The sequence below is a fragment of the Anopheles bellator genome, chromosome 1 (assembly GCF_943735745.2).
Source record: "Anopheles bellator chromosome 1, idAnoBellAS_SP24_06.2, whole genome shotgun sequence".
Lineage (NCBI taxonomy): Eukaryota > Metazoa > Arthropoda > Insecta > Diptera > Culicidae > Anopheles > Anopheles bellator.
Window position 1 is genome coordinate 1,572,517 of NC_071285.1, and position 63,487 is coordinate 1,636,003.

General features: G+C 50.9%; 7 protein-coding genes across 8 annotated transcripts; 4 read left to right on the forward strand and 3 right to left on the reverse strand.

Moving 5' to 3' along the window:
• The first annotated feature begins 11,182 nt into the window (after nt 1-11,182).
• Nucleotides 11,183-19,091, forward strand: LOC131205628 (gelsolin). Its single transcript, XM_058197812.1, has 7 exons — nt 11,183-11,300; nt 11,652-11,890; nt 16,415-16,901; nt 16,966-17,180; nt 17,240-18,322; nt 18,398-18,634; nt 18,944-19,091. Exons 2-7 carry the CDS (start codon nt 11,660-11,662, stop codon nt 18,995-18,997), a joined length of 2,307 nt encoding a protein of 768 aa, XP_058053795.1. The 5' UTR covers nt 11,183-11,300; nt 11,652-11,659; the 3' UTR covers nt 18,998-19,091.
• A 129-nt stretch (nt 19,092-19,220) lies between these two features.
• On the reverse strand, nt 19,221-20,028 carry LOC131211923 (uncharacterized). The gene is made up of 2 exons (XM_058205612.1): nt 19,805-20,028; nt 19,221-19,745 (listed from the first exon to the last, which is right to left on the reverse strand). The coding sequence occupies exons 1-2, from the start codon at nt 20,007-20,009 to the stop codon at nt 19,342-19,344; spliced, it is 609 nt and encodes a 202-aa protein (XP_058061595.1). The 5' UTR covers nt 20,010-20,028; the 3' UTR covers nt 19,221-19,341.
• A 1,489-nt stretch (nt 20,029-21,517) lies between these two features.
• LOC131215050 (uncharacterized) lies at nt 21,518-22,378 on the forward strand. The gene is made up of 3 exons (XM_058209430.1): nt 21,518-21,590; nt 21,655-21,864; nt 21,957-22,378. Exons 1-3 carry the CDS (start codon nt 21,518-21,520, stop codon nt 22,376-22,378), a joined length of 705 nt encoding a protein of 234 aa, XP_058065413.1.
• Nucleotides 22,379-23,246: 868 nt separating this feature from the next.
• LOC131206475 (glutactin-like) lies at nt 23,247-25,189 on the forward strand. Its single transcript, XM_058199037.1, has 4 exons — nt 23,247-24,155; nt 24,219-24,590; nt 24,650-24,980; nt 25,053-25,189. Exons 1-4 carry the CDS (start codon nt 23,247-23,249, stop codon nt 25,187-25,189), a joined length of 1,749 nt encoding a protein of 582 aa, XP_058055020.1.
• A 507-nt stretch (nt 25,190-25,696) lies between these two features.
• Nucleotides 25,697-27,180, reverse strand: LOC131216448 (protein FAM8A1). The gene is made up of 3 exons (XM_058210942.1): nt 26,717-27,180; nt 26,511-26,652; nt 25,697-26,444 (listed from the first exon to the last, which is right to left on the reverse strand). Exons 1-3 carry the CDS (start codon nt 27,117-27,119, stop codon nt 25,979-25,981), a joined length of 1,011 nt encoding a protein of 336 aa, XP_058066925.1. The 5' UTR covers nt 27,120-27,180; the 3' UTR covers nt 25,697-25,978.
• A 343-nt stretch (nt 27,181-27,523) lies between these two features.
• On the forward strand, nt 27,524-43,287 carry LOC131206140 (ras-related protein Rab6). Of its 2 annotated transcripts, none has more exons than XM_058198566.1 (6): nt 27,524-28,387; nt 29,887-29,945; nt 37,795-37,954; nt 39,037-39,242; nt 39,313-39,379; nt 40,926-43,287. In XM_058198566.1, exons 1-6 carry the CDS (start codon nt 28,318-28,320, stop codon nt 40,994-40,996), a joined length of 633 nt encoding a protein of 210 aa, XP_058054549.1. In that variant the 5' UTR covers nt 27,524-28,317; the 3' UTR covers nt 40,997-43,287. The 2 variants fall into 2 exon arrangements, with proteins under 2 accessions (XP_058054549.1, XP_058054550.1); XM_058198567.1 differs by lacking the exon at nt 40,926-43,287 and adding an exon at nt 39,638-40,761.
• Nucleotides 43,288-43,516: 229 nt separating this feature from the next.
• Nucleotides 43,517-44,424, reverse strand: LOC131216703 (checkpoint protein HUS1). Its single transcript, XM_058211259.1, has one exon. The coding sequence runs from the start codon at nt 44,390-44,392 to the stop codon at nt 43,529-43,531; it is 864 nt and encodes a 287-aa protein (XP_058067242.1). The 5' UTR covers nt 44,393-44,424; the 3' UTR covers nt 43,517-43,528.
• Between the last annotated feature and the right edge of the window lie 19,063 nt (nt 44,425-63,487).

Here is a 63,487-nt window from a genome sequence, read left to right on the forward strand (position 1 = left end):
GAAAAACTGCCAATCTTCCCAAGTAGTGGCCCGCTTCACGGAGCGGCGCCAGGGCTCTCTCTCAGTTCCTAAAATTGCAGGTTTATCTAGTTGTCGGCGAAGCGAAAATAGGGAGCACTCCAGCCACTCCAGGACACGCGGGCCACCTCTCCAGACAGCGCTTGATTAAACCACTCCAGCTCACACGATGATGGTGTTCTCGATTCCAAGTGCCCGGGGCGCATTTGAAGTCCCCCGCGCAGGTCGGTGCACCGATGCCACAGGCTAACAACGCTTCATTTAACAAAAGACCCGCGGAGACTTGATGCCCGCACGTGATTGGAGTACTGACAGCGACAGCGACCGTTTGTCGACTTTAAAATCAGACGCCACGTCTAAGGGCCCCGGCTGATTGGACAACACACTAAACGATTGCCGTTTTGACACACCGCGTCGGGACCGTGGCGCCGACAACTAGCGGAAGTTCTTAAAATCCTCCTGAACCCTGCGCGAAATGTGGAAAATTTAATTTATGTTTATTTGCTCACGAAACGCGGCCCCGGACCCTTCCAACTCCGGGACAGACAACGGGCGTCGTCATCGCCCCTTGCGATAATGCAATTAGCTGCCATTTTTCGCCTGATGCGGTGCAATTTACTCTTTGAAGGGTCCGTGGCAGCGCACGCGATGCCCGTTAGACCACCTCAACAACCGGAAGTGTCCAAAAATCAACACCCCGCTACGTCACGTGGTGAAGGGTGACCCTCTCCGGGAGATGTGTTTCGGGTTTTATTTCCGCCGGCTTGACTCCAAGTGTTTCGCGAAGTTGCCAATCGATTGACGTGTTACGATCTTACGAGGAAGTAGCCAAATTTACGACGAGTCCCAAAGTCCGGAAGCGACTGGAAACAAAGGTACAATAAAAAAGTTGGAAAAACTCAAGAAAAATCGCCACCAGGAACCGGGAAAGCTTCGCAGTAAAGGTGTTCGGGTGTTGCCCGCCTGTGGAAGGGAAAATTGGCAGTTCATGATAAATTGCTTTCAAGGGTTTCTGTTTTGTTCGCCCGTCGCCCGGCACTCGGGCTGTCACCCCGGGAGGGGACCCCCCGAAGGACACCCGCCATCGACGGGGAATAAATATGGTTGACACTTGGCCACAGTTTTCCCAGATCCCAAACAACATCCCTTCACTTCCCCACCTGCGGGACCGCGGGCCGGGCGACGTCTGCGGCCAAGTGCCATAAATTATGAAGTTCGTTAGGCGGCTCCTGCCAACATGCGACCGGACGGACCCGTCGCCGGTGATGATTATTTCGGGTGAAATTTATGATTGCGATTCCATTGTGCCGTGAGGCGGATTCGGTGCTGAACGTTGTGTCCGTGTCCGTGTTTTATGTGCGATTGTTAAAGATCGTCCTGAGGTCCTCAAAAGGAGGAATCTCAAGACGGCGATTTATCTGTACCATTTTGACGGGCCCTTGAGGCTGCGAATTTCAATGTTTAATCTTTCGGAATTATTCACCAATCACCGGGCATCGGGCAGCTGGAAAATTTAATGGGAAAATCAGCCTTCGCCTTCGAGTGGAAACCAATTTGGGACAGCAAAATGCCCTAACGATTCCACAGTACCAATACGGCAACGACCGAGGATTAGGATCGGATCATTCCGTTCTGCAGCTTTAAGTGTCCCGCACGCAACGTAAGGAGGTCCGGTTCGGGAAGAGGCTGCGAAACAAATCCGGTCCGCAATGTGCACAATAAACCCATGGCCGGTTAAACCCATTCAATGCCCTCCTTACGACCGGGCGCCCGGGGATTGTTGCATCGTTTTGTAGGGACGATCCGGACGCAGTAAGACCGGTGCACTACAAAAAGTAACATGCACACCAGAGACGGACCACACGGCGATCCGGCAGAGGTTCGCTTCTTCCTTGCGATAAGCCCAGCGGACCAACAAAAGACCAACACTAAATCTTTATCGTATGGACCCACACAGACACACACAATGCGCTATTGTTCGAGGATTTTTCGAGAGCATGGCCACGTTCTAGGACCTCCGGTAGAAGCATGGCATGCCGGAGTCCGTTGGGAATTCGGATCTACTACGTGGTTTCATAGCCTAAGGATTTTGGCGCCTGAACGTCGATTATCGGTACAGTAACTTGATAAGACTTTCTTAACTAGAACTGAAATCTTGGAAACAGAAACATGTTCACCAATTCTCAATCTTTGTAGCACGTCCCCGATGGTGCCAGCAGTGGAAACCAAAATTGGCTCCAAAATCCCGGGCCGGCCGGATCGATCAGCTCCATTGGACAGGGCAGTTATTTTGGGATGCCAATTATGAGCAGAACGTCGTCGTCGAATCCTGTACGCTGCCCAATAAAATGGACAAGAGACCGAACAAGGCACGGTTCAGTTCTGCCATCTCATTGTCTGCACACACACGCGAAGATGGATGTTCAGATGTCTTGTCCGAAGGTTGGAAAACATCCTTCACACGAAGGCGGCCCCCGACAGCCCCCGGGAAGGTCAACTCAATAGAGATTTTCGAAGAATGGTAGAATTAATCATTCGCCCAAAAAGCGGAAGAGGGAAAGCCGAAGAAGAAACCCGCCCCATTTTTCAACCCACGGACACGGCGAGAGAGCTTGTTGCTCTTTAAGAACAGGACCTAGATGCCGTGTGTATACTCCCGGGGACCGTTTCTTACACCCATAATCTAGGTCATCGTTCGTCGATCGTCTCTCGACGTCGTCCGCACGGTAGAACCAAAAACTAGCACCATCATCATCATCATCATCGTGGTCGTCATCAGCCCCGGCGCGCAAGGATCTTACCTTATATCCAGAGCTCCTTTTTTCTCTGGCCGTGTGCACCGTGCGGTCCGTAAACCACAAAACGGCTGGGCGAACCTTGAAAAGGATCTTGAATTGCCGACGACCCCAAAAAAAGGAGGACCGACCGTGAAGCAAATCTCTTCAGAAGGAACTTTTCGTCACAAGGCGCGCGCACACCGGGCCCGCGCTCCCAGAATTTCGTTCGTCATCGTCGTTCCGTGGCCGCCACATAACAATACCTTCTGCCAGCCGGCCAGCCACCGCATCGGCAAGGATACTCCGGGGACCCGGCCCGGAGCCCGGCTGCTATTTTGCCGAAGTGTTGAATAGAACTCAATAATACGCTCCGCCACCGTGCACCACCACGTACGGCGGCGGTGCCTGCGCCGGTACGGACCCGGGCGGACATAAGGACACGTTTTGGGTCGGGATACACGAATGTGATTTCGGGGCTTTTTATACGAATTTTATTCCACGATTCCACGGGAGTTGCGCAACGATTCGGAATGCAGGGAAAATAAATCTTTCACCTCCGAATCCAGGGAAACTCGTGACCGTTTTGCACCGTCATCGTACGAGCCGTCGCCGAAGGAGTCGGCCGCGCGCCCCGGGATCGGAGCTTTCCCTTACGATTATCATGAATAATTTCAAGTGGCCGTGCCTCGGGGTTTGTGTGTTGATTTTGTTCGCCGGATTAGCAGTGATTGGATTCAATTTTCTGCTCCAGCGACCAGCTGTCATCAGCCTCGGTAGAGAGAGAGAGAGAGAACGGTGAACCCATACCCAGGGGCCAAATCAAGGTCTGGGCCTTGCCTCGGAGGGCAACCCTTTGCTGGAATGGGTTTTTCGGGCCATGGCTGCATGCGTTCGACTGGGGCAATCTGTTGCAACAAAACCCAAACAGTGATCGTCCCGAAACAATCGGTTCCCGGCGACGTGCCGTGCAAACGGATTAAGTGGCCCTTTCATGCTCCGATCGAACCTCCTCGTTGGTGAAAGCAAATTGTAATTTTCTGCCCAATAAAGTGGGGCAATGGGTCCACTTTCAACGACGAAAGGCATGGCGATGTTGCTAAACGTGTTTTGTTAACTGCGTTCAACTCAAGTAGAGGTCCAAAAGTCTCAGGGGCACAACATTATCAGGAAAGCAAGCAAAACGTCCTTATCCAATGGAAGCATTCTTACGGGAAATTTAGCATCCTTGTTCACCCGAAGCCATGCTCATTTTTTCCGCCAAAGGCCACAGATATTCGCGGCGGCAGAGCCGCCCAGCAATTCCCAGAATAACACCATTCCGTATTTTCGATTTATTTAATAATTTTCCACCGTTACGCTTAGCGTTCTCGTTCAGTCGCCATCTTCTCACCATCTTCTCCTTTCTCATTTTTTCAGGGTCCTTTTTTTCGGAAATATGAATCGTTTGTTTCAGGACCCCGGCTCACCGGGCGCACACCGGGTTTGGATTAGACGGGAGTGCCGAAAGAGAGTGGCCGGAAATCTAAATCTAAATGAAGAAAGCGCATTAGAATGGGCACAGGAGGGCAACGAGGGGTCCCTGTAAGGGGCGGTAAGGACGAATAAAGAAAAGGCGCACACACCGTTCATTCCCACACCTTCGACGGTCGGTCGCCGGCAAAGTAGCTCAAGCGTACCCAACCGAGTCCTCCGGAGTCCTTTCCACGGGGACTGTTTTGCCATTCCGTTCGCCGGCGCAGCTCTCGTTGCTTCAACACTCTCGAGGACCCTCGCGCGGACGGCAAGCAAGCAAATCTATTGCTTTCAGCGGCGTGCGAACGATTTATGTGCTCACTCAGTGCGCGCCCCATAAATATAGCCATTATTTACGACTGGTACGATTGTGCCGACGATCATAATTATCGTAATTGTCCGGGCCGCCCTCCGGATTGATGAAGTTTCCATGCTGGAAACGGAAGCCGGCAGGCAAACAACGTGATCTTCGTCCGTCCGTCCATCGTGTATTAATTTCCACGCAACGAACCACGTTGGGCATAAAGATAAAATGTATTCTCTTCTGGAGGACATCGGTGGACTGGATGGCCTTTCGCACCAACTTTCAATACTAACCAGCGTGACCCGCGCAAGACACCGTCCGGTTGAGTAATTAATGAATCATCGACTTAAAGTTTCACCTATTTGGTCGATCCTCCCCAAAGAGGCCGGCGAGCCGACAGATTGGCGGATAAGATTCGGAGGGCCCGCAATTGGGTCTGGAAAGTTTTTTCTTCACCCCCGAGAGAGCACAGGATAATGGAGGAAGAAAAAAGGCCCGCTACTCGGCCCGCCGGCGGCACTACTCCTGGGAGAGCGGAACTGGCCAAAATTGATGAACTTTAATTACTGCGCTTCGATCGGCGGGCAGGGGCAGGATGATTCGGGAACGGGAAACGGCTACGAACCCCTCCCGGTTCCGAGGCGGAAGTCGGAGGGCAAACTCAGAATCGAAATGGAATCCGTATGTTCCCGGACCAAAAGCAGGACGAGAACTTTTGTCTGCGCTCCGTGTGGTCATCAGCCAGATTAGAAGTTGCACAATGCCCGGCCACCTGGGACCGGTTCCGGCTGACCGTTCCGGGCAACAAGGCGTTGCCGAGCCCGATGGAAATCACTCTCAAGTCCCTCGTGGCGGATTAATGATGCATATTTCGTGTTTCCGGCGAAGGAAGCCGCAGCCCCGAAAGCAATGTGCCATCGTTCGAATCCTAGTGCCACAAAATCAAAGCCGCGTCTTAGCAGTTCGCAACGGCCCGCCTCATTGGAGTTAATTGTCTTTAATGGGCCAACCATATCGTGGGCCGAGCGCTTCGAACCCAAGGATCCTGAGAAAGGCTCGTAGGCCCAGGGAGTCCGGGTCAGGTCCGTGGTGGGAAAAAAAACAAAGGGAAAAATGGAAAGTGGACGAAGAAAAACCGGGAAACATTACATCGTTTCAAACAGGTGTTCCGACGGCCCCCGACAAGGGCCCAAGATCCCTGTGTCTTGTTGATCCTTTCCGTTGTTGCTCAAGGTCCGGGGAATTTGGTGCCCATTGAAAAAGTAATTAATTTTTACTGATCCTTTCCCTGGGATCCCCGGTACCTGCGCCCGCGCCATCACGCCAGGAAGCCGAGAATTGGGACAACACCAGCAAAAGGAACTGGGAAAACATAACCGGGTGGTGTGTGCAACACCTTACTGGACTGGACGGTCCGGACCACAGTTTTTGGCCGAACAACTTTTCCCGGACCGAGTGGTGCCTTTTCTGCCAAAAAAGGGCCAAAAACTTATCCTCTGTTTGCTCCTAATCCTTGCTGGCGATATACGGCGCTGGCCAGGATCCGAGCGTCCAGCGTTGGCCGGAGGGATGTAATGAAGATACGTTTGCCGCTCAGCAGGATAACATCTGACTTATCGCACCTCGCCCCGGGCCGTGGACGGGGGTTTCAGGTAACCCGGGGCCGGGACCGGGTTCGGCGATTGGAATCGATTTCTAGGTCCAGCTTCCTGGCGTGTGACATTGGCGGACCAGGATTCGGCACCAGCTAGGACCGTGGTGGTGGTGACCAGCAAAAAGGTTCACAGCTTTTCCGAGAAGTGTCAAAGTGGACCGTTGCAATTGGAGCCGAGAGAGAAAGAGCCCATCCCGTACGCCAGCCGCGCCGAGGATGATCGTCCAAACGAGATAAAGATATTTAAACAAATTGCTTGTGTAGTAATTTCTACTTCTGCTGCGCTGCTCTTCTGGCCGGCCCACCGGGGGTCACCGGGTACTCGGAACCGAAGGATATTTGGTAGCAAATTAGATTAGGCAAGCGACGAAAGTGAAACAACACCTTGGCACACGGAGCCCTGTAGCCGAGTGTCTTGCCGAGCCCGGTGCTGAGCCATGTGTTAATTGGCAGTACAATTGATGGAGGAATAAAAGCGTTGCCTCTTTAATTGGGAACCATTTGCGACGTGTGACAACTGGTAATAGTTTAATAGCTACGTTGTCGCCGCTCATGACAATGAGTTCCATTAGGTGTTGGGAAAGTGTACTGCAGTCTGGGGACCTATTCACTACTAATCGGACCGGACAGGGCACTGGGCAGGACTTTAGTGACAGTTCCGTGAGATCGATTTCGATTTCGATTTCTAGTTCCCAGAGAGGTGGAAGACAAATATCAGAACGGCAACTAGGCAACTCTGTTGACGGCACCGCGTGGGACTTCCGTAGCCTGAGGCGCATTCTGAAAATATTATATCCTTGCCAATATAGGCCAGTGCCCAGGTGTAAACAAAGTGTCTATCACCGAGCCCGGAACAGCCGGCCACCAGCCAACTGTCGCCACCGGCACCACCTTTGATCCTATAAATTTAATATCACCTTCACGGTGCTCCGGAACAGTAAAAGCTCCGGCCGAGGACGATGCTTCACACTTCGCCGTACGTTGTTTGCTATCGATTACGCCGTCGATATCACAGCTCCAAGGTCCGGGGACACCGCACGGGCTTCGAAAGCTCCTCCAGCTATAGCCACACGAAGCCCTGGGCCCACGGAATTTCAGATCTTCCGGTTCGGGGTGTACCGTAGCCTGTGCAGTCATAAACACGCGTGTGACGCCTTTCGCTTCGTAATTCATTGAAAATTTATTCCGACCATAAATCGAATTTATTTATTTCCATGTATATTGATTTACCGTTCCGGTGGATTCGCGCTCCGTTCGGATCGAAATGGCGCGCGCGCGCGCGCGCCCGTTCTTCAAAGGACTCCGCCGGAGTTAGAGGATTGGTCCCGAAATTGAAACAGGCCGCGCCATCAAACGGCCGGCGCCGTGACGTAAAACCAAATACAGTCTCCGAACCGCAGAATGAGAAAGGAAAAAAAGAACCCGCGAGCGAGGCCCACCAAGGCATGTCCTTGAGCTTTTATCGGCGAGCCACCAAGCTTTTTGAAGAATTGCCGCAAACAGATCAAATCGGTGAAGATACACACGGCACACGGCAGTGAGCCTCCGGGTGGACTCCGGAATCAAAGTAAAAGCCTCCCCACGATGGGCCCGTGGTTAATGGAAAACAGGACCACGGCAAAGGACACCGGAAATCACGTCCACCGTTCGCTCGGTCGTGTAGCGCCCGCTCGGGATCGGAGGTGGGCACGGAACCGAAAAAATCAGTCAATAAAAGTCCCGCAAATCTCAATATCAATGTCGCGCATCTGTCTTTCGGGGAGCGGCCGTTCCCTGGGCCCATTCCGTTCCCCACTGCTGCCAGTGCCGTGCGGTCCCCGAGCGTATTGACTCTCGGTATTTGTACAACGCCCACCACAGAGAGTCGTTGCGCCGTTCTGGCGGGGGGCCGAATGGATGAAGTGAAGGCCGGATCCTTTTCCAGGGGGCCTACGGCCCTACGGTGCCACGGTTCCGAGTGGGGCGAATTTCAATTTCAAGGCGTGACGCACAGACCCAGGCAGTGGGAATAAATTCCACAACGCGTCCCACCGTCGAGAACGCGAAAGCATTGGCCGCGGAGCCATCAGATAGCGTGTGAAAATTAAGGGACTTTCACTTCCCCGTTTTTTTGGTGAGGTTAGAGTTCGCGGCGCTGACTCTGGCGTCTTTTTCCGCCTTTAAAGCGCAAGTGGAGCCCTTCTTTTAGGCGCACCCAGAACTTGCGCGAGAGAACCAGCACGAGCGAGCGAGCGAGAGAGAGAAAGGAAGCGACACAGAACGAGAGAGAGAGAGAGAGAGCGAGAGAAGGACCCGTCTGACTACTAACACCATCGGACACACCCCGGAAAAGCCCGGCGGAGCCACTTGCCCCACACGGGAGCCGAGCCGAGAGGGTAACTGGCACCGGCGGAAAAAAAGGATCCACACCCCGCGCAGGGCGGCCCCACATAATGTTGCGATATAAATAATTCATGACCCCCGGTGGCACCGGCAGACACCGGGGGGACACCGCGCGGCCCCCCGCGGAAAGGAAAGTGGATGGTATTTAAAGAATGTAATAAATACAAACCTCTTTCAGCCTGCGTTTCTGCCGGCCAATGGACGGACTCACGGGACTCTCTAAAGTGGCTTCGTCGTCTTGGGGAGGAAGGGGCGCCGTTCCGTCCGCCTGTCCTTTGTTGGTTTATGTTTATTTTTTATCTCCTTTTGATCGCTCTACTACCGCCGCCGCCGCCGCCGCTGAGTAGTCCACTTTTTCCGGTGCTCCTGGACTCGTGCTGCTGGACCCCCGGATCGTCCTCATCAGCATACCTCCTCCTACGGTCCGCGGCACACTCTCTCTCTCTCTCTCACCAAATACTGGGTGAAGAATTCAGATTTACGCACTACTTCAATTATAGGCACCACCAACGAGGACCTTCTACTACGCAGGGCACAGGGCAGTGGCTATAGGGTTCAATTGTCTGCCCCTCTGCGATAGAGTTCGATTTGCGCACGGGTCCTTGCCCTCCGACTGCCCACGGGGTTTGATTTTCAACGGAACCGAGTTCGGGTCTTCCAGGAGCTTCCAGTCCTGGGGTTGATGGCGGCCACATTCACCGCGGCACTAGAGAATCATTTAATCACACTTCTTTCACGAAACACGGTTCAAACACATTTGGCACTGGTTCACGGTCGTCCAGGGGTGTACGTGCGGCCCCTACCAAATGCGGCCCACACCCTCTCCCGTGTAAGTCACGGCGCGTGGCACACGTAGTCGACGCACTGTGCGAAGGGACACCCTACTCTGGCAGCCGGGTTCGGTGACAAAACGCACAAACCGATCCAATGTTACGAAACATCCAGCTCCGACTAATCTTCTCTCTCTCGGAGCGTCGGCCTGCCGCCTAGCATCGCGCCCAGCTTCGCCCTTTTGCGCCGCACACCAACACACCAACAGCCGGACGGACGGACGGACGGGCAGCAGCAGCCAGGACACGATCTTCGTGGCTTCCTTGTCCTGCTTCCTGCTGCCACCACTACTAGCACCCTGCTATGGTAACGGCCACCACCACCACCAACAACGGCACAACGTGGCACCCTCGGAACCGTGCAGTAACACGGCGTAGGCCCCGGGACGAACCCGAGCCCCGAGCAGTGTCCTGGGCACGAAGGAACACGATCCCTCTCTCTCTCTCTCGCTCTCTTTTCGGAGGACCTTTCGCTTCGGTGGCTCTCTTCCGCTGGCCGTTCACGTGTTCCAAGGATACGTTCTGCCGTTCGCTCTCCGAATGTTACTTCCTAGTGGCGCAAATAAGGATTGAGGAGTCCTTTCCAAATACAACCATTCTATTTTTGGTCTTTCAAACGAGTCCCTTTCGTATTGGAGCACAAATCTCTCTCACTGTTCTGTTCCCATCCAGCGAACCAACCAAGCTGGTGGTTCGGGTCTTGGCTAAGTTCGCCCCGAAAGAGTTGGGCGAAAAATCCTGACCGGTTCACTCTCCCCCCTAAGGACATTCGAATGAACCCCTCCCACCAGAGAACGCGGGCGAAGAGAATCGTCCTCCCGCACACGGCGCGCGTGTCGGAGGGTTTCGTTAAGTTTTTCCCCGTTTTCCGACCGCGAATGGTGAGAAAATTCACCCAACCGAATAGCTGAAATACCAATTACCTTGGACCGAAAAAGTAGTGGGGATGTTCTCGCCGACAGTGGGGATGAAATATTTCACGGCCCGAGGTGAACCCGACAGGACTTCGTCGCACTGGAGGATACCGGTCGGCAGCTCCGATGGCAACAGTTTCTTAGAACAATTATTACAAAACTAACAACAGCTCAGTGTAGTCGAGGTCCAATGAGACCAAAACAACAACAGTAGGATTGACGCCTTAATGGGAAATCCCAGCGCATCGGTACCGATAAGTAATCGCTGCTATTTCACGGGGTGCCACTTCGTCTACTTGGGCTATCAGTGATGCCCTCAAGCGAACTACTCGGCAGCTCCTTTGAATCGGTTTTCTGGAACTTCGCCTGAGGTGAATGCTTCTCTGGGTCTATTAAACGGACAGACGTACGTCGGAATTACCCTACTAATTCGACAAACAGTCAACAATCTTAGAACAACACGTCTGTCCGGAGGACCGGTATCTTTGTGTAGGAAACAATTCACTCGCTCAACAACGTGACTCACTGTTTCCTAGGAGGAAAAGAATAAATAAACAATCTGCTAAACGATCATACTCCGATCACGTAAATGCTCTAAAAGCGCGAATTGTTGCTTCCACAACAATCGTCGATCGTCGAGTGTATTTCTCACGCGCACATCTGAGCCGCAGTAAATGTGAGCGTGTGGACCTCCTGTGGCCGCCGGCTTTAAGATCGCGACCGATCGCGTCATGATCGTCACTAATGTTCCAACTGCCCATCGCTACTACTCCGTGTGGTTAGTTGTGTTGGTTATGGCCAGCGGTCGCAGAGCGAGTTCAAGATGCTAACCAATATAAGCGACTGGCCAACGGTCCGAGGGCACAGAACGTTCGCGGAGTTCCTGCCGAACGCAGCACTTTCTTGAAGGTAGGTTCCCGACAAGCAATTTTTTTTTTTGCAGCAAAGTGATTGGAAAGACGTAGCCCAGATCTGTGCGAAAAGTGACGCGATGGCGTGGGGAAATGGAACGAAAGTGTTAGGTGCGAATGCGTACGGCACGGAACCTTGGGCGTATCAGCGCGATCGTTTAGCACTTAGAGCACCCAATCAACGGTGAAGGCTACCGGGGTCATCGGCAATGTAAAACATCTCGTACGAGGGCGCAGATAAGCGTATTTACGTCGAAAGCACCATTCCGTTGAGAGAATCCAGCAGGAAGGGCACTTGCTCCTGGACTAGAGTTTGTGAACCAAAACCATATATTGTTTCCTTTCTCAGCTCACAAAATGGCCGGCTCGATCGTGCGTTCCTTCCTGTTGGTGGCCCTGTGTGCCCTGGTCTACGGTGCCACGGTGCCAAGTGGACCGGCCGGTAAGAAGCTGAGCATCCCCGCGTTCAATAACGCCGGCAAGACGGTGGGTGTTGAAGTGTGGCGTGTGGAAAACTTTCAACCCGTCGCCGTGCCGAAGGGCGAACATGGAAAGTTCTACAACGGCGATTCGTACATCGTGCTGAACGTAAGTTACGGAGCGGTCGATCTGAGAGGTCTGAAGACTAAAGTATTTCATTCCCACGACAGACGAAAGAGGATAAAAAGAAGGTCAAGTCCTACGACATCCACTTCTGGCTTGGCTCCAAGACCACGCAGGACGAGGCAGGCTCGGCGGCGATCCTGTCCGTGCAGCTCGACGATCAGCTGAACGGAGTCCCAGTGCAACACCGTGAGGTGGAGAGCTCCGAGTCGGATCTGTTCCTGAGCTACTTCAAGGGAACGGTCAAGTACCTGGAAGGTGGCGTCGCCAGTGGCTTCAAGCACGTCACCACCAACGACCCCGGCGCGAAGCGACTCTTCCACATCAAGGGCTCGAAAAACATTCGTGCCCGTCAGGTCGAGCTGGCCGTTTCGGCGATGAACAAGGGCGATTGCTTCGTGCTGGATGCCGGCCGTGACATCTACGTGTACGTCGGGCCGAATGCGGGTCGCGTCGAGAAGCTGAAGGCCATCAGCTTCGCGAACGATCTGCGCGATCAGGACCATGCCGGGCGGGCGAAGGTTCAGATTGTGGACGAGTTTTCGACGCTCACCGATCAGGAGCAGTTCTTTACGGTGCTTGGATCCGGATCGCCATCGCTCGTGCCGGACGCGGAAACGGCCCCGGCTGACGCGGCGTTCGAGAAAACGGATGCCGCTCGGGTGCAGCTGTATCGCGTGACGGACTCCAAAGGAAAGCTGGCGGTCGAGCCGATCAACGAGAAGCCGTTGAAGCAGGAATCACTGAAACCGGAAGACTCGTACATCCTGGATACCGGCAGCGGACTGTACGTGTGGATCGGCAAGGGTTCGACGCAGCAAGAGAAAACACAAGCGTTCGTCAAGGCGCAGGAGTTTATTGGCTCCAAGAAGTACCCGGCGTGGACGGCGGTCGAGAGGATCGTACAGAACGCGGAAACGGCACCGTTTAAGCACTACTTCCAGACCTGGCGCAACGCCGGATCGTCCCAGTCCCGCTTGGTGTAGGCCGGTTCGGTACAGAACATCAGTTTATTGAAGAACATAATAAACATCCGTAGAAACGGTTAGAGAAGTAACGCAAAGTATACCTTTTAGAAAGCTGAACTGTATTGAGAAAGGACATTCGGAGTCACGTTTGTCCATCAACTCACTCGGTCGTTATGATGTTTTAATTGGACTCTCGCGAAGGTCACCGTAATAGGTGCGAGGCGTCGTAACGCGCCAAAGAAACTGTCCGCTGCCGGCAGGGAAATTATTTTAATTCCCCTCATACATCATCCCTGCCTTGAGGGCATCGATTGAACGAGAGACCGCTTAATTGGTTCGACTATCATTCCATTAACTCACCGTACTTTGACTGCTGAATGTCATCATTTAATTACACCGCCATACAAACTAGGCGCCCGGTTATTAGAAGAATGATCTCATTCTGCGAAAGTCAACCTCAGGGACCAGAAACTCATAGATAGCTCCCCGAAAGATCAACAAACCGACGGGGAAACTGCTGGCGGAACCACCATGAAAATCGTTAGATAAAGTTCCAGTTTCACCATCCACCGGGTTTGGTATGGGCATCAAAACTCGGGCTTCGCTTCACCTATTTTAAGCCCTTCTAGGGTGATCTATCAAATGTTTGGATTTAAAACTAGTGATTACTTGAACATTGTAAAAACCTTGATATTTACGAAATGGGACGGGGAGAATTGGGAAATATTGAAAACTTATTAAGTGATGAGTCTTCAGCTCAAACTGTACGAAATTTGAAAAGTTTATTTGTTTGGAGAAAAGGAGGGAATGAGTTTGAAGGAACTAAGCCTAAATGAACTCATGTCCACCTCGGTTAACACTAGAACCCTATACCACCGTTTTCAATAGAGTGAGGGTATGCCATATATGATATACTCTTTTATTCGTTTATTAATAACAAACGGCTTAGTATTTTTGAAAGCTTGATTTTTTATTTGAAAGGTGCATTCAAGACATTTTTTATGAAAAACAATGTTGAATGTTGACCACGACTGCCTTAAAGGTCGATTACTAACATTAGATCGACCTAATTTTGAGTACATTTTCGATTGTCTCTGGCCCTATCTCGGCAATAGCAATTCGAATTTGGGACTAGAGGCGGTCAATAGAATGAGATTTTCAAATATCGCACCGCTTAAGTTGAAGACCTACCACTTTGGAAATAAGTTTTTCATATTCATAGTTAAATAATTCATAGTTAAAAGTGCAAGCATCGAAAAATATTAACCCGGTTGTTTCTTATAACCAAATGAAAAAGCGTATCGTATATGGCTCACCCCTGCACCAGTATAAATGACCGGTGTGGTATATCTAGTGTTAATAAGCATTATTACACAATTAATTTAATTTAAACTATGATGCATGGGCAAGTTCCTAAAATGTCCATTTCGACGCTTTGAATTACCAATCGGCTGGATGTGCCAACCGTTCGTCCATCACTGTTAAACACGCGAACCCGCTCACGGCGCTGACGCATCTTCGTGCTCTGCGGCTCTCTCGGTCGGCTCCGTTCCGACGGCCAACGGGCGCGCGAAGGTAGGGATCCAGCGCCCGGCTGTGCTCACGTGCCAGCCATCGGCCACCACCACCGCCGCCAGTCCCTCACAAGTACAAGTTCAAGCTCAGACGCGATGCTATCCGCGTTTAACGGGTTAGCGCCGCGAAGCGGGAGGGTTGAGGCAGCGAACCGATATCAACACACCGACAGACACCAACGACGCGCTACAAATGCCGGTTCCGACCGAGCGGAATGGTACAGTTCCGCTTTAGTGGTCGCGTGCTGCGGATGCTTGACTTTGCTCCTGAAGTGCCTAGTGTTTTGAGGGGGGGTCCATTACGAGATCGATACAGTGTTTGTGGTTAGTGTTTGCTGTTGCCTTCAACACACCGTTCGAGTGATCCCCAGATCCGGCCCGAGCTGAAATACGATCACCACCCGCAACATGCATCCCGCCTTCGACGATGCCGGTACCAAAAAAGGGCTCGAAGTGTGGAGAATCGAGGTGAATAGAAGGTTCTACATCGCAACAAAAAAAACTGTTACACCCAAAAACAGGTTCTCAATCGGTGTCCGTATCGGATATTCCAAAGAACCCTTTTTTCGCGACATCGTGCGAATTTTAGGCGCAGCATTTCGCGTCTCAGCGCATAGTGCGTGACCGTGACCGTGGGCCGATGGTTTCGGTTCCACGTTGGCAGTTCACCATTTCCGGCTGGTTTCGTTTGTGGTTTGGGGACTCGAAAAAAATCGATTTCTGCTCGTCTCTGCTGTCACGCTTCGTCACGGAGCCAACCCGGACATCTGGGAGGCAGACGACATAACCAGCGGCGCCATCGACGCGGTCCCCAGAGGACTGTGTGTTGCCACACACCAGTGGGTAATCGGCACTATCTAATCCCCATCGCAAGCTGCTAACCGGGCTGACTCACAATGACATGGAAATGGTACAATGTTATCACACGTTGTTGGTCAGACCGATAATTATTCTAGTTGTCCGCCAGAAAACGGTTACGGCAAACCATTAGAACCTGGTCTGCAACGCTCAGCTTCCGATCGATTCGGCTTGGTTGTTATAAAAATAGAATCCTTTGGAGGCATTCGTCCATTGCCGCCGCATAAGACAGATGTGCGGGTGAATTGGGGGAGTGTTGTTAATGTTTATGGTGCGCACATTAGTCACGCCCTAGAATATAAATCAAACGGTTGTCAGCTTGCGACCATATGATCTGGTCCGGGAAAGTGTAGAACCTCATTTCACGAGGTAAAACCATGACACATATTTTTCGGGACGCAACGTTCCGATGCGCGCATATTACTTCGAGTATAAGGTTCTTCGACGGTTTACGTGTCATCCCCGAAGCCCCCTCCCGGCCAGATAAGATAAGATCATATCGAACACGAATAGTACGTTATCTTGCCGTGGCTGAAAGGTACACACTGTTTTTTTTCGCAGCGAATTTCCTGCGTAACCTACGTGCGATCAATTTAAACCATTCCCTCGAGCTAATGTAAACGCAGACGGAGCGGGCCGGTCTGGGTCTGTGCCGGTTTATTGCTGGCCGTTAATGCGCTAAACATTCCGTCCGGAATTAAAGTCCACCGAATGTTGGGGCAACGGATTCTGTTCAACGGTTCCACATGGTAGACCCCAGCTCGCCTCAAGGTTGTGAAGGCCAAACTAACGCCTCTCGCAGGCAGCGAAGCACAACCGCTTGAGTCATGGGAAATCCGATGTCCACAACCGGCGCATGATTGTTTTACGCCACGGCAGAGCGAGAACTAAGACGGTGGAATGTCCAGATTTAAATTTTTCCAACTGACACAAACCATGTGATTCATTCGCTTCGTTTCGCTCGCCAGAACTTCGAACCTGTTCCGGTGCCGGTGAAGGAATACGGGAAGTTCTACACCGGCGACTCCTACATCGTGCTGAACGTAAGTTAGACGAGTTCCCACCCCAGTGTGCCACTGTCATTCCCACCTCCCCGTTCCTTCCGGCAGACTAAAGAATCCAAAAGCGGAATACTTTCGTGGGACGTACACTTCTGGCTGGGGCTCGAAACGTCGCAAGACGAGGCCGGTTCCGCAGCGATACTGACCGTGCAGCTGGATGATCGCCACAACGGTGCCCCGGTTCAGCACCGCGAGGTCCAGGACCACGAGGGATCGCTGTTCCTCAGCTACTTCCCGGGGGGCGTCCGGTACGCTGCCGGCGGTGTCAAGAGTGGCTTCAACGAGGTCGAAACGAATGCGGCCGGCGAGAAGCGCATGTTCCAGGTGAAGGGTGCCAAAAATGTCCGTGTCCGCCAGGTGCCCCTGACGATCGGTTCGATGAACCGGGGCGACTGTTTCATCCTGGATGCTGGCTACGATATCTACGTGTACGTCGGGGCGTCGGCCAAGCGGGTCGAGAAGATTAAGGCGATCAGCGCGGCGAATCAAATTCGCGATCAGGATCATGCGGGTCGGGCCAAGCTGCACATTCTCGGTATGTTTCTGGGCCACCGTGTGCCGGGTGAGTTCAATGCTGTTTAATGTTTCGAATTTTGCAGATGAATTTGCGAGCTCTTCGGAGCAGCAGGAGTTCTTCGACGTGCTGGGTGAAGGGTCCCCCGATGAGGTGGCCGAAGAAAGTGAGTCCGATGAGGCGTACGAGAAGACAGACACTGGGGCCATCACACTTTACCACGTGTCCGACGCCAGTGGAGCGCTGGAAATCAACGCCATCGGAGAGCGGCCCCTGAAGCAGTCCATGTTGGATTCAAATGTAAGGTGTTCCGGAGGCAAACCGGCGTCGTTCATCAACCGTTCGTTTTAATCCAGCAGGACTGCTACATTCTGGATTCTGGGGCCGGCAGTATTTACGTGTGGATCGGTAAGGGAGCCACCGGTCAGGAGCGCTCGCAGGCGATGGTCAAGGCACAGGAGTTTATCACCGTCAAGGGTTACCCGGTCCATACCGCGGTGCACCGGGTGGTGGAGAACGGGGAAACGACCGACTTCAAGCAGTTCTTCTCGAGCTGGCGCGATCAAGGTGTCACGTACAGCTACCTCATTCAGACGGCCCTCGGCGACGGGGACGAATCGGACGCTGATGCCGAGTTTGATGCGGAGATCTTGCATACGCTCAAGAAGAACGGTGGCCGGGCGCTAGGATTCATGCCGGACAACGGTCAGGGTGACGTGGAGATCTGGCGCGTCGAGGGTTATGAGCTGGCCGCGGTCGATCCGTCGGCGTACGGAATGTTCTTCGCCGGTGACTCGTATCTCGTGCGCTACGAGTACAGCGAGAAGAGCGGTGGCCGTGGCTACATCGTGTACTACTGGCAGGGCAAAACATCGTCGACGAGTGAGAAGGGTGCGTCGGCCATGCACGCCGTGCGGCTCGATGATGAGGTCAACGGCAAGGCTATCCTCGTGCGGGCCTCGCAAGGTAACGAACCGCGACACTTTATGAAGCTGTTCAAGGGCAAGATGGTAACCTTCCTCGGGGACTACGATAAGCAGGAGCGCGGTTCCGACACGAGACTGTTCCGTGTGCGGGGAACCTGTGCCGATGATGTGCGGGCCGAGGAGCTACTTCCGAGCGCTTCCTCGCTCGCATCGGACGATGTGTTCATCGTGGTAACGCCGGCCACCACGTACCTTTGGCACGGCGTTGGAGCATCGGATTTGGAGAAGGAAATGGCATCGGCCGTTGCGGGTTCTATTGCCCCCGGTACGGAAGTCGCTATCACGGACGAAGGCTCCGAAACGGGCGAATTCTGGGAGGCACTGGGCGGAGAAGCGGACTACGATCGTGAGCTCGATCCGCCGGGAGCACCGTTCCTGTCGGCGAGACTGTTCCACTGCCGCATCCTGTACAACAAGAAACTGCGCGTCGAAGAGGTCCCGCACTTCGAGCAGGAGGTCTGACTAGGGGACAACGGCTGACAAGTTGAACTGGGATGTCTAACCGCTCGATATTTCGCCTTCTTTCAACAGGATCTGAACGTGGATGATGTGATGGTGCTGGACGGTGGTGATGAAATCTACTGCTGGGTCGGCAACGGCGCAACGGAGGAAGAGCGCACCAAATCGACCGACATGGCCCGCCAGTACATCCGTACGGATCCTTCCGACCGTTCGGAGGAGACGGTCCCGATCGTCACCCTCAAGCAGGGCGCCGAGCCAAGAAGCTTCAAGCGACTGTTCCCCAGCTGGGACGATGGCTTCTGGGAGGTTAGTCACTAGTGCTCCGGCGTGCATGGAAGGATTCTCTTGAGCGCGAACCCGACACACTAACACTACACAGAGCCAGAGCCGCAGTCCTACTTCTACCCTGTAACACGCTTCTACCCCGGGCAACCCGTACTTTAACCCGACGATTTCGAAACGCATCTACTAGAACAATCTGTCCTGAATCTGTCTCGAAACTCTAGCTTTTCTCAGCTTCTGCACACCACACCATGTAGTATTCGGAGTGTGCAACCTACCCTCCAAAATGGCCAACCGATAGTAAGCATTTCTCCTTTTATTTCTCTCTTGCAGTCACAATTGTCATACGAAGCGTTCAGACAGCAAATGTTGGAAGCAAACCAATAGGCTGCACGAAACGCATCAATCACCACGCATTCATCACACCCCTTTGAAGACGATCCTCTCGTACGATCGCATATATTTTCTTTTATTCCTACAAGCGCACAAGCAAACGAAATAAAAATGTTTACTGAATGTTGCTCCTTCCGTGTCGAGTCCACGTTAAGTTGATGACTACCGACGTTGAAGTAATACCGTCGAAATTAAAACTACGATCGAGGTTCCGCGGGAATTGGCGATGCTGCGCTCCTTTATTGATATGTTTATATGTGCGTAACATTTGGTTTGGGTTTCGGGTATGCTTCGCGGTTGCCGGCTTCTAGGCGCACCGGCGATCGGCGATCGCGGATCTATTCCGCTTCGTGGACGTCGTTGTGAAACGCGTCGACCGTTTCATCGTTCGTGAGCTTTTCGCGCAACTCGACGCACTTTTCCGACCCATCGCGGAGCTCCTCCGGGCAGGTCAGGGCAAACTGGCGCCACAGACAAAACACAAACTCGAAACCCTCCGGATTGCACTTGGCCTCGTCGCTGGGCTGGAAATCGGCGTGAGCTACGTCGACCGTATCGAAACACTGTTTGACGAACCCGTCCAGCAGCGGCACCTTCCACTCGATCGAGCTCATGTGCTCCCGCACCGCCTCGGCCAGATCGGTGTGTACCAGCGCCCCGTTTTCGTCGGCAATGCCCTCCTTCTTCGCGATGCACTCGGTGATGCAGTTTAGATTTTCACGGCTCTTGACGACCTCCTCGTCTGAAATAGCACTCCGGTTAGCTCCGTGGACCGGGCACAGTAACCAAGATTCTACTCACGGGGCACTCCGTCCAGGCCTAAATCCTTCATGCATTCATCGCGGATCTCCTCGAACTTGGCGTGGACTTCGGACGTGTCGAACCCATCGTTGCAACAGCGCATGGAAGCTCCACGACGCAGACGAGCACCGATCGCGGCACGATCGAATCGGGCACTGACGGCTGCTACCACCATTAAGGTGACCAAAATCAGAACTTTTCCCATCCTGAACACGATGCACCACCTTTCGGACCGATTTGTGACCAATCCCGACTCCGGCCGATGCATTTATAGTTCCCCCGCGAGGGAGCTTGTAATTGTCAACCGAGAAGCTCATCATCAGTGATCGCACCGATTGTGACTTAATTGTCAACTCAAGCGGACGAGTAATTGGTTGCAGGAACCGGCCATCGGCTCGGGTTTTCTCACGGTGGCTGTGATCATCTTGAGTGTGCTATCTTCCAACAACCGGAACCGGGCGCGTCGGTTGACTTCCGACACAATCAGTCTGGGCTCCGGTCCGGGTGGTTCACGGGGTGACACTTCTCCATCCCTCCGTGGCCCCACTCCGTCCCCACGTGCGGTATTCACGATGGTGAATCACGTTGACATAATCTGTTAGTAGCTTGCAAATAAACCGTTGTTTCGGGCAAACGTGAAGATGGTGGTGTTGTCGGAGACATCGGCAGATTCGTAGAAAGCAAATAAGCTACTTTGGGCACATTTGGGCATCGTGTAACAAACATCAATACGTAGAGCAAGGGTTCGGCTAATTTGCGGCTTTTGAGGATCGTTGACCTGAGGCGTAAGAAGCAAAGCAATGCATAAGGGGCGCTGCAGACACAAATCATGTCTAAACCAGACAAACTGGATGGGCCAGTTTCGCAGGCGAGGTAAATACTTTTTTACCGGTCTCATGTTACGGACAGTTCGTATGATAACAACGACCCGGAGCAGATCACCCGGACGGAGCCTAGCGGGTAAATGGTGAAGCCTAATCCGAACCACTGATCTGAAGCACATCAATCATCCTCTCGATGGCCATCCTTTTTGACGAATTGAACGAATTAGAACGACTGGTTCCTCTCAGCATGTTCTAGTTCGGCCAGTAGGAGCTAGTTGGGACGTTGGTTCAACAACAATTTGCCAATTTGCAAAAACAAGTTACGGTTCCCAAGCCCGATTCAAATTTGGCAGACATTTGATGCAAGCCAAAAGAGTGCTTCAGTCAGTTCTGTTTAGTTAAACAATATTTTGCTTCATATAATAATAATAATTCAATAAAATAATTGAATATTCTTTTCTATTGTAAGTAATTTATGGGCTTTCCAAGTCCACCATTGATGGAATATTCCAGTCCGGCCACCGTCTACAAAAGTAATTTATAATCTCGCCAGCTTACGAAGCTTCCGCAAAAGGAGACCACACGAAATGCCAAACAAGCCTCCCGATCTGTCGGCCAATAATAAGTTCAAAAGGTGGTTCCCCTAAAATTTTCCATTGACACCGGGTAAAGGCCAAAACGAACGAAGAGACGCGATGTTTAGCACATATCGTTACACATGGCGTATTTTGGATGTGGATTTTGGGTTTGTCTTCTGTCTTCCCATTCGTCGATACGGGCCAGCGGAATCATATAAATACCGCCACGGGATCATCTCAAGATTCAAATCCTAGTTAGTTCTTTCGCGGAACGGATCGTCTTGTAATACGCGCAACGGAATAAGGGCACGATGCTGAAGTTGGTGTTGTTCGTCGGTCTCGTTGGCCTCGCAGTGGCTTACGACTTCCAGGACCCGTACTACAGTAAGTGTGGCCGAGTTGGAGAAAGTGATCTGCATACTGAAAAATCTATCCTCCCTTCCTGTAGATCAGATACTTCTGGAAGACATGCTGGAAGCGTCCGAGGACAGCGTCTTGTTGGGACGGTTCCGTCGATCCGCCGGGGACTCGCTGGATGAAAAGTGCTCGCGGCGCAGCCACAAGTGCTGCAACGACGACAACGTGGAAAATGTGGACAAGATCAAGGAACTGAAGCGACAGTGCTTCGCCGAGCAACGCCTGAAGAGGAAAGAGGAACGTGAAAAGGGTAAGAAAGCGAAGTGGCTCAAACCGGGAGATCGGCGGTAACCGTCGATATCTTTACAGCGAAACAGGCACAGGTTGACGAAGCGGTCGATATGTTCTCCTGCGAGCGGGTCAACAAGACCCGGAAGGACGTAAACTGTGCCATGGAGTGCGTCGGTCGCAAGAAGAACATCGTGGCCGACGATGGATCGCTGCTGGAGGACAAGGTGCTCGAGTTTGCCAAAACCGAGATCGCACCCGAAGAGTGGCTGGCTCCCTTGGTGGCCGGTTTTGTTGACACGTGCATCAAGGAGGTCAAGGAGAAGAGCGTCAAAAGCCCGCGGGAATCCGGCCAGTGCAATCCGGAAGCGTCCGCGTTCGGCTACTGCATGTGGCGCCAGATATCGACGGCGTGTCCGAAGGAGAAGCAAATCGTAAGCCGCCGGTGCGATCGTATCCGCGAGAAGTTGGCCAACAAGGAGTCGCTGCACTACCTTCAGGCGGTCGAAGCGGTTGAAGATGTGTAGACGAACCGTGTAAGATCGTAAACGATGTTCGGACGCAAGGAACCAATTTCAATAAACTGATTCTAATACGATGACGCACTGCTTAACAGCTGACCCTTAAGCCTCCATACACTACAAATGCTTCTCAGATAAACAACGTCTTATCATACATTCAGTTGTTTTCGTGAAATTATCGAACGATAAATCCCCTTTAAGATCACAATTGCAAATCGCTGCTAGCAGCCCCGATAAAGGTGTGCCCATCGAGCGGCTCCGATTCGGATGACCTTAGGTGGGTGTGCAATAATCCGTCGAAGACAGCGACCGCCAATGTCAGGGTACCCGGCTGCATTATGCAATGGGTTCCGGATACGATTCCGGATTGATTTACAGTCATAAGGAACGCACGTGACCGTTAATACCCTCGTGACACCAAACTGCAGACGGTGCAATTCGACTGTAACTAACGACCTCACGCACCGCTATGATCGCGAACGCACTCCGTTTGCGCCAGAACAGAATTGCGGACAGTGCTCTGGTGGCAACGCTTCAATGAAGAACCTGCCGATTCTCCACACCAACCTTCGTTCGTATCAAGGCTTCGGCGAATAGCGTCACTTTCAAAAGCACTGCTACCGGCCAGCGTTTTCTTCTTCGGATGATAAAGGCAGCCTTTTCCTAGATAACAGGGCCTAGGTTTGTTTAAAAATATCATGTCTGGCCCGCGCTGTCTTAGTCGTGAACTACTACCTGACGAGTCCTGTGGTACCAAGGCTTGATCGAGCCGTCCGCGAAGGGCACAGGTGAAGAAGAATCGACCGCTGTGGAGTGCTTTCGGAGTGTGGTGTAGTGTTGAAGTGAGTTTCAAAAACCAAGTGAGCCTTGCAAAATGTGGCCACTTTTGCGATTACTCCCAATCCGGCAGACACCAGCCGGTGCGATCGTCGCTAGGCTAGCCTGGAGCTGCTACTCCACCGACACTCCCCATCCGATCGTCGACCTGCCGGGTTTGGGAAAACTGAAGGGTTCATACACTAAAGGCGCCTGGACCGGTGTTCCGATTCAGCAGTACTTGAACGTTCGCTACGCTGAGCCTCCCGTCGGTCAGAATCGTTTCAAGGCACCGGTTCCCGCTAAACCGTGGGACGGCATTCAGGATGTATCGGTACGTGGCCGGGCGGCTCCAAATTACAACGACATTAAGAAAATTCCCGAAGACCAACGGAGCATCGCGGAGCTGGAGGATTGCATTAGTTTGTGCGTCTATACGAAGGACACCAGCGCCAGGCGGCCGGTCGCAATCTACATCCATGGCGGTGGGTTTTACTGTGGTGGGGCCGCTCAACACCCACCCGAGTATCTGCTCGAGAAGGACATCGTCCTCGTAGTTCCCCAATATCGGCTAGGGCCGCTCGGTTTCCTGTGCACAAAGACCGAAAATATCCCGGGAAACGCGGGCGTCGCCGATGTACTGTTGGCGTTCGAGTGGGTCCAGAAGTACATCTCACATTTCGGTGGTGATCCGATGCAAGTGACGGCCGTTGGACAGTCGGCAGGTGCTGGACTTTTATCGGCACTAATGTTCAGCCCGGCCCTCAAGGAGTCTCACTTCCAGCAAGTGATCCTACAGTCGAGCACCTCCTTCGGAACCTGGCAGTTCGATCATCATTCTGATCGCAACACCCGGGACATCGCACGTCGGGCCGGATGCGACCCAAAGGTACCGCTCGAGCAGCTGGACCAGTTTCTACTCGAGCAGGACACCAACACGTTGCTGAAAGCCTACATGCAGCACTTTGTAAGCCAAGCATCCCCGAAAAAGGTGTCTTTGGGTAGTCGGTAATATATTTTTCCCCCTCAGTGGCAGGGACTGACCAGAGGTGTCGACCAAATCGGAGGCCGTCTGGTGATCGGTGGCCCGTCGCAAATCTTTCCCGTCAACCCGTACCAGGTGATGAAGACCGGTGGCGGAAGGCAAAATATCCCGATGCTGATCGGGGTAGTTAAAGATGAGGGAACGTTCGCACTGGTCGATATGTTCACGGTCCTCACGGTACTCAATGTACTGGACAAGAAGGAGTTTCTGCGCTTCGATCTAACGGAGGAAATACAACGGATTTTTGGAACGGTTGAACCAACCTGTTCCCTGACGCCGTTGGCCATTAGAAGCTTGTTCGATGTAGAGGCAGCCGCAAATGGAGACACCATGAAAATGATCCCGGGATTGATTGATGTACGTGTATCTGTCGGTTTCGGCAGGTGGGCATTTAATTTATGTGCTTCATTTTACAGCTTTGCGGAATGAGCTTGATCAAGTCCGGCGTGCTGCGTACGGCGCAGTACAATAGTAGACACACGCCCGATCGTACCTTCGTCTACACGTTCGATTACGAAGGGCAACACACCCGTTTCGGATACGATCAAGACATTAGCCGCGTTCCGTTCGACGGTGGAGTCCATCACAGCAACGATCTGCTGTATCTGTTCCCGTATCCTCCCAGTGCGGCCGAACTGAACGAACGCGACACGAGCATGGCGAAAAGTATGGTCGACCTCTGGACGTCGTTCATTATCGATGGCATTCCGTCGTCACCGGACGTTCCTCACTGGCCACCGTTCAACAGTAAGCCATCGAATGATTCGTCCAGAAAGAGTTCCGATTAATAACCGCCCAACGTTCGGTGGTTCTTTCCAGAAATTTTCGGTCCATACTTGCACCTGAACGAACGGATCACGGAGGGCAGCAACTTCCTAGACGAGCTCACGGTCAACGCCGACGCGGCTCGTCACCAGGCACCACCGCCGCCGTCGGACAAAGATACTGACGTCTGACCAACATCGGCGGCCGGCCGTAATCCAACAGAATCTTCCCTCCCAGTAGGTGCAGCCGGCGGCTAGGCGGTTTATAATCCGCATTCGCGATACCTTTTAGATACTGTTCGAGCACCACAAAGAGGAACGTTCAAAACCCACCGAAAAGGCCGAAATCAGCGGCACGATAAAATGAGTAACACGCGTCAGCCACACCGCACAGACAATTGACCTCGGGCGTATCTCGGCCCCCATAGGCTATCGGATTTGCGATAAACGCAGACGTAATGTATCGAACATAATAAAGATAATTGAAGATGTTCCACGGTTCAGGTATTTGTGTGATACGCACTTTGGTCCTACGGAGTCGTACACGAATGCGAGAGGCTTTATCCGATTGGAGTCCATCCAAACTAGTATCCAACCGGCTATCCTTGCGCGTCCCATTTTCTGTTATCAGCAACATGTTCACGAGGTCAGCACGTGAATCATTCTGAACCGTGAACCCGTAGAGGTTAATTATTTTGACAACGTTCCTCCGTCTACGAGGATCGAATGTCTAGATTTATTACGATATAATGCTGCCTCAGCTATGAATAATCGTTATCCATGTATTTGGTAAACTGAGAATTGGCCCTTTTGTGATTGTAAAACCTTCCTCAACTATAAGATGCTTTTGCAGGAAATAATCTGCCTACCGCTCTCCTACTTACCGCTCTCAATTCCCACGTCCCTCGATTTGGTACTGACACTGGGAGCCCCATACTGTTACACAGCCTTGCCGGTAAGCGGTGCCTTGCTTAGCGCGGCTTAGCGCCTCCGCAGCATTGGATTAGGATTATCTTCAACCACCACCGTCTTCGCCATAACGTCGTACAGGGAACGATTATGCCGGAAGCACAACAGACACAGCGGAAAGAAGAACGTAATCACCACATTTTTTACCACGGCCCGACCAAAAGCACGCCCGAGACTGGGCGGCGTAGCCGGGTAGAGTAGCGCCCGCATTGGCGTCTGGTTGGCCAGTATTGCGGGATGCGGCTGCGGCTCGAGAACAAGCACCGATTCGGCGTGCACGATCCGCAGTCCCATCAGCATCTTTCCCGGCGTAGCACTGCCCGGTAGAACCTGGACGTGCGACGTCCACACCGCTTCGTAGATACAAACTGCAATTTTGATCACAATCTCCAGGAAGATCAGCTCGGAGGTAAACGATAGCAGCTCTGTATAGTCTTCTTCGAAGGAACTACGGATGGCATCGAGGTCCATGTAGAAGCTGTTGGGGACGAGAACAATGAGCCGATGTGGTACGAAAAACCGAATTAAGAAGACGCATGCTTACAGGTCGATTTGTAGCGCGTCGATGAACGCAAGCGTGATCATAATCTTCAGCAAAAATATGATCGCAATGTCGATGGCTTCCGCTGCGAATCGCTTCCACAGTGGGGCCACTACGTACTCGTATCCACCGTGACGGTTGATGGCTGCAAGGAAAGGCGATGGCGATAAGCTTGCGAAATTTAAACTCAATCTCGCGGGCAAATCTACCTGCATCTGGGCGCGTAGGATCGAGCAAATCTGTCCGTCCGGCACGATTCTGACCGGCCACTTGTCCTTGGCCCATCGACTGTCCTGCTGGTGTGGTGGACGAGTTTGAGGACACACCAGCGGCTGCTGCCACAGCGGCAGACCCCGCCACTAGACCGTTCCAGCCAGGGATCGTGGACGGCATCGCTGCTCCCGTGCCGGCCGTGAGCTGAAATAGCTGCGGATAGTTGCTCATCAGGTAGTACGGGAAGTGCGCCTGCATATGATTCTGCATTTCGGCATGGTAGACCCATGTTCGCAGCAACTCGAAGTAAATTTCTTTGGGCGATTTGCTAAGATCCAGCTGCGGAACTCCATCGGCAATGTGTTGTTTCTCGGGTTTCCGTTCCTCGTTGCTCTCCATCTTGTTTGCGAATCTTGGCCGTAACGCTGAGAAAAACTGAGATTTTGTTTTCAATCTTCTTTTCGCCGTGGACAAACCAAAACAAACCTCTGACTCAGAGCGAAACGTCACTTTTGACAAACCATTGCACAACAACGCGGTAGAGCCCAAAGCCGACATAAAATATTGCGAGAAGCGTAAATCATATCGAATCGTTCATTCAGAAACGCATAAAATCTCCTCCAACTTTATTGCGCAAAGGACAACGTTCATCTCATTGACCTCGAATTGAGTTATTAGCAATTGAGTTATTTCCAGCGCGGACGAAAATTCGCCATCTTTCGCCAACAAAGCACAGTCGACATTGACGGTCGACATTGGCTGGAGCTGTCAAAAAAAGTGTAATGTCACTAGCTTTTGCACGGAGGAAGGAAGATTTTCTAGATTCGCTGTTGAAGCAGCACCAGAAAGAGATTTTATTGATCCGGGAACGGACTGCCGTGGAAATTCGTCGTCCTCCAGCTTCCGAGTGCCGTTGTCCATCGGCCACGAGAGCGCTCGTGTTGGCCGTCTAGTGCTGCGTTCGCGCGTGTGTGCCTTTCCGTGCGCTGGTGTACGTGCGTATGCGTGGCCGCAAAACGGTAAAACATTCCCATTTCTTTCACCGATCCGTTTCCCGGCTCAGGCATCCGCAGACGGGCGGTGTCCGGCGGCACTCATCTGCTCCTTCAGCGACGAACGGTGCAAAGTGCACAGGAGTCGATCCGCAGTCCGTTTCTGCGTGCACATCCGGTTCACGGGAACGGGCTCAGCTGGTCTACGGTGGCCCCCAATAGTGCCACGGTGTGCAGTTCGTTTGTGCTTGCCGTCCCAGTCGCGCTCCACACGCCAGCTCTCTCGCTCTAGCGCGTGGAACGGATTCGTGTTCCAGTTTCGTGTACCGACGCTCGGGTGAAAGGAGGGTCGCGGTTGTCGGTGCACAACGATCCAAATCGATCGTCCGGATTGTCCCGCTCCGAGCGGCGCCGAGCAGTGTCTTTGGTGGGTGAAGATCGTCAACCCGGAGAAAATCGGTCCGTGCGGCCACGCCAACTTCCGTCACGACGCGTCTTGTGTTGTGAGCTGTCCAACCCGTAGTGTGCGTCCCCGTGCGTGTATTTGTGTGCTAAACAGAGAGGGAAGCAGTGCAGAGTGAGACCGAAAGCGCGCCCGTCACACGATGTCGTCATCCGGTGATTTTGGAAATCCTCTTCGGAAGTTTAAGCTCGTTTTCCTCGGCGAACAGAGTGGTAAATATCCCGCCCCAATCATCACATTCATATTTCACCTCGCGATACATTCCAGTGGCCACCTCGTATCGGTCCCCAGAAAATGGTCTGTCGTCCGTTCCGAGAACGAAGTTTGCTCATGCCACCCGGCAAAAGTTTAATTCTGGCCACGAACAAGTGATCAAAAAAAAAAACAAACACCCACCAGGCGACGGAAAGCTCCTCTTGAAACGGATGAGGGTGGAAAACGCACCTAACGAGGCCCATTTCGCAAACTCACCACCCGATTAGATACAGTTTGAGCCCACACGCGATTTCCCTGCATCGCCCCCTCTTCTAGCGCGACCAGTGGAATCTGCCCCCGAGAAGATCCAGAAGGAGGGCCCCGGTTTGGGAAAACAAAAGAAAATCGATGCACCCCCAGCGTGGAGGTCACGTTCACGCGTCGGAAAATCCTTCGTGGAAATTAGATTTATTATTCATCACTGTGTCCATTCTCACGCACAGAATACCATTGTCCCGTCCACCGGGACGCCCAGTCGCTCCCACCGCGGGCCCATGGCTTTTGGTGACCCCGCAACATTGAAAGCGCACGGGAAAGCGTCTGGCCCCCCGTGTCACCTCTTGGGCCTGTTGGAAAGTGACTTTTTGCTCATTCTGTACGAAAGTTTCCACGAAACCTAATTCACTTAACCACGGCACGGCAGGGCAGCGCCCTCCACCGAGAAGAAAGAATCAGCACCTGGCCCCATACTGTTCCGGTTCCGCCGAAGATGAGTTCACGAAAATGCTCATCCCCTTGGAAGGGAGCTTTCCCCCCGGGGCGGCGGCAGCAGCCAACGCCAACCCGCCGCGGTCTCCCATGTGCGGCCAGACATCTCACGGACTGTACACTTCTTCCTTTGCTTTCTTCGTTAGCTCTTTTTCGCACCTCGCGCAACATAACTCTCGAATAATGTACCGTTTTTCTTATGCTTTCTCTCTCTCTCTCGCTCTCGCCGCTCGGTTCCGTTTTGATTGCCATATCTGTCGATGGAACCGTTTTTTTTTTCTTCTTTCGAACCCCATCGACCGACGCCAACGACGTGACGCGGTCCGCAAAAGAAGACGAATCGCTCACGGCGGCATGACGGCATGTTGGCGTGGAACGGAATCAAAACCGGGCCTACAAAAAAATTGGCACATGGGACAGTTCCTCGGGAAGCAAAAGTCGGACTACCTGCCAACCACAAGCGTCCTTTCCACCTTCATCCGCCCGTGTGCATAATCAAATTATGTGATACATCATTCCCACTTCTCCGCCGAGTGCCCCGCGGAACTCCGTTACAGAAACGAGCGAAAGAATTATGTTTTCTCCCTCCGTTGTATGTTGTTTAACATTTTCCGTCCACTCGCTCTCTCTCTCTCTCTCTTTTCATGGTCCCCTCTTCGACCCCAACAATGATCGTGATGCTGATGCCATTCACGGTCGGCTGGCTGTGCCCGCCATGCCTCGGCCAACGGACGCACGACACCCACAGTAGGCAAAACATCGCTAATCACCAGGTTTATGTACGACAGCTTCGACAACACATACCAGGTAAGTGGGGGCGCGTCGAGGGCGAAAGTGCGGGATAAAAGAATTACAATTTTTTCGGATCAGCATTTTGATTGAAGAGGGGTTTGGTTACGCTATGGGCCTTCACGGATTTGTTCCTTCCTTCGTCACGAGCCGGCCAATCGTCGACTGTCATGTTTCGTTTAGACTGTCGGCCCAAGCCTTTTTTTCGTCGCGCTTGTTTCCACAATTTTTGGGTCGAATTTTGTCACCAATCAATTACGGCCGTCGGGGGCAGATCACAGAGTGTAACACGGAGTGTTACATGGTCCGCAATGTTAAAGGTTGTTCCATCATGTGGATTTTAAATGTTCTTCGTTTTGTTTATAAAAAATACAAAATCCCTTCTTTTGCACCGTTTAATCATTAGAATGATTCGTTTACTGATCGCTTCTTACCTTTCGTGGTGGGTGACGTAAATTCACTCCGTAAAACCTGGCTCCAGCCCGAGGTGATGACTCAGTGCTCGTGACCTCATTCGATGCCTAGCTGGCAATGCGCGTGGGATTACTATTCGTTGTCAAATGATTTGTTCTTCATTTTTCTTCGAGCCTTATCTTCACGGGCAACGAGTGATACACCGAAACTGGAGATATGCAAGGACGCGTGTAATACGCAATTGTGTTGACGGGTGAGACGGACAAATTGATTTCTTCACCGGAGCGCACAGCTGTGGAATGGAAGCCAAGATCCATCCCAAGGTCCCGTCCATTCGTAATAGGATATCCATCCACTTGGAAGCGAGAGTGAGTGTCCCCTTGGGTCTTGATCTTCGTCTCCGTTCCTGTCGTCGGCGTCTGTTCATCAATAACAGGATTGCGTCGTAAAATCGGTACATTCATCACTTACCGTTGCACGGCGAGTAGTCATTACTCGGATCATGTCATAACCGCTTATGAGAGGTTCTTGATGATGAGGGAGTTCGGAGCGCCAGAATCGATCGATGTATGGCACACAAATGTTGTACCGATACATTCCCGTGTAACCCTCGGGAAGACAGTAAACTAATAGTTTTATATGGCATTCGCAATAGTTCGTGGCGAGCACTAGGGGATCCCGTGTCACGGGTAGGGCAAATAAAAGCCATCTCGTTACACCGTTCCGGAGAAGACGATGCCATATGCGCTGGGGCGTCGATAGAATGGGTGGCCGAAAACAAGAAACATCTTTCCTTCCCGTTCTGGAACAATCTGCTGCAGGGAGCCAAGGGAAAAAGGAAAAGTTTTATGGCCACCGTCAAACCGCTGACCTATTTCGGGCCGCGTCGAGGAACGAGTAATTTTTTTTACTGCAACCAAGAAATTCAATTTCAGTTCTCCTCTCCGTGCAGCGCAGCGAGGTAGCGTCTGCACAGGGACATTGTTGCATCGGCGGTAGTGGCCTCAGTGGAATAACTTTTGTCAATTTGTGTGCAACCTTAGCAGGGCGCGCTCTTGACGGTCTGCTTGCAGCAGACAGGCGCGTAATTAGGGCCAATCAGAAGTTTGAAGGAGCGATCTAAAGGGAGCTCTCGATAGTGCTCGAAACTGCACAACAGAAAATAGTCTCTCATTACAAAAGTTTAATAAAGAAACAAGTTCACTGTAAATGATCTTAAACGTGAAGATCATATAACTTCCCCAATAAACCCCAATGTCTTGGTCTGCCCGTCTGGTGGTAAACATTCTTGGAGTCTACGGTGCGAGAAGACACAAAACCGGACCACTCCAGGCAAACCTTAGCTCGTTTAGTTTCAGGCGGATGGAAGAATAAACACATCACCGCGATGTCGGCGCAAATTAGACGAGCAATTAATTATGCCCCAACCTAATTATACGTCCTGCGCGTTCGCCCGGCCGTTGCACCGCTCCCCGGAAGCTGTGGCACCAGTGCAGTGCCGCTGCAGATCACCAGCCGGTCGATTAGTGTAAATTAAACGATTCGTTCATGCGGCAAATGACCGTCGTGTAGTCGCGCTAAGGGATCCCGGTCCTGGTCCTGTGAATTCATCGGGGCGAAAGATTCATTTTTAGGTTCTTACAACCGCAGGGCGGGGAATGGCTGTTGACACCTGTCGGCATTCGCTGTGTGCCTCGCGCTTGTCCTATTTATTGTTTTGTAGCGATAAGAAATTGAACGGCTAACTTACGACACGTCACTCGAAATGGTGCCACTTGATAAGGGTACGCCGTGGCACCATACGTGGTCGTGTCGCCCTCTCTGACTCACGGGCCAAAGTGCTCAAGAATATTTGTTCAATTTTGCAATGCCATAAAAGTTCCCTATTACTGTGGCAGGTGTGTTTTCAAGGTTCTCTGCACACTGAATGGCACCTATTGAAGGGGTTTTGCTGGTTCGTTTGATGTCCATTTACTTAGCCAACCCAATACGAGGAGTGTCCCCCACATGGCTGCAGCCGCACATTTGTAATTCATTACCGTCAACTTTCCGTCCCGGAAGGCGGTGGTCCTATTGTCGATTGCAATTAACATAACCCTCTCCAGCTCATCAACATGTGCCGCTAACATACCGCGCTCCGACCGGGCTTTCGTCGTCGCATTTCGGATGAGCCCCAAAGTAACTTTGGCCCGTTCGCAAGAAATTGAACTTTGAATTATTCAAAACGACGTACCCCACCGAGCGACCTCTTCTCGGGGCCGGTCTGGGAGTGTAATAAAACCTTCATCCCGGTTCCGATGATCATACAGTAAAAGTTGGCCCAGCCTTTCGGTGCCTGGCGTGTGCCTGGGCTTTGCATTCCAAATTAATTTTTTATGGCACCACACGGATTGAAGCAATTAATGAATGATGTGATTGCTTGCCTCGCTGGTGTTTCTCCGGCGGCTTCTTGCCCGAAGACCAAGGACTCCTTCTGGTTGGTGAGGCCATGAAGGAAATTTATCACGCACCACACCTCGTGTAACGTGATATTGAAATGAAAACGCTATTTGGCCACCCTTCCGACGAGCTGGGACGAGCAAAAGGACGGTGTTTGTTTGTCCGCCCCATGATGGCGCTGGGTTGGGAAATTTTAACGACAATAAACAAATTTATCACTTACAAGGTGAAAATTTCCACTGCCGCAGCGTTACTCGGGGTCGATTTTTTTTTATGGAACGCGCCTTGGCAAACCCAAAAGTGCCACACGGGGTTGCCAGACGCACGCCTGGCCATCGGAACCGATATATTTGCTTCAAACGGCGGGCGTTTTCCCGCAGGGACTGAGGGAAACAAATTTTCCTGCCGCCCATTTTAGGGCTGTCTGTGCCTGTGGGCACCAGTCCCCACGATGTTTATGGCCACGCCACGTCCGGAAACCTTTGGCGAACCTTTGCCAAAGAGTCTCGTCTCGCTACGGGACGCCGTTCTCCCGGGCTTCGGTTTATTGGCAAACAATTTTCACTACATTGCTCCCCACGCAGACCCCCGACCTGCCCTGCCCTGGCCTGATGGTGGTTTCCTTCTCCTTTCGCGAAATGTCTGCGATGCCCGGCGCGTACCTTGGCATGGTTGGAGTTTTACGGACACCGGTTTTCCTTTTTCCCGTCTCAAAGTCTGGTTTTGATCTTTTCGGCCACCGTTTCGGCTGGCGCTCGGTGGAAAGTTTCTTTCTTGTTTGTTTACTTTCCGTGGGAAATTCTACCAATTTTCTTACCACAACAACCACCTTATCATCGCGCCTGCCATCGTCCGTTGATCCGCGAGCGAGTTGTGGGCTTACGCTTATTTCTATTAAATTTTTATCTTTTTGCACGCCACGGCAGCAGCCATCAGCAACAGCACCGCAAAATCCGGCCAACACCCGACCGACCGACAAATACATAAATCCCGGTCGGTGGTCGGTGTGGTACCTGCGCGCGTACAACATCCTGCGACAAGTGCTCCTCCACGGCACCGCCCCCTCGGTTGCTTCTAACGCTGAGAAAAGGTTCGGGTAAAGGTCTTGTTTTCGTGCCCTTCGCCACCACAGCATTAGCTTCACCATTTTTCATCTGCCCACCGGAACCGGAAGCAGAGCAGAGAGAGAGAGAGAGAGGGCGAGAGAACAGAATTCCAAATGAATCCCTCTCAAAGTCTCTCCGCACGGCAGCAGGCGGTCCGTTTGAAGCCCATTACGTTAAATAGCCAGAACCACCACTGGCACCACGGGTCTCGGATTTAGGTGCTGTTTGTTTCTCGAGGGTCCTTCAGCAAGTTGCGCTGGCTTCCTGTTTGTTTTTTCGCGTCGTGTTGTGCCCCTTCCCGGGGCGCGTAGCAAAGGAACTTTCGGGTCGGGCGATTCGCATTCATCCGGATGGCGAATGTCCTTCAGACGCCCTTATTAGGGTAATTTTAAAATTTAACCTACGTCCTGCGGGATGTTCTTGAAGCTGAGTTCGGCACGGCAGGGCGGCGACATGACTCACGATTCGATCGAAGCCTGGCGTCCTTCGGGTTATCCATCACACGAGCGACTCAGCAGTAACCGGTGGCCGACGGGAGCTCCATGTGAAATTAGATCATTAAAATGTATGCGGAGACATGGTGTCGCCCCACGCAAAGTGCAAACCGCACGCCGACCGCGGGCGGCGTATCGATGGGCCGTGGGCCGTCGACGTCAGCGTCATCAGCGTCAGCTTGGCTGATTGGTTGTCGCATAGCACTGGCCGTCGGCAGCGGAACTTGATTCCACACGGCAACCCACAATCCGAGGTGAGGAACCCGTAAACGCCGGGGGCCCATTGAAGGGCGGGCTAGCCAGAATCAATCTGGCCCGTGACCGCGACAGTCTGGCTACACTCATTTCCACTCGGGGGTTGTCGTGTGAGGCACATAACCCACTCATGTACCGGAACCACCCCGGAACATTCTGGGACCTCCTTTTGGCATAGAATTTCTGCTCCTTCAAATGATGTTTTCATAATTTCTTAAAGCGGGTCATAAACGCAATAAATTGAATTCGTCCGCTCCTTAAAACTTTCACTTCCTTTTTTGGTCAACGATAAGCCCACCATGATGTATGTTCTCCGTATCCAAACATGACCTTTCGCGTGGCCCTGGGCCTGCGTAAGACAATATGTTTCATGCTGCACGTGTGCGTGAAAGGTCATGTTATCGCGTTATATGTTTTGCTTTAAACTCCTTTTTTCCTTTTCCGGTGGCACGAGAACTCAGTTTGCTCACCGAGGCGTGACACATACTCTGTATGTTTGCAAGGCACTTAGGCTCAAACAAAAGATGCTGGAACGACGCCTGGCCTGACGACGACAACGGCGTTGGCAGTAAATGATCCGATGAAAAGGACCTTCTACACAACGGTTCTCGGACTCGGTGCGGCCTTAAGGACCGACCGTCCGTCGGCAACAATCGATGACAAATACGTGAGCGCAGTGTTTCTTCGGGTTTCCTATCGGCAATTGGCCATCGAAGCAGATGATTGATCGTCGAAGTGTAACGGAATCGGACCGAAACGAAAGCATACTTGCCCGAGTTGCATGCTCTAGACACTGGCGAGACACAGACGACATAATGTGTTTTATTCTCTGTTTTATGTAAAATTATGTCCAATTGTTGACTTCAGCAACGGAGCGAAATGGGAACTACGAACTACCCTCTAGAGTGTAAGGCACCATCGGCCAAACATTAGTCTGCTCCCGCCAGCTTCTGGTTCAGAGGTGAAAGCCATTGAATAATCATTCTTAAGACGCGCTCGGTGGCCCAGAATCATGACATCGAATCATGTTTGCAAATTTGCCATTCCACCGGAGCGTTAGATGATGAATGTTTCCAGCGAGCCTTCAGAAGAACCCGGAACGGTCGTCGATGCTTTCGGTGCAATAAATCAACCGCAACACAATAACCCAGAAGGGTAAAGCTCATCATCAGACGGGGGGACATATTAGAGGCGAAAACGGACGTATAGTGTCCCTGTTCCGGCAGACGACGAGATTGTCATCCGAATGCCTGTCGGACTGTTGTTACTGTTGGCCGGGCGAATTCCCCGGGAGTGTTGAATAATTTATTCTTCAACTTGTCCACCGCCAAAGTCTTCCGTGACTCTCAACGGCCAAACGGTAGCAGTGGCCGGTTTAAACTCCAACCCCCGGACCTCCGGATCATCACGAACTCCGCGAAATGAGGTTATGGCTGAGAGCGAAAAACAGACGTTCCTAGTCTGGTCTGGCATCGCGTGAGATAGTTAAAGTGTTATCGTTTTATTTATTCAGTTTGAAACTGTTTGGTATCCGCCCGGCGAGGCCATCATCCGCACGAGATGCACGTCCAGAGTGCATCCGTTTTATGTGCTTTGCCACCACCGGCCGCCCGTCATGGATGCTGGACTTTGTCGAGTTCGACGAGTGGGGCTTGCGAGTTGAGTCACGATCTGCTGCCCCGGGGGCCCTGACGGTTCTCAAGTGGCGGCCACCGGAAGCCAAGTGGGCTGTTCCAATCCGGCGGGTTACGCTGTTAAAGTTCAAATTTATCATCGCTTAAGTTCTGCGCGGGTGCGCCCGGGGCTTGTGGCTTGTGTTACCGCACAGGGAACACGTTCCCGGTGTCCGCCGGGGGTGCTGTAACTCGAGGCCGCCCGGCGTCACCAGTGCTCAGCGTTGGTGCAATGGTCGCCCAGAGGCACACTATTTGAACGCTTTTACAGCGAGCCACGGAAACACTACGGCCGCCGCGCAATAATTTATGTTTTTCCGCCGCCCGGCGGCCAAGTACGTGGAAGATAAAACACAACTCCCGGCTCTCGAATGGCTGCAAAGTGGAAAGAAATACAACGGCCCAAAACGAAGAGCAAAATTATGTCGTCAACCTGTAACAAGCCTCCGGGGAAGCTGAGTGAAGGCGCGTTGCGTAAACACTGCATCTACTCTGTGAGTGGTCCGTTTGAGGCGGAAAGTCAAGGAAGGAAAAGCCAAAACGAATATAAAGCTATAATTTAGTGCAAAGTAAAATCATAATGATTGAAATGTCAAATTGAAAGGCTCGTCTAGCCTTGATGCTCGAGTCCGTCGAGTCGAGATGACGCGTTTTGCCACACTTCGTAAACAGTCCCAGCATCAGTGCCGGGAGCAGTCCCATAAAGTACAAATAATAATCCTCCAACGTGTGCCACTGATGGTACCGAGAACAATTTATGACATGCCAGGCACGTCCCAAGTAAGTGCGTATATTTTCCTTGAATTACCTTGAATAGTTTGCTCTCCGGCGGGGTTCACTCGTTCCGCGTCTGGTGAGATCGTTCACACTGCGTTCTTCCATAATGGATGATGAATACTTTTATGAGGCTCAGACACGCGCTTTTACCTCATCTTCCGTCCAAGGGATGAGGAAGTATTATCCCTCAAAGACGGTGGCCCAAAAGAGCAAAATTTACGTAGAACACGCGTGCGAAGCAGGAAAGAACTCATTTCATCATTAAAGATAATCGCTACGACCGGTACCTTCTATCCGAAGACGGCCAACGAAATAAACCAAAAATGGATCCTTAATGGTTCCCACAGGGTTCGTCCCTAAGCGGGCGCAAGGGAAGCGTTAAGGCGCGTGCATCGAGAATGTTACGGCGTGTGAGCGTTGCGTAGTTGCGTAAACATGGTCTACGGATCACTTCCTAGCAGCGGCAGCATCCCATCGTCTTCGCCGCGTCCTGGGGCGTGGTGGCTGCTGCAGCGGAAATGAGATCTTCAATTCGACGCCAGAGACACAGATAGGAAAGTGTTGGCATGATTTGTTGCCGGTTGATTGAATTGCTTATCGGGGTGCTCTGTGGAACGAGGAATCGACGTCTTTGAAATGGATGTTGATGAAACACGCAGCCAATCAGACAGCGCCCTCTTACTTATCGTCTTCTTTCGTTCCCACCTAGGCCACCATCGGTATAGACTTCCTCTCGAAAACGATGTATCTGGAGGATCGGACAGTCAGATTACAGCTGTGGGACACTGCCGGCCAGGAGCGGTTCCGCTCGCTGATACCATCCTACATTCGTGATTCAACCGTAGCCGTAGTTGTGTACGACATTACAAGTAAGTAACAACGGCACCTCGCATCCATCTTCAGATCGCTGAATTATGTATTCTTAAACCGTAAAATCTACCGAAACAGGAGTTAAAGAGAATGTTCGGGTCGGTTATTTTCCTACATGACACGGGGGCCACTCGATGGAACTCGACGAGCAATTAGCCAGTTAAGTGCCGCGTGTTAGGCACTTCAAGCTGGTGATCGGTCTTCCGCACTCCGTGTTCTTTGAAGTCGTGCCCAAGAAATTGTCGGTTGCGAGATTCCTTATCTTTCCTGCCACACAATTGGATCCTTTCGTCTTTCCATCGGCGACCATATTACGGCTCGCGACTGCTTGTTGCTGGTTATCGCAAACGCGCCAAAATCAATAACGGTGTGTACGGACTCCACGAGCCCGTTACTCAATCCGTCACGCATTAGAAGCCACAGACCCATCAGTTTTAATCGGTCCGTTACCGAACCAACGCTCTTTTGCCAATGCCAAGCGCTTTTCGCTTTCGCACATCGATTTTTATGGCCACTAACGGGGCGCAAAAGATGCACCACAAAAGGAGCAGCGAAATGACATACCATAAGCTTCGAAATGCACTTTTGGATCGAAAAATCCATTTCTTAGCTCTCCGATGCGCAACGAACATTCGGTGGTTACGCGCTTTCGCTGTCTGCGGTAACGGATTCGATCCGGATCGACAAAAGGTGAGTGCGGTGGTTTTCCGTATGACGAAATCGCAATCGATTTCCGCGCCAATAAGTGGCCGGTTTTCGATTTCGGTTCATCCTCATGCCGAGTACGTTTGACGGACCCCGAACCCGTGCTGCATCGGATTCGGTTCTGGAGAAGCATACCGCATGAAATCGAAGGAAATCTTCCAAGCTGTGATGGGGACCACTGGGCGCCTCCACCGGAAAATGGAGAACTCAAGCATGATGTTCTGAATCCTGCATCTTTTTTGTGTTTTTGTTCTCTGATCCACGAAAAGGCATATTATAAAACTTAGAGCCACGTATATTGCATAAGCAGGATAAATAGATGAGACGGATTTATTGCACATTTCTCAATGGCTTCCTGCCCGTGTCATTTCCGCAGATGCGAATTCCTTTCACCAAACCTCCAAATGGATCGACGATGTGCGAACGGAGCGTGGCAGCGACGTAATCATAATGCTGGTGGGCAACAAAACCGATCTCTCCGACAAGCGCCAGGTGTCGACGGAGGAGGGTGAACGGAAAGCAAAAGAACTGAACGTGATGTTTATCGAAACTAGCGCGAAAGCCGGTTACAACGTCAAACAGGTACGGTGTGCGCTCCCGAACCGACCCTTCCCGGCGGTACTGATCGTCTTACACTTTCGGTTCGTTTTAGCTTTTCCGAAGGGTGGCCGCTGCCCTGCCAGGCATGGACTCGACCGAGAACAAACCACCAGAAGACAGTATCCTTTTCGTGACAAACATATACCCATTTTTCAGCTCACCTTTGCTCTTCGGGCACTTCGTAAACTGTGGCAATCGTCATGGTTGTTTTACGCTTGATTTAATCCGCCCATAAAACACTCTTTTACCCACAAGCAAATGCTCCTTTCTGAAGTTTTATTCAGTTTTATTCTTTATACCTTTATTTTATTCCCATTTTATTTCCTTTTGTTTTTTTCCTTAACTTGCGACTTCCCTAACCTACTCGCCATCCACAGTGCAAGAGGTCGTGCTGAAAGATTCGCCAAACGAAACGAAAGACCCGGAAGGTGGCTGTGCATGCTGAGGCTGCTGCTTCCCATCAGCTCACAGTCAGCAGTCGCAGCGCAGCGCGGCGCAATGGAACGAATTACGATAACACCCGATTTTTGCTATGATCGCTACCGCTTAATCTATTACTACAACAATTACTACCACCACTGCAACTAGTTCTACTTTTAATTTGTCTTTAGGCTGGGCGAAAACATTGCAGAGACTTATTCCATTTTGTTTATTTTTGTTGTTGCAATAACCGCCCAAAGTGCTGGTACTAGGATGGTTGGACTCGCGCGAGCTTCTACAGCAGCTGATCCAGCTTCTGGTGCACCCTTCCCTGCGCGGGCTGAGAAGGGCGTAGTGGAAGAAGTGAGAAACGGAACGCTACTCGCGCGGCAATTGTTCAATAGACGAACGTGATGTGCATTCTATGTCGTATATATATTAATATTTTCCCCTCCGTTTTCCGTCATATTTATTTGTAAGCCCCCGGAAGACCCCGAGACAACAGGACATTCAAGTGTTTGAACCTACTACCGACCATATGCTACTGTAAACGGATAAATTGATAAAGGTGCTGTGGTGTCGAACGGGCGGACGTTAGCCAATGTTACGTAGTGGCTGCGCGTGTGCTCAATAAAACAATGTAGCTCATTTTTATACCATTTATGACTTGTATCTCTGTATGCTCCCGTTTGTTCGATCGCTTTCAAGCTCAGATGGATTTATTTTTTCCCTGCAACCGGCAGGTACTTTTCAGTTAATCTTGTGTTAAGCGATTGTCCTGTGAAGGACTTATGGTCCAATAGGTTGCAATAGAAACAAGCGTTTCTTTGTCAATCCTAAATTAGTAACCACTTGAGGGGATTTAACACAATTGTGTACTTTCGAGACAGAACTAGCTGATTGGATACGATCAGTAAATGACTAATTTTTGGAGACCAAGACAGGCGGAAGAAAGTGTACGAGAACTGACAGAAAAATTCCCCGGGTCTTGCCCTACCCGGGGCCAATGACTTTATTCTTACTTATTAACACTTTTTTAAAAATAAGTTGTTAGAAGAATAATAAATACAAATCTTTAAGTTCTAATTTAAATGACGGTTTTCGCAATTTTTATTTTTTAATTTAATCCCCATCCGTGTTCCTTCGGTAATCCTTCGTAAGATTGATGAAAGAAGTTTTCACAACACTAACACACAACAGTGATGCTCCTTAACCGGAACTCTCCACTAACCGCATCTCTTTCAGCTGTCGACCTGCAAACTCAACCGTCGAACTCTGGCGATCAGCAGGACTCGGAAGGTGGCTGCATGTGTTAAAAGGCACCGTGGGAGATTGAGAGAGGAAACAAACTGAATGCCCCAACATATAGCGTAACATTCACACAGGCACACACACAAATGAGCATCTGCAGTAGCATTAGCAATCTTATCAAAAAGTTGTTATCATCCTCCGTTCCACACTTGACACACTAAATCACTGCATTTGTCATCGGGCAATGCTTTCTTCTATTCTGCGCGTGGTGGTGTGTACCGTCTTGCCGTTCAAACTCGAGATGGTATCGCTTAGATAAAATGGAACATTCATTGGCCAAAACAGAAAACCGGGAAAGGTGTATACCAAGAACGTGTTCAGCTTGTGCTTACAAAAAATCTCGACCCTCCAGTGGACGAGAGTAGTTGTGCTTTTCGAACACACGTACACGCCAAAGTGGCCGAACGCAATAGGTAGAACAAAAAAAATGCCCAAAAAAGAAACGAACAATCCTCTCTGTGTGTTATCGCAATCAATGTTGTAAAGTTGGACAAACAAATAAAAAGTCACGGAACAACAACAGGAATCGGGTGAAAACCGGCGACAAACCGAGTGAGAAAGTGCATCTGACAAAGGGAGAACAAAGCTAGGAATTACTTGAAACGAAAAACGTACTGTAGCAAAACACGAAGCCTAGCAGAACATGCAAACTACGAACCATAGAAGAAAACGCAAAGCGGTGAACTCAATTAGCTTGTGAAGTTTGAAAACAACGTAAAACTAAAACCAGGGCCAACCTGCGACCGCGTGTGTATGGACGATATGCATTGAAAACCTACCCGAATATTAGGCTATGTCCTACTTTAATTCAGCTCTGCAACTCGTTGAAATACGGGGACATCGATCGGGCGATCGGTTTCTTGGTCTATTTTAAACGAGTCTGAAACCCTTCGTAGTCTTTTGATTGAACAAAAAATAACGGTTAACGTTGCGCTGATTCCCAGTCCTTTTTCCTTGTATCGAGCGTGACCCCGGCGGTGGACCACAATCAAGTGAATGAATAAAACAAACGAAAATCAAATACTGCTTCATTCGCGCACATTGGCAGTAGAAAAAAAGCAATTCGAGAAACCTTAATAGTCGAATGTTGTGTTTGCTTTCCACACAATTTTCCAATCCGTTCCTGAAAACCATGCCTTGGAAGTAGACGTAAGAGCGGCCAAATCCGTACATCGTACCCGCGCCTTCGTTTATACCATCCCCATTCCTTTCGATATGCTAGTCGTCGTCAATTCGGCCCTCTAGTTTTGCCAAACACTGATCTTGAGTGTTGCGATCATGGACACATGGTCGTCGTCGTTTTTTGCTCTCAGGACATTATCATTTGATGATAACGTAGCTCGGATCCCTTTATTAATAGAAGTAGTAAAAAAACAGGAAACCAAAATTAAACGAATCAACGACGAAATTTGCTACAAAACAGCGCATCATCGTTTACGCAGTTTTATGGTATTCAAATGTGGTGTGCTTGTTCTGTGTTGGCAGTGGACGGACGGGAAGCAAACACTGAACTGATGCACGCATGAGTAATAGTTAAAGTATAAAAGTATCATAAATTAACATGAACATCGCACAAACTTACGTGCGCCGCACGCACATACACTAAGCATAACAGGAAAACGAACATTTGGAAAGGCCATTCTCCTACTAACGTGGCACGTCTTAAGCTTAACCCTACTCAAACTACGGAAAGGAGCCGTATCTGCCCCGGCAAACTATCCAACAGGAACCTAAACAGTAGAGGCTGCATGAACTAACTACTATCCCTTCCTTTGACGCTAACTCTCTAACATTTAAAAAGAAACGGAAACGGTATGAACTAACCGAGCTCTGAGCTGTGGACGTTGTTTGAGGTTCATTTTGGTTGGAGCAATGCTGCTACCCTGTGGCGGGGAGACTAATTTTAACGAAACATACCGATGACCACCCAATTACAGTTGATAAGAATGGCGGGCAGTAGGAACAGAATTACGGAAGAGACCCTCACCGCGGTCTTACGGATGTCAAATTTTACAATAAAAGAAAATTTAAGTGCTAAAGTAAGCGGTAACAACGCAAAGGAATCGGTACGCCAGAAAAGTGACTTGGTTCGAACGGCTCTAGACCAGATTGTGGATCGAGGATCGTAAAGTATTCGACGACCGCGAATGCGGTCACAGCAAATCAGACAGAAACACGCAAAACAATAGTAAAACGGCTTTCGTCATTGTGGGTACTCGTCATCTGGCTTACAGAAGTGTGAACTAGCATTCCGGAGCATGCTTAAGGAGGTGGCCCCTGTTGGTGAAGGAAAATGCGACGGATTGGCGGATGGCGGACATGACGTGCAACAATCAAAGAGAGAGGCAGGGCCTGCTGAGAACGGATCACGAACGAAGTAACCCGGATAAACACGATTTCATACACACATTAGTCGCTTTTCATAGTTAAAAATAAAGAAAAAGGGAAAATTGAAATGGCTTTTCGGTGGTGCGTTTTTAATTTGCTGCAAATATCGATCGATTACGAGTATATACAAATGGAGAAGAGAGCTGTTATTATTCGAAATTCATTGCTGGCAGTATGAAGTTAAGGACACACGCCTGCAGCATATCGCAGCTAATTATTAGCGCCTGCTCGTGGCGAATGCTCGCCGTCATGGCCGCACCGAATATGTAGATCGTCTCGAAGAGGGCGGCCAGTTTTCGGGTTTCCACTCGGCAGCTGGCTTCCGACATTTTGGTCGACTCCTGCCCAACCCTCCCACACCGTGGACTGAGTTCAAGGTCGCGATAATGACTGGCCACGGTCACCACATCCGTTTCCACCACCAGCGACAACTCGCCGTTCATCGTGACGTACAGCGTGACGGTGGGCGCGAGATTTTTCTTTTTCTCCAACAGTGCGCGCAGTGACTTAATCGTGGGAAGTGCAATCGAGATATCGTACCGAAGCTCATGCGGCAGCTGGAACTGTTGCCACTCGCTACGCGGCATAATCGTCACCGGCAACGAGTGCTCCACTTTCGGGTATATGACGTCCTGATTGCTGTCGATATCGCCGGCAATTTCAAACGACAGACACGGCGTGGCGGCCGTTTTAATCAGCTTTATCTTCAGGTATCGCACGGTGCTGTGCCGGACGAACGACAGTGCCCGCACGAAGCTGCTCGCCTGGGCGACCATGTAAATCTGGTTGTGAGTTGCGTCGATTCCGTCCATGGCGAACTCAGAAAAGAACCGGCCCTGGACCATTTCACACCACACGTATTGGCCCTCGCACGCTGCCGCTTCGATCTGCAGAATCATCTTGGTCGGCTGCACGTTAATGATGATTTGTTTGTCAGCCTTGCTGACTGTGCTGACGACTTGCAGGAACGCCTTCACGAGCGCGTCTTCGGAAACTACGGCACGGAATTTCATATTGAACGGTTCGGTGAAATGAGATTGCCCGTTGTTTGTGCACAAAAATATTTATGCCGGTACACGAACATGACGTTTCTCGGGCATTTTGAGCGTGACGTTTCGTTTCGAAAATCCGTCGCGTGGTTTCGAACATAAACAGAATCGTTACACCAAAGCGTCTGGACGGTTTTCTTTTCCACAAGGCACACTGGTTGTGTATTATATTTTCCCGTGATAAAGTGGAGGGTCAGTGAGCAATAGGCACCGCCACAAGGAACCAATGGATTGCCCAACAGAATTAATTCTCTGTCCCCTCTGTTCGAAAATGACACTTTCGTGCAGGGTTGATGCAATCGGTTGTCACTTTTAGAGGCCGGGAACGCAAAATGTCAGGTTACCGAACCTACGAGCGAAAACCAGGGACCGGGAACGCAAAAATGTTTGGTTTGCGAACCTACGAGCCAAAAGCAGGGACCGGGAACGCAGAGGTTTTACAAATCTTCATGTCAGAAAATACACTTTTTGACGTTGAGAAAAGCGTTTTTGCGTTCGCTACGTTACGGTACTATAATAATAATAATTAAATCTCTATAATCAAGATAATAACAACAATATAATAATAATTGGTTGGTGGTTTTCGCGAAGTAAAAGAGTTCAATTCCGCTTGCTGCTCCTTGGAAACGCGTTGTGGAAGATTGCGACAAAGCAGGGCCACTTTGGATGCTCGTAAGTGCTGGTGTTGCGAAGTTGCGTGCGGAAGAGCCGAATCACGGTGTGTGCCAGAAACGCACGAATTATTTACCACGGCGCCATCGTAGAAATAGTAAAGCGGCGCGTGCGGTGTTCTCTTCGATGCCCATCATCATCGCCAGCATCGGGAGTGCGTTTTTAGGTGTTAAAAGCGGGCCGCTCAGATCCAGGGTGTGATAAAACGAAGAATAAATTTAATCGCGTGATATGCCACGGCGGCCAGTGAAGGCGCACAGCGTTTGTGGCGTTTTGCGAACCCTTTCCGACCGTTGTTTCGCCGGCAGGGAAAAGTGATGGTCCTCGAAAAAAGTGTGTGCATTGCGTAGTACTCGCTTTTAAACCATCTAGCAGGCCGAGGAATAGTAATCGACCGTCTGATGTACGCGCGCGCGTGTATGTGTGTGTGGCTGGGGGTGTGTATTCGTTTCGAGTCGGGTCGGAAGGAATCACATCCTCCATCGCGAGTTTCAGAACTTTGCGCTGGAAGAGTGTGGCCGCTATCGCGCGATGACGTTTCGCTCTTCGTCGCGGCGACATGGCCGCAGCTCTTCCGCTTGCCACACGGCACCGCACGCGTACACACGCGCGTACACCCGCAGACATGCACCCGCAGCAAACATTTCAGCGGAAGAACCGCGTTCATCAGCAATCGTGTTCAACGAATGCGGATATATGTTGGGTGAATCATTCCCGGGAGCCAGCCAAGAGACCAAACGAAGAAGAGCAATGTGGCACGTAGCGCGACGTCGGCAGTCAATTTGGCTACCGGTCGCCCGAGTTGGCCAATGTGTCTAGACTAATGGCTCCCGGGAGGACGCCCCGATACGCGGGGCGAATCACAGTTTATCGCCCTGCCGATTGATCGATTGGCCAGCGGGATTTCGCCCCGTCACCGGCCTCTCAGCTATGCGGTTTATGTTACGCTACTGCTTCGGTAGCTAATCAAAGCAATCGTCGGATGAACCCCGCCACGCAGTACGCTCCGAAGATTCGGCGCTTATCGACCAACTCGAAGGTGTGTAGCCAGTGGCGTTTTATCTGGTCCGTTCAGCCGAGCCACCGAGGATTGCGACCACCAAACACACCACGGTACGGAGGGATTTGAGAATGAAATCACAGAGACCCAGTCACGAAGCGGCCACTTGTCGTGCGTTCCACCAGTGCTCATCATCCAACCCGGAGTTAACGATGTTTGTCGTTAGCGAAGCGTCGGCAAGGCCTTTGAACCACACAACTTCGAGCCGGAATCCTAAGCAGGTTCTCTGGACGACCAAGGCGACTTCAATCGAAAATGGAGTTCCGGCTTCCTGTCACGGGTGAGTGGTAGAGAAAAAATATTAAATATTTAAATATTTGAGTACTTAAATTGAGGCCCTATCTGGAATTAAGTCCCAGCCATCCACGTTGTCTAAACCTTGTTCCTCTTCGCTTTGTAGGGATGTATTTTTGGTATCATTTGGATTATGGAGCCCAGGAAATCTCAGCGCTCCGTCGTGTTAAGTTCCTTAGGCACCTAACTGGTTTGGAAGGGAATCATAACCAACAAGCAATTTTAGTGGCAACCACTTGACACTAATTTCAACCTCCGCAACGTTTGGCAATGCGAACGAAATTGTCTGAATTCCTAGCGGTGGCTTGCGTCGGATTACTGTCCTCCACCTTGGCGTTTGCGTGGAGCCGTTCTGATGAGTTGGTTTCTCAAGAACTCGCCCATTCAGCTGCAAACGGTGCGGATTATTGGCCAACGGTAAACAACCGCCACCGCCCGCGGTCGGAACCGCGTGCGCGCCGTGTGCTGATGCGTGTTTCCGTGCAAGATTAGATCGGCGTTTCCCGGAAGCGGCTTTGTTTGTGTGTTCTCGGCGCGTGGTGAAGGATCACCGGCCACGTGAAGTATTTATCTTATGCGCGCACGAGAGGGGTTTCCGAAGCAGTAAGGATCATATCATACGGATCCTCTGTGTTTCTAATTACTGGCGGTGGGATCACCAATCAATGGGGAGACTTCCGGCGATACTCATCGTCCAATTGAGCGGTTCTTTTTGCTCACCAGCGACTGTGTGAGATCGGTGTCGGACCGAGGTCGTTGGGATGCCCGACCCGGAGCATCTGTTTGAAGTTAAGGTTTCTGATTGTACTCGTATGCATTAATATTTATAAAACCGGCACAGTGTCACAGAATGAGGTCCCGGTTCGGAAATTAATTCAATGAATTCGTAATGAGAAGGACGAGGAGACGTACCTTTCCGATTGAATACCTACTGACGGCCCCCGATTGGCAGACTCCAAGGTGTGGCACTTCCTAACTAGACACTCGTTTCCGTTTCTCCGGTTTCCCCGGGCAGCGATGTAATTCCTTTCGCTAACCAAATTCTGAAGGATACTCAACCGGTAGACGGTTGGAAAATGGTTCGAATTGAGGTTGACGTTAACGCGCGCTGCTAATTGGAAACTAACTTTAAAAGCCCACTCTCGAATGCCACGGTCGCCCTCTCAGGGCATCCAAATTGGGACTTGAGCGCGGTCATAGTTTACCGGTGGAGGAAGTTGGTAGAGTCGCGATGATGTTTATTGAAGATGAACGCCGTCGGATGTTCTTTGGGCTTCTTCACTTCGTCCTGGGGGGGAAATGGACGGGCAGCGCCAGAAGAACTGTGCCGTTCGTGTAAACTGTGCAACCGAACGGAACGGCGTTCCCCGAACACGTCGCCCGAGATTGACCCGGTTCGGGGTGAGTTTTGGTAGATTGAATTCTGTGCCAAAATGAAGCCAAACAGAAACCGTTGATGGTGCTGCCGGCGGCGGCCAGTGGCCGTGTTGCGATGTCCGGAGAAAATGGCGCACTCGAAGAAAAAGTAACGCTCCATCGCCGAACCGGTCGCCACCGTTCTCGCTCCGTTCGTAGAAAAATAGTGGAAGCAATGGTCCGGACCGGACGCCGGCTGCCAAAGGATCAGCAAATCCCGGACAGGGGCGCGTGGGGAGCGCGCCTGACTATGATGGCCAATTTGTTGCAAGCCAATCAATGTTTCCGTTTTGAGCTAGTAGAACATGGTCCGTTCTCACGCCACCCCACCGCGGCCAACCGACGGTGGGCGGTGAAGCACTATTTGTAAAATTATTACTCCACCGAACCGCGAGCGCCGCAGAACCCATTCGCCGCCAGAGCGTGAGGGAAGTTTTCAGCGTCTGGATTGTTGCAGCATCATTTAGCACACCGAAGCGCGGGCGAAGGGGGGTGTGAAGAAGGAAGCGGCCAGCACCGGCATCCCTCGCGGGACCCAGGGCATGTGTTGTTCTGTTTGTGGAGGTTCCGTTGGAAAGTGTTTATTTTTAACAGCATCATCGGCACTCAGCGATCGAGCCGGGCGGCCGGCCAGAATCTCGGTTCCATCGGCCCCGGTTCACGGAGGAGAAGAAGTGCCGATAATGGGTTTGCGTCACAGCGAAATACGAATTTGATAAGTGCAGGCATCGGCAGCTTGCGAGCAGTCTCGCTATATATCGTGCCGCAGGGAACCGTATTTCCGAATGGAAGTTTAATGTGCTGCTTTTTTGGTTCATTCGAAGGGGAAAAAGTCCCTCTTTTTGGAGCCGCTGTAAGCCGCTTTAGGAATTGGATTAATGTTACATCAACCGTAGGCTTTGGGGAGGGTTGTTGTCCAAAAATACGCCACGTTTTAAAAATACATTGCCTTCGGAGATTTTCTGTGAAAAGTCTTCCAAGGTGATGGCGATGACTGAAGGTGCCAAAAGAACATCGTTCGCTTATTTAATCATTTAATGATTGAATGATCAATATTTTCATTTGGAGGTTTCAGTTCGAAGCGCGTTCAAGTAAATAAGCAAACATTCCTCATTCGAGGTCAGTCAAACTTGAACTGGCTTTCAACTAAGCTATTTGCGTTTCGTAAAATTTGGAGCCATTTTTGCTTCCCTACTGGCCCCACAAACCCTGACGGTAACTTATCGTTTCGCACGAATTGCATTTCAAATATAAATGCGTTCAAACACGCCCGATGCCTACCTACCTGCCAACGTCATCACCTTTCCGGACGATTGGGTTTGGAATGGTTACGTCCGGCGCATGGCGGCGGTCCTCTACAAAATCGACACGATGTTTGTCGGTCGGCCAGCCAGCCAGCCAGCCAGCGAGAGACGAACGCACGTACATACGTTCACCAAATACCAAGCCGGCCCCGCAGGAGAGCCCCCGCTGGCACCGGGGAGCGACACGGATGGAGTCGCCCTCTCTGTAACTTGGCATTCTGCCACGGTCGCCGCGCTGTAATTGGAATCGCGCCCTGAAACTAGATCGTCACCAACCCGAGGGTGGAGAGTGCACCGAATGCAAACTGCATTCGGTCCTCTTCCTTGGGCCCGTCCACTCTCGCAGGCAGCACACCTCTTTGACGTAGCGCCCCGCCTGGGCCTGCATAGTACTTTCGATTTCGTTCGAGTTGCTGCATTCCTGATAGCGATCTGTCCCCTGTTGCCGCTTTGACCTGACCGACTGATTGACTGGGCGACCGATTGAGTGGTGTCCTTCATCGGAGATTTGTTGTCTGGGCTTGTTTGGGTCGCGGTCGCGCACTCGCCGTGCACTACTCCAGGTCCTCCAAATTCGAACTCGCCGTGGAGTAGTAGTAGTCGACCGACCGGTGTCGGCTTGTCTCCACAGTGCGTTTGTCCGCGGATTGGCTTAAGCGGCGGTGGTTCAAGATCGTGCCCTCGTTTTCTTAAAGCAGCTGCGCGCGCCTCATCCGTAGAAGGCAGTGGCTTCTCTATATTTCTATAGACCGAGCTCTGTGGCCAGCCGGAGATGGTGTGTTTTCGGTGCGTCTCGGACAATTTATAAATATTAAATAGGTACACAAAATGGAACTAAGATTAAAACATAGAAAATAGAAGCAATTAGTAGAATCAGTACGCAATCAGAACGCGGACGGCGCTGTATTAGATACCGGTCCGTGTAGAGTCCGTGTAAAGGTCGCTCCTCTCGCAAAGTAAAGCTACGAACAAGGACTTAAAACGGCGTTTGTTACCCCCACGCTGAGTTTCCCTGAGTTTCGGTGTGGTCTCAAAAACAACCACCAACATCGACCGCCAAACAAAACACGACCGTTGTTAGGGGTCGGACACACCATTGTGTGGGAAGTTTCCTCGAAATTGTTTATCCGCTCGCTCTCGGCCAAAGAGGCGCCCCGAGGAAACTTTTGGTGCTTCCGTTCCGAAGGCGCGGAACGGAATTAGATAAAGACACACACAAAAAATGGGTGACGTAAATGAGTGGTTTTATCGGCACGTTACGAACAACGAGGCTTTTCTGCGCGCCGTGTTGCTCAAGTTTTAGACGCTGGAATTTGGCCACGGCCCCGCTCACGTGGCTGCTGTGCCTCTCCATATGGGCTGGGCGATCATTGCCGAACGCTTTTGACAGGCTCTGTTCACGGTTCATCGTTCGGTTTTTTAATGGAAATGTCGGTGAAGAATGGCGACCCATTTTTCACATTCTTATACCCGATAACACATTTTTCAGTCACTCAGTTCATTATTGAAAATACGTGATATTCGTTTTCATACAGGATTATATTAGAAACTTAAGGCTTGGAAAATTCTTCGTGTTGTTCTAGCCAAAAATGCCAAAAAATTTAAACAAGGCGTCACGTTGTCCACTTTCATGTAGTCTGTTCAGCCTCTTTTAAGCGACGCTTTTTTTAATTAATCCTATAAACCAGTTAGATTGGGATGCGATATTCCTGTCTCTCCTTTTTCTACGGAGAAGATTACCCCGACACGACTGTTGAAAGATCCCGGCACTTATCAGCCCATGTAGTCCACTTACAAATCCCCATTTGTCCCGTGGTCTGTCAATTGTGATGGCCGCCAACATTTAACGTATTCCCATATGTGAGTGCTGCGTGTTTGCGATCCAAATTTCCGTTCCATTTTTTACGCCTCGTTGGCGGCTGTCGTTTGAATGTTTTATCATTGTTGTGGGGTTTTTGGTTTTCTTTTTTGTAAAATTATTACGAAACCCGTCCAGTCCTTCGAAACCTACCCTTTTAGTGCTGATCGTTTCGCATCGACAAACCCCACTGGCTGATGGCTGATTCTTTCTCTCCTTCGGGGCGGAGAGCGGACAGCCCGCGCCTAACTAGAGCGATGATTTGATTTGTGTCGGAGTCGCTAAAAAATACACGAAGAAAGACAAAAAAATGGAGAACCGATGAGAAAGCACTTTAAACTCAATTTGCGGAATGGGTTCGCCGAAAGCTAGCTGGCTGTCAGACAGGGCTCCTGAAACGAGTCCTTCGCACGGGGAAAACTCACCGCCATCGTCGCTTGTGAAATGTGGCGTGCCACGGTGTGTTCCGGTGAATTGATGCCCATTTCATGCTGCCTTCTGCCTTCCACATCCCCACGCCAGCCAGACTCTTGGGGAAACAACCGGATGCAGCGGCAACCGGCGTTGGGTCCATGAATATTTTACGTTATTCTGTTGCCACGCACGTTTCCGATGCCAGCGCGGCCGCGGATGTTTATGCTGTGCCGGTATGGGGGATGAAAATTGAATACGCTGCTGGCCGGGCCTCCAATGGCGGACCCGAGTGGCCGGCCCCCCTCTCTCTCTCTCTCTCTCTCTCTCTCTTCCTCACTAAACACCACTCCGTTCCGAGTCGTCTACGGGCGCTTCAGTTAAATGTTTTCGACAATTGGCGCAACGCACACAGCCGCATCAACGGATGTCTCGAAAGTAGAAAACTGCCTACGCCACGTTGCGCAGGATCAAAATTTGTATTTTTTTAGGGTTCATCATATTCGTCCCCAAACCAATGTGTGGGTCCCGTCCCTGATGGTGCGGAACATCTTCGATCGAAGTGGTGCGCTTCGAGAACATTTTTGGTCTGCGCTACTTGCGGAACCGGATCGCAAACATCCGCCACTTGAGAGGACGCGTGCATCAGACAGGATTTTTCGATAAGGAATCGGACACTTTGGTAGTGGCTTCCTGTTACACAAAATTAATAGAAAAGGACGCCCCGAATTGCAGACAATTTAGCGATTCTTGGAAGCAACAATCGAGACAGTGCGAAGGACACGCGCAGTTGACGGCGCGGCGCGGGGTGATGTAAAATTAATTCTCCACGTTCATCAATTTCAGTGCCAGCCACAGTTCGCGTTGTTGCGATCGATCGGTGGATCACCGCTGTACTTTAGTGCCCCACGGCCAGGGCCGGATGTGATGGATGTGATTCAGATTAACTGCGACTCCCGTCGCCGTCGCCAGACCACAGACTCCGAGACGGATCGATTTTATGGCTGTGCAGCGGTCCCGGACCCGTGATCCGGAACCAGCACAGCATCGTTTGTATGTGTGTGATGGCCCGTGGAAGAGCAAGCACTCCTCCCTCTACACACCCGTACGGGGGGAGGCAATTGAGTGACGAGTTTTGAAATGGCCATCGATTTCCGTCGAGCACGTCTGGTGCGTGTCCGGAATTGGCAATAGAGCCAGGGAACGAAGAGAGAGGGACAGGAGAGAGAGATTTTGATACATGCGACTGTATGTGTGCCTGTGTTATGAATATGAAAATATTGGTTCCCATGTGGGGCATGCAACCTGTTCCCGGGAGGGCGATCCCCCCGAGAGGTCCAAATCGTTTTCGATGAACAAATTTAATATTTCTTCCCCAAAATATTATGTGCGACCATCCGAAACCACCACGCCGTGTCCTTTTCACCTGTGCTATCGGGGTCGGGATGGTTCTAAACCTGTTCGTCCAGACGAAACCGGGTCCGTGTCCATGAACCGCTCGCGCAAGTGACCGGACGCAAACAAAAACAAGCCCTCCGGGAACAGCCACCTCATTGGCCAGCCAGCCATCATCGATCCGATCCGGGATGGTCCGCGGTACCAACAGGTTTAAATTTACGTGTGTCCGTGACTCGTCCCCCAGGCTGTGTTTGTGTGCGAGAGATTCGCGTTGCCTCTGGGTTTGTGCCCCCAAAAAGCCCCGTGCTCGGTGCTGTCCGTTTCAATATGCGCGTAATTGATTTGATTAAATAAAGTGAATGTTCATTAAAGGTCGGCTTTAGGCCGGTAGCTAAGGCTGCCGGAACCCGCGAGAGGTCGGAGGAGGCTGGCTGTGTGGCGGTTCCGGAGACCACCTTCCATTGCTCCGCTCAACCGGAACTACCGCAACCGTCACATTCCCCTGGGCTCGTCATCCGCTGGCAGAGACAAGAGCTCGCCACACTCTCAGATTCTGTGCGCCTTGGGTCATACGAATTTGGGTTCCCGGAGTTCTGCGTCGCGGCGTCCGTGGCAGATTATCGTTTAGAAATTCCGGACGAACTCCTGCGCCGGAGGGTGGGAAGCGTCGGACAGTGTAGACTGTGTGGTGCGTGCGATGAACATGCGCTTTTACGGGCGACTAATCCTGCTCAAGGCTACGTGAAGATTCGGTTTTGCTGAGACGCGCCCCCCGATTGAGCGTTTTGTTTTACGGATAGAAGCTATGATCCTATAATCTGCCATGTCTTGACATTTATGCTCTGATAAAACTATAATATCTTGTAAATCATTCTCGTCCTGCTCATTGATGCTCCGTGTTGATGTCGGACCGTTTAAATCTATTGAATATGGATTAAATTATTTGAATCTATCTAAGCTTGGTCACTTTTGAAATGTTCGTCAGAGAATTTGTCAACACAACCGTGCTTAGATAGCCAAACATGCTGAAAGGGGATTGTATTATTGGCATTCGATAGCCTTGCCATGCCTACAGCATAATGGCGCGCAAGGACGAATGGAAATAGGCAAAGAAAGTGTCCGTCCTTCAAAAAGGAGATCCGCCGGTGGCGTCTCCATCTGCTGCCAGATAATGATTGGATTGACAAAGAAACCGTGGCAAATTGGGTCGTTTGCGTTTGCTTGGGAGTTGTAGCAGCTTTACCGGAGGCGGATTATCATTATTAAAAACGAAATCCCTTTTCTTCGAATGGCGCGAATCAATTATCGTCACCGACGGCCACGACGACGACGACGACGACGATCAACTGTTGAGTGGATTATTTTTCAACTCAATGTCTGCTCCTTTCGCGTCTCCGTTCGGTTTCGTACCGGTCCGCCCTACGACGGTGCGCAACCCTCCGAAGAGGCAGCGCGTACCAAAGATATTTTTCCCTTGCCTGTCCACAGGAGGCAGCTGTCAATCGAAAGGACCTGCTCCCCGGGGAACTGCTGCGGGTAACCGTCGCACACAACAGGGTTCCCGAGACTTGCCGTGCGGCTGTGGAGTTCTCAATGGCAGTCTAATCATTCTACTGCCGGCTTCCGGGGTGAGGGCGCTGATTGACGTTCAGGTTCAGACCCCGCGCTTTGCATAAAGGATACGAGGTTCAGCAGCAGAAATGATATCGATGAAACTACACCAGGGCACAGCATGGGACCGGAGCAACTCGTGGGCGAAAGGTGTTGCTCCTTGTGCCGTTGTGATGGTTTAAATTGCTTCTGGCGTTACTGGCCAGGAAGTACTTTGGTGAGACGCTTCCTTCGACTATTCATAGCTTTGGCTGGGAGCCCGATTATTAAATGGCCCATTCGCATGCGCGATGTTTTATGGAGTTCGATTTTCGCTTTAAAACCCCAAATGGGAAACATTATTTTGAATATTATAAACGGTTCCGTTCCACATCACAACATAAATAAATTATTTCACAATAAACTGGGATTTGTTTGCTATAAGTTTATGACTCAATTCGTATCCTCGCCACAGTATTATGTGTCTTAATCGCTTTAACCAGAGCATTAGCTCATCGTTTTTGTTCAACACTCATCTTTTTGACCCTTACCGGAATGGCAAAAGAAAGCTTAAAAAAATGACAACAAAATTGCATTAACCCGGAGCGCTCTGAATGTAAACAACATCCGGTAGTGGCCGGGTAAAATGGGTAGCCACCGGATGCTGCTACCGCTGCGAGTGGGCCACTTTCGCGATTCCGTGTTTGTGTTTGCCAACCCGACAACGCCTCCGTGGCCTCCGTCGCCGCCGGCCGGACTTGCAGCTTAAAGATAGCGCCAAGGCATCTCTAACTAGCTCGGGTACTTAGAAGAAATAATTTAATTACCATTAGTCCGCGCGCCGTGTCCTAGCTGGGGAATCCTCTCGGCGTAGCAGCTCAATCCTCTCGCACCGCAATCCGTGACTAAACATTGGCCAAATGGACATCGTCAGCAGAGTGGAGACTCGCTCGGAGGATGCTCTGTAGAATTAACATCTCGCAGCCGTAAGAACGCAGAGAGGCCGACCATCGGCGGGTCGGATCTCTCTGGATAACGTAGTTATGAGGAATAAAAATCGTAGAATTATTCCAACCAGAAGAGAGCTCGCGGTGCCTTCGCGAACCCGTTTTGGCAAATCGGAATCGTGGCCGGTACAACCGCCGGCCGTTAGTAGCTTGGAATGCCTTTGAAATTAATTTTGTTTGCTCGCCCGATAACACGGAATGTTTGAGAGGGCCGTGAAGTTGCTTGGTAAGATCTTAAATTTCTACTTCATCGGTGTTATCTTTCGATAAAACACTCTACAGCTAGGAAAAAGATATCTCAAATTTCCCAATCAACCTCTGAAAAATTGATGGAAACAGAACATATAATCGATATAAACGCGATTCGATTTAGAACCTGGTCTAGCAAAAAAAAAAATCCCAATTCGTCATTGGTGGCTTCTGAGGCAATAATCACATTAATTCACACGAATTTAGCCAAACGCCAGCGATGCCCTGTGTGTGGCCAAACGAACGGTTTAAATTCCAAGCCCTCTCATGCGAAACAATCCGGTCGCGGGCGCGCTGTGGTTTGTAGTTTCTAATCAAATCGGAATTAGCACACGACGCGAGCCCTACCGATTAGATTGCGAATTAGTTGTTGTCAGCTGAGTTGTTTTGCGTAACCGCCGATATGGTAACCGGTGGTGCAACCGTATTGCGTCGCGTCAAACACGTCCGGACCCTGTTTCCGGGCATATGGGGCGCATATTTACATTTTCTTCGGGTCTGATCCCATAAATTGCCCCGTTACCGAACGCGAGCACGGCGATCGAAGGAAATGTTATTTTCTCGTATGCAATTCCAGTTAGCGTGAGGTTCAGTGCGCACGCCGTCGTGATTCAATTCCGAACCATCCGATTGCCGGCGTCGAACGTCAATTTCAATTTCATCGTTCCAGAAAATGTTTCTATCGACCTGCTGCGGAGGACTGTGCGACCGTCGATCGCATTCGTGTGTAGCTCTGTTGTCGTCAAACCCTCTAACGTGGCCCTAGCTTTAGTGGCAAATGTCCATACGTTTCGTAGAAGTAGGAAAATCCTTCTTCAAAGGAAGACGTGTGCAACTCATTTCAAAGTATGACAGTTCCAGGCACACACAAATGCACCTTCCTTTTTCACCTCCTATGGGAACTTTCTCCCTTTCTTGGCCGTGGCAGCAGAGTTTAGAGCCTTTTTGTGCAGGTACGTGTCTTTCCAGTGCACTTAATCGCCAGTGCGTGAAGCTATGCACTTTAGAGTCTTCTAGAAAGCACACAAATTGTAAGATGGAAAGCAACGGGGACTGATGCTGGTTTCGGTTTGCGCGGGACTCAACCGGCGCTGTCACAAGATCCCCGACAATGACCGATCCGTTTCGGTTGAAAAGAGTAACAAAATCGTTCCATCACCGCTACGCGTCACTGGGTAGCGTCCAGCGAACGTGTAAACTAAAGCCTCCGACGAAAGCGATATTGACCATTAGTTGGAGTGTGACGTGTGTGGCCGATTCCATTTTATTTATCTGATCAAATTGTAAAAATTCCCTTAGAACTCGTTTTTACGCAGCATTTTGGCGCATCGATAAACGGTGCTCCAACGTGCCCGGATATTATACGGATCGGTTGGGTGGGCAAATAGCTCGAATCGCTCGGGAAAAAAAATGCGCCAGCTCCGTGACGTCAATAGAGCCTCGACCCAAACTACAATCAGCGACCCTGTTTTGTGTGCGTTTCTCCCCACCCGGCCCCGTCGCCACCAGCGAAGCACGTCCGGAGAGAGCGAGAGCAGATGCACGTTGCTTCTTATGTTAATGTTCTGGAGATGCGCCCGTGGCCACGCTGCTTTTGCTGGTCCACCCGGCATATGTGTCCCCCGTCGAAGGGGCTAACAAACATTTGCTTTCGATTAGAAATCCTAACAAAAGTTTATTGTTGTGTTGTGTTTGCCGAAGACTGCGGAAGTTGGCGTGTTTTTGGGGTTCCGTTTTTTCGCCTCTTATCTGCTCTATTTGCCGAGGTTCAAAGGATCGGCAAATGTTTGCGACGTTCTTATTTGTGAAATCTATTTTGTGAAAACGATGCTCATAAAAGTGTATTTTTCATGTAACGAGAGCCGTGCCACTTTGCCGCTGAACGAAGCATGAAAAGCCGAACAACATTTTGCCGCCCCGTAAGGGCCCTCGAGTTGGTGTTGAAAGAAATTGGAATTAGTAGGAATTTGAAAAGAAATTTTCCTTTCTCAGAATCGAGCTGCGTTTGGCCAACGGACATCGTTCAGGGAAGATGAAAGGTTAATGAGGTTAACCACCACCATCAGAGCGGGTCTTTTGAAACAACGTCTCGTCGTTGGCAAGTTGATGAGTTTTTCGCTAAACCAGTAGAGCCCGGTTTGGGGTCGGCTTTCGTTCGGAAAAGACAAACGAAGTTATGAATTAAATATAATGACACAATCTCGTTAAGCTTCGCGGTGCTCGTGTTATGCTCAGCCAGCGCAGGTATTAATGTTGGAGCCCCTTTTTTTCTTTATTAATAAACACAAGTGCTCAAGACGCCCCGAACAAGACACCAAGTTGCAGTCTTCACTCCAGACTGCGCCGTACGAAATTGGCGAGGCAACGAGCGCAGGACACCGAATGCATTCACTGACGTACGGTTATTTCAATGATTGCCGTTCCGAGTGCAATAACGCCTGGTTGCGCACTCCTTTGGCCCTCAGCACGGCCATTGTGATCACGGCCATCAGACGGAGTGCTTTCGTGCAGTAGTTTGGCAGATCGCTCAAAACTATCCACGGCGGCATTTGATTCTCATTCCTTTCGGTCACATGCAATAGGCACATGACGCATATGTGTTTCGCTCACGGTTCCGGGGTGCTAGTTGGTGGTACGTCACTCGGGCTTATGTCATCTACCGCAGGTCGTGGTTTTAGCGCCTGAATTCCTATGCTTCGTCAGCGGCACGCTGTCGCACGGCTGCCCTTTGTGTTGTGGGGTTCAATCGTGACTCGTCGTGTGGTACTGCGAAGCGGGATTTGAGTAAGCATAGTTCTGTTTTGTGTGCGCGCCCTGATTCGCCCGGATACATCTTTGACTTTGCGAGCAGATCGCAGAAGAGAGTCATGCCCTCTGGCTTCCGAGTTGTTGTTTGGAGTGATTCACAAGCTACATTTAGATCCCGTCGCGGTGAATTACAAAGTACCAGAGAGAAGGAGCGAGAGAGAATTTCGCCTTCTGGTACTTCTGTGTACTGTCGTCACAATTGCGTAAGAGAAGAATCTTTGAATCTTATGTTAAACATAGCGGTGCGATGCTCGTGATTCTGAGTGCCCGTTGTCATCAACCAGTTGCTCTCGCTGGGACCTTGACAGCAATTGAGTTCTACAATTAACGGGCTGATTTTAACACAGATTCGTCCCTTATCCAGCACGACTGATGATGATGCTAGTATGCCGGGCACGGCTGCAGTCCACGTGATGATTCTCTAGAACAGGTATTTGACGGTTCCTAAGCTCATCTCGTTGCAGATCCTTTCATTCCGAACTTCCGAGCAGTACGGAATCGAATTCGAGGCATCTTCGGACCTCTTGAGTTTGATATCTGTTGCGGCTACCCGGCTACGGTTTCTGTGCGATCGGGCGTCGGATGAGCCTCAGCGAACCGGAAATGATACGAAAACAAGCAACACAATCTGATGGACAGTAGCAGCAGCAGTCCGTGAATTTGTTACATGCAGTTAGTGAAATTCGTTCTATGTGAAAAAAATAACAGAAACAGGACATCACTGTTACTAAAGGCCATTATTTTATTACTCCACCTAAAGGACCATTTAATAGGATTCTATCTGGTTAGGCCAATTCTCTCCCATCGATCCGGGAGAATCGGTGGAAAACCAACAAAATCGAACAAAACCTAGACCGCCGAGTCCAACCGATCTAGATTCCGAAGCGCAGCTGTTATTTGCCATGTTTGTTTAGATTCCCGACCCTCGATAATCAACTTTCGCGCAACCAAAGGGTCCTTACGGTCGTAACGCAATAACAGAAGGTCAAATTGATGGGCTAGATTAAAAGGCTATTTTCTTTGGTCTGCGTACGTGAGCAAAAAAGGGTTGGACTCGTGCGCGAACCACGGTCCAGGAACTTTCGGGAGCATCTCGATTTGGTCATAGATTGTGGAGTTCAAAGTGGGACTCGGTTGCACACTCGCAGCTCGTCGCAAATATTTTGTCTATTTGCGCACGAACGTGAAACGGTAAATGTTGGCCCAGCATCGATCGGAGTCAATCGAACATGAAGATATTTCCGGGACATTTGGGCGCTTATGTTTGCGCGGTTTAGCTTACCATTATTCCATCGTGATAAGCCGCCAAGTTGGGGTTGGGCTTAGATGTTACTGATACTACATCCGGGATACTGAAACCCGACACTCTATGCAAGGTTTGGGCGACGATAATTGTATGCCTTAACTCAATAGCGTCATCATGATGACAGTGTTCGTTCATGATTCGACATAGAGCTAGCAATTTAGCGCTAATGAGGTGGTGGTCATATTAGTTGCCGTTTGATGACCGATAGAAAGTTAAATCCTTACTGCCTTTCCGTTGTGTGGCACTCCGTTCTCAAGTGTATAAAACTTAAATCTCATGAAACGCTTAACGGCTTCCCGTTTCCGAAACCCATCAAATTCTAGGAACCCTCTCGGTGTGTGGGGATATATTTTCCGATTTAATCTAAACTTCGTACTAAACCCTTCACTCCATTCCGGTACAAATTTATGAACCTTATAAAATGCGTGATGAAGTAGCGCTCCATGCAGTCGAAGAACGGGCACGCACCACGAGCAGCGCGGTGCAAAAAGGGGTCACCAGAAAAGGGATTCGGATTCTGCTCTCTAGTGCTGCTGCTGGTGGTGGCGGCGGCGACAGCAAATATCCGGTGACCTAGTTTAACTATCTTCCTCTCGGTCGGCGCCGCGCTCTGTCAGAGCACCGACGTCAGAAGTCTCCGAGCAGCGCAAGGGCGTTGAACTATGCACTCCTCTGATTTATGCTCCGTACGGGCCGAATCGGTAGGGCTGTGGCGGGCCATAGTAAATGAGGCGCGGTGCGGAGAATCGTTTGGTGCATTTCGGTAGTTTCCCCACCACACGTCTTGGCGATAGCACCACGCTCACGCCGAACTGTGATGTCTGCGCCAAGCGTATCCGGCGGGACCGGTGCCAAAAGCTCAGCCCGGTAGCGCGGTATGCCCTGCTCCGAAATGAGTTATATTGGCTCTTAACCGCACGGCCAAGCGATCTAGATATTTTCAATTATGTTTGCATTCCTTTGTGGTGTTCCTGGTGTCGAACGAGTTCTGTGCGCCGTAGAGTTGTTTTTGGGACACAAATGTGTTTCCTAGCACGGCGGTCTCTCCAGGCTCCAATTTGTTCTCAACTTCGCTTGACGAGCGGATCAGTTCGTGTTCCTAAAGCTATTCGTATATCAGCTTAGTTCCAAGCACTGGCCAAAGAGTCAGTGCTTCCAGAGTGCTTCCCAGAACGCCGATGCCAAATGAGTTGGTAACTTTATTCGTTAGTCCAAATGGCTGTAGTTCCGCACAACTAGTTCTGTTGCGTAACGCTTTTTGGGATTCACTCCTTCCGGACGGCAGCGAACGAACCACGTCAAGTCACTCCCACTGGGAATAACATTAGCACTCGGTTGATAAAGTATATGGCACGGACGGACTGCTCCACTTTTTGCAGGATAATGGAATGTAAGCTTGGGTTATGGTAACATTCTTGCTCCTGCAAACAAAGTTTAAGGTGTTGTGCACTTTTAGTTGATTTATGAAACTTTTGCTCACCACTCCCGTTGCCGGCGGTGGAATCAGAGGAAGCATGCGGGAATAATCAATATTGGCCGCCAGGGATAGATGATTCATCCTCGAAGCTCCGATAGCTGTTAGTAATGCGGCAAAAGTGCAACAACATCCGGGCCCGTTTCCGAAGCTCGACCGTCTGCGTATCCTGTTTTCCTGTCCGCACAGCAATTTTCAGGTTCTGTTTTTGTACCAAAAGTTTATCTGTTTTTGTTGTTTCATTCGATCATTCGTTTGGCATGCGATTAGTGTTGGAAGTTAGGAGTAGGTGCCGGTACTTGGACTTTCTTTTTCTTTTACGATGTTTGTGTCACCGTCGCGACAGACGAGATAAGACGAGACGTGGTGCGTCGTAGCATTTTCATGTTTCCCCACGCTTACGTATTAGCAACTCTGCCCGTTCGGGACACTTTTCTGGCACTTTTGCTCGGCTGCGCCCCTAACGTATCCGTCACCATAATCCCGTAGTAAAAGTTGACTATCAACAGCCCATAAAACATAACTTTCAAGGATATCTTTAATTACGTTTCTGGCCAGATTTACGAGGCATCGTCTGGTGTGTAATCCTTCACAGGCAGCGAGACGTGTCCTTATTTTTCCACCCCAATCGTGTCTGGCCATCAAACCTCCAGACACCAGGCGCGACGTTAACGCGACACTAACACTTCGTGGCGCGTGTATGTTGTTGTTCCAGGATTTTATACGTCGTGCCCGGAATCGCCTTGCAAAATGTGCAATCTGAAGGCACAATAATTATGTTCTGTTCTGGCCCGCTCAATAGGGATGTTAAGAAAATTTCTATCACAAACGGCACAATTACCTAACCTTCCGGGGAAGCTTACTCCGGATCCGTCCATTCCGCCTAACGCCCAATCCTATTAACTGTCAGATCAACCATTCGGTCGATTCCAATATCTAACTTTATTTTATCTCTATTAAATTGTTTGCCAAATTCCGCCCCCAGCTCTCGGTGCTAGCCCATGGCTTCTGGCTTCCCTGGTGACAGATCATAAATATCCATTTCCCCGACGGCGTCGGCGGCGGACATCAAATTAAATCGTGTGCACCGTTGGCCCACTTTTTCTGCAACGAAACTGCACCTCGGTCGCCTTGGTCGATTTAGCGCTTGGTCGTGTTGTAAAATGTAACCTCATCTCGGGTGCATCTCGGCGCACCACAGGACACCAACCCAGGAGGGAGGGAGTAGAGAAAACTGAGACGGGGTCTTATCTCGGGACCTCTGCGCCTGTGGAGCCGAATGGACAAAGTTGCCGGACGTTAGATCTTTGCCCGCATAAAGATAGCTTTTCTTGCAGCGCCGTCGTCCGACGACGTGGTTGCGCTGCTGATGAGCTCCTTGCACCGTGCACCGTGCGTTTTCAGTGGGAAAAGAAGGATCACGTTGATTCGCACAGCTCGGCTCCCGCTCTTCCGTCGCCCCGAGGGTTATCTGGGTTATGTGCCGCTTACACACGGCCGGTGATCGCCAACGGGGAGGGATCGTATAAATAAATGCGAGTTAAGGAAAATCCATTCGAAGAAAACTGTTGGAGCGCACAATCGAGAACAATCGTCGTGCTCCGGCGCTCCGTCGACAGAACGCAAGATTAGGTGGGAAATGCAATGCTTTCGCCGACGACCGGGCCCTCTCCACCTTGGGCTTCCTGACCACACCATCATCATTACCATCCAGCGTGGTCCGAAGAAGGACTTGGTCCTTCGCAGAAGAACCGCGCGGCCGGGAACACACTTGGTCGGGTGCAAAATTGCAGACTACTGATTTCCTGTTGCGTTACTGATTGCGGTTTCTTCTTCCTGCGTCGAGTGCGAAAATTTGTTTTTCGGTTCAGGTTTTGTCTGGGGACTCCGTTTTTTATTACGCCCTTCAGTGCGGTGGCTCACTGTCGCCAGCCCTTCGCTCTCTCTCTGTCTGTGCATGCGTGACCCCGGCTGGGACACGTGGCAACACGCGATTGCTGGTGGGATTTTCAAGCGCCCGACTGGCGCCAAAGCGGAACCTTATACCCCGGGAAGAGAAGGGATACTGGTCCGAGCGCTGTATGGCGCGGACCGGGCTGCACACCGCGGTGTCCTACTTTGTCCGGGCAGCAGTGAACGGACGATAGACGAATTTATCATCATCCGAGTCGCGCGCGGTGCATTATGAACGCGCTCCCCGTTGTTTTTGTTT

Excerpts from the sequence above, each read along its gene's own strand:
- LOC131206475 (XM_058199037.1), top strand. The coding sequence starts at position 23,247 with ATGTGGCCACTTTTGCGATTACTCCCAATCCGGCAGACACCAGCCGGT. Across the intron at positions 24,591-24,649 it reads TGATCCCGGGATTGATTGAT|CTTTGCGGAATGAGCTTGAT; the intron begins GTACGTGTATCT and ends TTCATTTTACAG. Across the intron at positions 24,981-25,052 it reads TCACTGGCCACCGTTCAACA|AAATTTTCGGTCCATACTTG; the intron begins GTAAGCCATCGA and ends GGTTCTTTCCAG.
- LOC131216448 (XM_058210942.1), bottom strand. The coding sequence starts at position 27,119 with ATGGAGAGCAACGAGGAACGGAAACCCGAGAAACAACACATTGCCGAT. Across the intron at positions 26,653-26,716 it reads TCCTACGCGCCCAGATGCAG|CCATCAACCGTCACGGTGGA; the intron begins GTAGATTTGCCC and ends CTTTCCTTGCAG. Across the intron at positions 26,445-26,510 it reads GACGCGCTACAAATCGACCT|CTTCTACATGGACCTCGATG; the intron begins GTAAGCATGCGT and ends CGTCCCCAACAG.
- LOC131216703 (XM_058211259.1), bottom strand. The coding sequence starts at position 44,392 with ATGAAATTCCGTGCCGTAGTTTCCGAAGACGCGCTCGTGAAGGCGTTC.
- LOC131211923 (XM_058205612.1), bottom strand. The coding sequence starts at position 20,009 with ATGGGAAAAGTTCTGATTTTGGTCACCTTAATGGTGGTAGCAGCCGTC. Across the intron at positions 19,746-19,804 it reads AGGCCTGGACGGAGTGCCCC|ACGAGGAGGTCGTCAAGAGC; the intron begins GTGAGTAGAATC and ends GTGCTATTTCAG.
- LOC131215050 (XM_058209430.1), top strand. The coding sequence starts at position 21,518 with ATGCTGAAGTTGGTGTTGTTCGTCGGTCTCGTTGGCCTCGCAGTGGCT. Across the intron at positions 21,591-21,654 it reads CTTCCAGGACCCGTACTACA|ATCAGATACTTCTGGAAGAC; the intron begins GTAAGTGTGGCC and ends CCCTTCCTGTAG. Across the intron at positions 21,865-21,956 it reads CCTGAAGAGGAAAGAGGAAC|CGGTCGATATGTTCTCCTGC; the intron begins GTGAAAAGGGTA and ends AGGTTGACGAAG.
- LOC131206140 (XM_058198566.1), top strand. The coding sequence starts at position 28,318 with ATGTCGTCATCCGGTGATTTTGGAAATCCTCTTCGGAAGTTTAAGCTC. Across the intron at positions 29,946-37,794 it reads GCTTCGACAACACATACCAG|GCCACCATCGGTATAGACTT; the intron begins GTAAGTGGGGGC and ends GTTCCCACCTAG. Across the intron at positions 39,243-39,312 it reads CCGGTTACAACGTCAAACAG|CTTTTCCGAAGGGTGGCCGC; the intron begins GTACGGTGTGCG and ends GGTTCGTTTTAG.
- LOC131205628 (XM_058197812.1), top strand. The coding sequence starts at position 11,660 with ATGGCCGGCTCGATCGTGCGTTCCTTCCTGTTGGTGGCCCTGTGTGCC. Across the intron at positions 16,902-16,965 it reads GGCCAAGCTGCACATTCTCG|ATGAATTTGCGAGCTCTTCG; the intron begins GTATGTTTCTGG and ends CGAATTTTGCAG. Across the intron at positions 18,323-18,397 it reads TCCCGCACTTCGAGCAGGAG|GATCTGAACGTGGATGATGT; the intron begins GTCTGACTAGGG and ends TTCTTTCAACAG.